Genomic DNA, 72089 nt, shown 5'->3' on the forward strand with positions numbered 1-72089 from the left:
GTGCTCTTCCCTCACTTCCCTCCCTTCTCTCAAGTCACTCACCCTATTATTGTCTTCTCCCCTCCTTTCCCTTCCCTCTCATACACCTCCTCTCCCATTCCTCTCACCTCCTTCACTCGTCTTTCTTCTCTTTTGAACCCCTGTCACTTACTCCTCTCCATCTGTTGTCCCTTCCCTCCTGTCTTTATTTCTAAAATTTGTTAATTGTTTTTCAGTTTTTAGAATAAAATATTTCAAAGCAATGTACATGATCACAAAATAAAACTGTCCTGCCTCTTACCTCCCTCAACCCAAATCACTTCACCTCTCACTCAGCCCTTTCCACCTCAAGCCTTGTCTCCCCGCCACTGGTGGGGCCTGCAATACCTCACCAGCCTGTCCACTGCCGCATAGATCTAGGCTTGAACCGTCACCCCTTGTCCCACTATTTAAGGCTTCCTGTAGAGGTGGTGGCAGGTCTGCCCATTCCCTAAGTTCCTGGTGAATATCCCTATGTGTGCGTCTGCATGCTATGCACTCTCCTGTACATTTTATAATATACAGAGAAATCATCACCTATTACAATTACACTTCTGGTTCCAGTATTGCCTTCCTTTCTTGTGGATGGACAAAAGATTTGACAACTCATAAGAGACTTAATTAACCACTTCCTTTAATATACAGTACTCTGAAAACTAGCACACATTTTCTTAGTGCCAAGATCACTATATTGGCCTATAAAGACAAGCTGCACCCGCTGTTATGCCGGATTGAAGCAGCACATGCTCTTATGCTGGATGGAAGCAGAAAATGCTGTTACGCTAGATGGAAGCAGCAAATGCTGTTATGCCTGATTGAAGCAGCAAATGCTGTTACTCTGGATGGAAGCAGCACACACTGTTATGCTGGATGGAAGCAGCTGTTCTGTGCTGCTCCCCCAGGGGGAGGGGCTAGCACTAATTGATACTCCGTAGGCGGAGTTAATGATCTACTGTAGCATTAGTCTAAAGAATGAACATTCAGTAAAATGGTGAATCCCTGGGCTGATGGTAGATGACAGCGCCCTCAAGTGGAGATCTCGAGAGGGACCATCAGCTAGGCTAGAATATTTAAATAGACACAAATACAAATAGTTCTTTATTAGACTGGAAGCTGGACCACCAGAGGTGGCAGAAGTGAGTCATTGTGTCCGGCAAGGCTGAAGTTCTTCTGATACTGGAATATAATCTCTGGGTGGCTGAGCTGTAGAGAGAGACTAGAAGTAGTGAGTAGACAGGGTATACTGGATACAAGATGGTACACTCACAATAGTAGATATTTGCAATGGTCTCTATGCCACAGAGAGTCTTCAGTACATTCAGGAACAGGAGCCGTAGGCGAGCACTGGTTCCCACAAACAGTCTGTAATAAGAACTCACAATTGCTGTATAAGAAATGGCTTCTATAGTAGAAGAGAGTCGGTATAAGATTCTAGGAACCTAGGGCCTCGTGGAGCGAGTACCGGTTCCCATCTGTAATCTTGCCAATGTAACTCTTGATCTCTGTACCTGCAATAACGTCTTGGACGGAAGGGAGTTTTCAGAGCAAATAGGAATGTAGGCCCTCGTGAAGCGAGTGCTGATTCCTATGTAACAGAACTCACAGTGTTCACGTCCGCGATCGCCTCCAGGCAATGAGGAATCTTTCAAGTGTTCAGGCAATCTGAAATCAAGAAGAGAGAGTGGAGCTCCGAAGCAGAGTAGCTTGGTGAATTGCAACCAAGAAGTAAGATTCGCGTCCTTGTTAACTTATTTGAGTTTAGCAAACAAAGTCTTTTAAAGTGCAATTGGATGACGTCACTGTGGGGGAACGCCCCCGAGGTTCGCACCCTTACGGATTCAAAGTCTGCAGCGCGCGTGCGCCCTTACATCCTTAGAAACATGGCGGTTTCGTGACGTCAAGCCAGTTCGGAGTTTCCAACAGGCAGGAGAACTCCGTATTCGCAGCTGTCTGTCAGGCCCGGAGGGAGTCGCCACCGGAGTAGAGAGAGTGGAGCGAGGGTGAGAAACAGGCACGAACACAACAGCAGCACACGCTGTTATGCTGGATAGAAACAGAAAATGCCGTTATGCTGGATGGAAGCAGCAAATGCTGTTATGCCCGATTGAAGCAGCACATGCTATTATACTAGATGGAAGCAGCACACGCTGTTATGCCGGATGCAAGCTGAATACACTGTTACACTGTATGGATGCAGTGCACACTGTTATGCTGGATGGAAGTTGCACATCCTCTTATGCTGGATGGAAGCAGGAAATGCTGTTAGGCTGGATGGATGCAGTACCACTGTATGCTGCATGGAAGCTGCCCTCGCTCTGCAGGATTAAAGCAGCACACCCTGTTATGCTGGATGCAAGCTTCATGCTCTGTTACACTGGATAGACACAGCACAGACTTTTGACCATATTTGAGTAAGGAAATATTCAAAGACATTTATCCTGGTAAAGAAGTTTGTCTGATAGACGCCTTCATGATATATATGTGATGTCTGTCTGTCTCCCTGTGATTTTAAAGGCTTTATAAGTTTGAAGAACAAAATTAGAAATTAATTTAATGAGAGTGAGTTAAGGATGTACAGAAAGGGATTTGCTTTCTCAGCATTGTTGCATGAAGTATGGGGAGAACGCCATATGGGAGATTGCACCTGTCCGTGACCTCATATCGCAGGTACAATGACGGGAGGTAGGAGGTTATGCTTTGGTGACGTGTGAGAGTGTGGGGTCATAGCTGCAATTGCTGAGTTTCACACTTGTTGAGCAGATAGTCCCAGGTCTACAAGAAGCCAACGCCACCCCTGTACATTACAAGGTGAATTTTCACAAGTTGTGCATGAAAAAATAGCAGTTACATTTGTAAAATAGCATATATGGGAGTATACATTATTTTACAAACCTCAAAATACCTGCGTAAATCAGGGTCCTTAAGCAAAATTGTTCTAAGTAGGGGGTCAACATTTATGTACCTTGCTATTTTATAAGCAATTTAGGTAGGTACATCTGGCATCTTACTTGCTTGTTTTTACCCCTGCTCTGTTTCTGGTCTCATTGATTCTTAAACCTTTTAAAAGTGAAATACTGACTATGTGGGGGGATCTGGGTGAAATGCGGGGACCTCAGGCTGAAGAGCCAGGAGAGACTCAATGGCCGGCATATGGACTGGGCAAACTGGTAAGCTAATTTGATTGCCACGTGCATGTTGGAAAATCTTCCGACTTGCGTGTGTAAAGGCTGAACTACTGGGGATAGATGCATCTAAGTTATGCGTTTTAAATCGACTCAAATATCACCTTAAAATGTGAAGTAAAAATACGCAGGTATATCATTTTTTCACACTCTTCTGCTATCTTACTTAACCGGATAAACCTGAAAAGAGATCCTTAGATGGAGAGTTAATGCTTTGCAGTCCTATTCAGCTAAGTAGAGGCTACTTATCCAAAGAACTCCAAACTTATGCGCTGCACATTTTTTACATAATCATGCGTTATTAAGCTCATAGTTGCTCAAGTTTTGTATCTTGAGTATATGATATCCATGCAGGTTATAAAGTGCAGAAGTAGATTTTTGTGCACCCGTATCCAGGTTTATGATTCTCCTCTTTGAGGGAAGAGCCCTTTTGTACTTGTTGCTTGGTTGCCTGTCTCCCCTCCAGCCCATCTTTCTCTAGATTGCACATTACTCAAAACTGAGAATTATTGAGTTCCACTTACAAGGGGTTGGAATTTTAATCTAAAGGAAAGCAAATGACAAATAAGTGTAGGAGAGAAGGGATTGATGGTGAATTAAGTTGGCTGTAGATCCAGGGGTAGGTAACTCTGTTCCACAGCCAGGTCTGCTTTTCAGGATACCCACAATGAATATGCAGGAGGTAGATTTCATGCACTGCCTTTCATCATATGGAAATCTACCTCCTGCATATTCATTGTGGATATCCTGGTTTATGGTACTCCAGGACTGGAGTTGCTTACCCCTGGTTTAGATGTTCTCTTTCTTTGGAGAAAGGGACAGGAGGAACTTGGAAATAGCACAAGAAATTCATAGCGTTCCTTATGCTGACTTAAGAGTTTACTAGTTTATATAAGGTCGTCCAGTTCAGTTTAATTGGGATTCCAGTGTACAGTGCGATGATAGAGGCCTGGATAACTGTTACAAAAGCTAAGCTTTGATGGTAAGTTGAAGGTCTAGTATGAAGCCCATTCCCTGAGCTTGGGCAGTGATGGAGACCTCTGTCCATTACAAGGTCATCTTTGAATGTAGGTGACTAGGGTCTTCAGGTCAGTGATCATGTGATTAATGCACTGTGCGTCAGTGGATCAGTTTATGCAGACATACAAGACAAATCCTGCTCAGGGCAGATACAGAAAGCAGGAAAAGAAACCAGGCTTCCTAGGACACTTTGACGCTGCTTAATGCTGATTTTATTTTGGATGGATGATTTCATGTGCTCTATAGTTAATCATTTCTACCACAATACAAGAGGCTCAGTGACACAATGATGCTTCATGATACAGAGGTACAGGACAGAATCTGAGAGGTGATCTCTCATACTGCAGGTGCTGTGCTCTGATCTTTGCCCGCTCAATCCGTTATCCCTTTTTCCAAATCAACATCTACGAAAAATCCCAGTGACCCCATTGGTTCTCTTACAGACACCGCATCCGAACTCATCCAGGACTGGAAGCTGCAGCCTGGGTAATTCATGTGCTGCTCTCTCACCCACAGAACCGGAGGCCCAGCGCTGACCTCCCTGACCTGGGTAGCTATGGCCAATGGACAGAGAGCCAGTGACCGGAAGGAGCAGCAGTTGTGATTCAGTTGGTGGTGAGTTGAAATAGGATTTATGTATATGTGGCAAGGTATTGGTTAGGCTAAGCTTGCTAAGGCTTTTTATCACAGTAATGTTCTGTGAATATTTAGATATTTGAAACATGAACTTTGTGATTATGGGATCATTAAATGTCCTTCATTCTGCAGCCATAATTAGGAAATGAGTTGGGTCCTGCTGCCCTCTGCTGGTGGTGCCTCAGTACTGCACGTTAGGTGAATGGTTCTGCAGGAAGGCCTCCAGGTTTCTGTGGTGTTTCAGGGGTGGATTCTGCTGCAGGGCTTTTAAGATTCTGTGGCACACTTACATACATCTCACATACATGGGTTTCTTGTAAACACTGGGGTCCCTGTGCACCTCCCTCTGATGTCTGTCTTCCTCTTCCCTGCAGACACTGATCTCTCTCCTCACCCCGTCCCTTGCCTTTCCCCGCTCCCTCATCGTTAGCCGCTTGCCCTGGTGCTGCTATTCCGAGCCTCCTTTGGCTCCTTATGCCCTTCCTTACTGTGCCAGTCAAGCTCTCGTCAGATTAGCAAGCACTGGCAGCAAACACTTCAGAGGAAGCAGAGCTGTGTAATACCGGGGGAGGCTCAGAGCAGGGGCAGCCTGTGCCGCCTCTACCAGTGAGAGAGCGATGGTAGGAGAGAGGTCGGTGGGAGAAACGGGTCCCTGTGCAGGGAGGAGGAGAGGAAACGAGGCTGCCGGTATCAGTGGGATGGGAAGAGGGGAGGAGAGAGCTTGTTCTCCCAATTCTGCAGGAAAAAGGGAAATTATGGGACAATTCCTGCAGGAATCTGCGGGTCAGGGCATCCATATCTCACTGTTTGGATCCACAAGAAAAAAAGGAAATCAAGAAAGAGCTAAAGGTATTAATGCTTGAAGGAAAGGGTTTCTGATTTACAGCATGATCGCGTTTCATTATTGTGATGGTCAGCGAGGGTGTTGGGAGCCGAGGCGTCTCCTGCTGGGGTGAGAGGGGACAGGGTCATGTAAGAGGTCCCCTCATCCAGGCTCCACTGCTGCCCATTTATTTTCTATCTACTGGTTCAATAATTGGAGGACAGTCTTCAGAAAGCACACAGGGGCCAGATGTACCAAACAGATAAACATACCCTGGCTTACAGAAGCAGCCTGAAACACACTCCCTGGTACAAATGCTAGGTGGCTCGTCATTCAGCTCATCCTTGCAGTTTCTCTGATCACAGCCACTCCCACAGGATTGATACTCGCTGTTCTCCGGACAAAGGCGTTGGCACGCACTCTCACGCACACACACCCCAGATTTAGCATCTTTAAACACATAGCCCTCATCACAGAAGCAGCCAGGGATGCACATCCTTATGCAGATTCGGATCTTGTCAAAGCAGTTTGAGGGACAGGCAGATCCACATTCGTCATAATGCTGGTTCAATCCACATGGTGCTGCAGTGGAAGAAAGAATTATATGTTAGCCATGTGCACATTTTTTCTGACTAGTGCTGCTGTTACTCTTCTTAACACTTAGATTATGTCAGAGGGGCTCAGAAGGGGTTTTATATAAAAATCATATCAAGATGTAAGAGCCTATGGAACATGTGCCAGTCCTTAATAACACAGAGCTCCAGAGCAGCGCATCTGAAAATCACTGGGGCCCTGGCTGCTGAGGCCTCTCACTCGTTCCTTCTCCCTTCCCCACAGAACATCTTGGGTCCTCACCTAAAAACAGCCCAACCCCCTGATATCATCCCCTCTCATTTTCACACCTCACCCAAACTGTGGATCTCGGCACCAGCAGCCACCCCCCTTGTGGACCTCAGCAAAGTTCCTGGTGCAGCAGATGTCAGTGATCCAGCAGCACAAGGAAGCCGTGGACACTGGTTTGGTTCCTGATGCCAACAGCAGAAGCAGACAGTGAGGTCCTTATTCAGAAAAGCAGCAGGTGGATAAGTCTGGATAGTTATGCAGATACGTTTCCCACTGAATATCTGGGTAGACTAAATGTATCCAGATGATGCTGAAAAGCACTGTTATCCAGCAGCTGGATAAATCGGTTAAACTGAGATTTAGCATCCTAAACACTTACCTGAATAAATCAGAGGCAGTCGCCTATTTCCACATTCCTCCTGTCCCTTTCTCCAAAGAAACAGTACATCTACACAAGGGGTGGACAACTCCAGTGCTGGAGTGCCACAGCCAGGTCTGGGTTTCAGGATATCCACAAAGATTATGCCGGAGATATATTTGCATACAATGAAAGGCAGAACATGCAAACATACCTCATGCATATTCATTGCGGGTATCCTGAAAAGTAGATCTGGCTATGGCAATCTAGGAATGGAGTTGGCTACTCCTGATCTACAGCAAACAATTCACCACCATTCCCTCTTCACGTGCACGTTTCTGTCAATAAGCAGGTTGAATTAGCCATGTTCAGTGGGTGACGTCATCAGGTGGCACAATGCGGAGTTGTCTCTCAAAGTTAGTAAAGTTTTAGTCTATTGAGCATGTGCAGGAGTTCCCACGTGAACGACTGTTCCAGAATTCATCTTAGTCTGTTTTCATTCACGCTTCGCACGGATGATTGGATCTTGTCTCTACATCACTACAAAATCCTCTTCATACTCATGTCTACCGATACCAAAACAGCACTTTTCAGTGGTACCATGGCCTCTTTCCCATCATCGGGACCTATAATGTCCATAACTGATGTCTATAATTATTTCTACCTATGCCTGGGTCCCAAACACGACCAGGTGAATTGCCGAGACTGCAGCTGCATGTCCTCAAGGGCTCAGCCCCAAATGACTGAAAAAGTAGCCCGGTTATGGTTGGAGAGTGAGTATTTCACAGCAATCACCTCCTCGGGCAGCTGCCACAGTAAGTCCTCTCTGCAAACTGATGGGGGAAAGAAGTCTTCCCACTCTGCCCCAGGTGCAGATAAAGGGACCCAGTCTAGGGCACCGACAATGCACCAAAAGCATGACACTGGAATGGCAAAAAGGATGTGCATGACACAATCTTTGGAGCAAAAATCACTTGATGCATCATCGGTGCACTAGTAGGCATGAAGCACAGTGCATGTATGGCACAGGAGATGCTGCACTCAGAAAATGGCACAGCTGGATTGATGCACGATGCTATGGTGCCATATGGTACAGTACAGGACTTTCACTTGGTGCAGAGGGGCACCACAAATCATCATTGTCAAAACATATGGCACAGGATGGCTCAGGGATGCATAGGCACAGGAGCCATAAAAAAGTTCTGAGGCACCCCAAGCATTGAGTGGACAGAGTCAACCGCCATTCCATTCAAGTTCATCTCACGCATGGGCACATCTCCAAGATTGCTGCCAGCTGAGGGGGCTGCAGGGCAAATTTTAAAGGTGGCCTTACCTTCACCCAGACTACCATCATACAGACCAATCTTTCCTCTGCTCACCATTGGCCCCAGATAAATGTTAACATCCTGTTAGTGATCTGCTCCCCCAGAGGGGAGGAGTTAGCAATCTGTTCAATGCTGCTCCCCCAAGGGGAGGAGTTAGCAATCTGTTATGGATCTGATGCCGGATGGGCAGAGACATTAGATAGAAGTTATCAATCTGTTGTGGTTCTTGCTAGGGAGTTAGCAATCTGTTAGGAATCTGCCAAGGAGTTAGAAATCTGCTAGCGCTCTGCTCCCCCAGAGGAGTAGCAATGGTTATGCTTAGTTCCTGTAGAAAGAGGAGCCAGCAACCTGTATGATCCCCACGGGGAGTTAGCTATCTGATATGGATCAGCTTCCACAGAGAGAGGAGTAATAGTCTGATGTGGGTTGGCTCCCACAGAGTGGCAGATGATAGTACCGCTCTATTAGTGTAAGGAGTAACACTTAGTAGAAATAGTGAATCCCTGGGCCAATGGCAGATGACAGCACCCTCAAGTGGAGATCCTGAGAGGGACCACCGGCTAAGCTGGAGTATTGAGACAAACACAGATAGTTCTTTATTAGACTGGAAGTAGAACCACCAGAGGTGGCAGTAGTGAGTTGATGTGCCCGGCAGGGCTGAAGTCCCTCTGATACTGGAACTACGATCTCGGAGTTGCTGAGCTGTAAGGAGAGACTATAGGTAATGAGTAGACAGGGTATGCTAGACATAACCAGTGGTAGATGATACACTCACAATTGTAGATAACTGTAATGTCTTCTTATGCAACAGAGAGTCTTCAGTATTCAGGAACAGGAGCCACAGGCGAGTACTGGTTCCTATAGGCAGTCTGAAATAGAACTCACAATAACTGTGTATGAGATGGCTTCTGGAATAGAAGAGAGGCTAGGAGAGATTTAGGAACATAGGCCCTCGTGGAGCGAGTACCGGTTCCTGTCTGCAATCTGCAATGGTAACTCACGATCTCCGTGCCTGCGATAATGTCTTAGACTGAAGGGAGTCTTAGACATTAGGAACAATGGCCCTCGTGGAGTGAGTACCGATTCTTGTCTGTAATGGGACTCACTGTGTTCACGTCTGTGATTGCCTCCAGGCAATAGGAGTCTTCTGAGTCTTCGGGAATGTAGGCCCTCGAGGAGTACCGGATCCCGTCCAACAATCTGAAATCAAGAAGAGAGAGAGTGGAGCCCCTGAGGAGCGGGTACTCCTGGTAAGTTGAAAAAGGCCAAGCAGTGGAGAAATATTTCCCCTTGCTGACTCGGATCGATGTTGCAAGTAGTGTGGACTGCCGAAGCAAGTCCCGTTGGAGTTCCTTGCTAACTCGTTTGAGGTTAGCAAACAAAGACCTTTTAAATTGAAAACGGATGAAGTCACTACCGGGGGATGTTCCCAAGGTTCATGCCCTTGCCGGTACAAAGACTGGAGCATGCGCTCGCCCTTTCGTCATCAGGAACATGGCGGATCCATAGTGTCAAGCCAGCCCGGGGATTCCGGGACGAAGAGGCAGGGAGAAGCCGCGGCAGCATCTGTCCATCAGAGCCAAAGGGAGTCGCCACAAAGGTAGAGAGGGTGAAGCGAGGGCGAGAATAGGCACGAACGCAACACATCCATGGTGTGGCAACAAAGGTTTCGCCTTCAAGCTCCAGACCCTATCAGCTCAGTTATACCTATCTCACTTCATCCAGATCTGGAGCATGACCAGATTTTAGTGCCTGAGAAAGATTCCCCCCATCTCTGGGGCACAGATCACAACAGGTGGTAGAAGAGATTACTAATATGGTAAGAGGTTTTCTCTCAAATCTCTTCCTGCAAATAGCACCACCATTGTTTCCATTAGCAAATTCCATTCTCACAGGACAAGCAGGATGGTAGCCCTCACATATGGGTGACATCATCAGGATGGAGCCCAATCATGGAACACTTTTCACTGGCACCACTGAGCATGCCCAGCATACCACCAACCCTGCATCCAGCAGGGGTCCCCCTTCAGTCTCTTTTTTTCCACGCAGCTTTAGCCACGTGGAGTGAGGAGCTCCCTCACACATTCCTGTCAGGAATGTTTCCTCAGAAATTAATTTCAAAATTTGCAAAAGTTTTCACCCCATCCAGGGTCCCCCTCTTCACTCAATGCACAATAAAGCTCTGGAATTTGTTGTCAGAGGATGTGGCTAGTGCAGTTGGTGTAGCGGGTTCAAAAAAGGTTTGGATAAGTTCTTGGAGGAGAAGTCCATTACCTGCTATTAATCAAGTTTACTTAGGGAATAGCCACTGCTATTAATTGCATCAGTAGCATGGGATCTTCTTAGTGTTTGGGTAATTGCCAGGTTCTTATGGCCTGGTTTGGCCTCTGTTGGAAACAGGATGCTGGGCTTGATGGACCCTTGGTCTGACCCAGCATGGCAGTTTCTTATGTTCTTATGATAACCATGGCTGCACGGTTAAGTTTACCTCGTTTTTCGGTCAGTTTCCATCGGTTCCCGGTTTTAGGCCCAACCGGCACCGACCACGCGTGGCCTAAATTTTCGGCAACGATGGCGATGGGTTTTCGTCGGTGCCCTGACTGTCCTAGGACAATGTCTATCACAGACCCTCACCAGGTTTGTGTGCTTTGTCTGGGCCCTACCCATGATGTGGACACATGTACCAACTGTGCCCAAGTGACCCCAAGGGACGTTGGGCTAGGTTAGAGAAAATGGCTTTGCTATTTCATATAAAGCAGCGACTGCCATCTCAGGCCTCCAAGTCATCAACGCCGTTGCCAGCCAAGTCTTGTCAATGGTCGGGCACCGATGACTTTAATTCGACATCGAAGACTTCAGCATCTACGTCCTCGGTGCCGGCCATGGGTAAAGCCGAGCATCGAGAGAAGCATCGGCATAGGCATCGGAAATCCGCACCGTCTGAGCCAGGTGCACCGGTGGCCTCGACTTCAAAGTCCACCGAGCCACCGAAGAAAAAGGCCCGTTCTGAGGAGCCCCCATCCTCCTCTGAGCCGGGTACACCGAAGCGTTCCCTGCCTTACGTGGGTGTGGCAGCCGAGACTCCAGTTGTGCTGGTGGACCCTCCAGTGACGTCATCCCAGCCTCCCACTCCAGAACTGGTCTTAACAACACCAGCGTTCCATGAGGAATTGAACCAGATGGTTCAAGAGGCAGTGGTGCAGGCCCTCCATTGACTTCCAACACCACCGACGCTGATGCCAGTTCCCATGCCAACTCCGGAACCGATGCCACCGATGCTTGCTCCGATCCTCGACAGACTGGATGTCCTTATCGGTGCTCTGCCATCGGCACCAAGGAAAACACCGATACCGCTTGGTCCATCAACACCCATCCATCTCTCCTCGGACGAGGAGGGTCCTTCAATGCCGGACCCGGTTCCAGGGCCTTCTGGAGCATTTCCACCGAGGCATTCACCGAGTCCTTTGGTGCCCCTCCGTCATTGCCGATGCCAGCTCCGATGCCACCAGTGCCGACGCCAATACCTTTTGTGCCCCGACCTCCTCCGGCCGGAGAATGACCTTTACTGCCATCTTAGACATCGTTGGATGCTGGGGATCAACCTTACCAACCTTGGTCCGAGGACTCCTTAGATTCCCAGGACACTGGTGATATCCCGTCTGAACCTTCACCACCTGAAGAAAGATGCAGATCCTTGCCAGTGGACCTCTCCTTCATAAAATTTATCAAGGAAATGTCAGAGGCTATACCATTTGCTCTTCAAACTGAAGAAGACTCCAGACACAAGATGCTGGAAGTCCTTCAGTTCCTCAATGCACCTAAAGAAATTATGTCCATCCCAGTTCATGCCGTACTGCTTGATCTTCTGCAGCGCAACTGGGAGCACCCAGGTACAGTCCCGCCTGTCAACCGTAAGACTGATGCTACCTATTTGGTCCAGTCGGAACCTGGCTTCCAGAAGACTCAGTTGCGCCATCATTCAGTGGTGGTCGAATCTGCCCAGAAGACGGCCAGAAGACCATGGCCTCATTGTTCCGCCCCTCCAGGGAAGGAGCAGAAATTCCTCGATGCTTTTGGGCATAGAGTTTCTCACAGGACAAGCAGGATGGTAGTCCTCACACATGGGTGACATCGAGGATGGAGCCCTGTACGGAAAACTTTTCTGTCAAAGTTTCAACAAGCTTTGACTGACACTGGCACACTGGGTGCACTGAGCATGCCCAGCCTGCAATTATCCCTGTGAGCCACAGGTGTCTCCCTCAGTCTTCTTTTTTCCGCTCTGCAGTCAGCATAGCGGTTGGAGCTCTGTGAGGATTTTTTAACTAATTACCTCATGGAAACACTTAACTTTTCACTTCAAAAAACACTTTTCCCTGCACAGGTCTCCCTCCGCGTACGTTTTTACGACGCTCGGTGAGTACTAATTCTTATTTTTCGGTCGGTTCCTGTCACTATCTTAAGGCTGTTAACTGACTGAAGCCTTCCCTTCCCCCATTTTTCAGTTAGCTTTAAACAGCTTGCGAGTATCTCTGTGACACTCTGCTTGCTTATGCTAGTGGGGTAGGGATTTTTTCCTTAACTTTAGGACCTCTGTAGCTTCAAGTCCTTCGTTCCCTGGTACCCTCACGCAGTCGATACCCTATCGCTACACCGGGACCCTCCTAAACCGCCCTGGGCTTTTATATGTCATCAGCGCCCCTCCCCCCACGGTGCCCTGATGCCTTTATCCATGTTTTTTGCTTTTCAGTGCTACCAGGCTTTTTCCTCCTACGCACTGTTTTTTTCCTTGGGCTTCCTCGGTGCCGTCCCTACCCGGATGCATGCCATTGACGCACACGCTGTTAGTCACTGCCATGCATACTCGGGTCGCCGCCACCGCTGCCCGAGACACTTTTTAACGATCCCAGGGTCACTTCATCGATGCCACCCCCCCCCCCTTTTGGGGATGCCATCGATGCCCCATCCTCCCCACCGATGTCCAGCCCTTTTCCATCGGTGGGCATCGGTGCCACATCGATTCGTCGGTGGGCATCGATGCCGGATGGTCCCCATCGGTGCCGGATGGTCCCCATCGATGGACATCGGTGCCGGATGGCTTGTCCGTCGATGGCATTGGTGCCGGATGGCCGTCCGTCGATGGCATCGGTGCCGGGTCCTTTTGCATCGATGGACACCGATGCCCAGGTGTTTCATCCATGGGCATCTATGTTAGAATGCATCCATCGAGGGCAGTCGATGCCAGGCTACTCCCATCGGTGAAATTCGATGCCCAGGTGGGTCCCATCGGTGGGTATCCATGCCGGCTCAATTCCGTGGATGGGCGTTGATGCCAATGCCAGCCTTATGGCTGGCATCGATGCCCATGCCGATTCCAGGACTGGCGTTGATGCCGGGATGGAATTCATCGACTGGGAGATCCATGCCATCGATTCCATACGTGTCCATATCGATGCCACCGACACACGTGTCTGGGGCACCGATGCCATGTACACTTGGAAATCTGAGTCTGTCCAAATCGATACCGTCAACGTCTGTGGCCCTATAGTTGATGCCCGTGGCCATGCCACAAACGGCATAAATGCCCGCCTCCATGCATCGATGCCCTCGACACCTCCGTTTTCCTTCGGTGTCCTTGACGCCCTATTGATTCGACTTCGACTCAGTCGATGCCGGTATCTTTTTCAATAACGGCAATGTTTTTCGATTATTCGATTCCACATCGTTTCAAAGATACCTATGCCACTGCTGTCAGTGCCCGTCACTGTCATCATTCTCCTGGCCAGTCATCGACGATTTTTCATACCCATTTTGATGATATCCTCGAAGCCCCTTAGGTTGCCTTCAATATCGTCAATACCGACATAGCACCGCCACATAATACCCTCGCCTCCTCACATTGCTCCACGCTTTGGGTTCTTTTTTAAGCCCCGTATTAGCTTAAGACACTCCATTGTGTCAGGAGCAGAGCAGGCGTGCTGACAGTTCGTCATCGATCGCCTTCCAGGACGACGAGGGCTTCCATCTCGGCGCTGGGGAAAGACCGGGCCGAGCACCGTGGCACCCATCATCGCCGACATCGTGATCGTCCGCCGCTGACGCCATCCAGCACATCGGTGCCATCCTTCTCCAGGCTGGACAACGCTCGGGCAGAGCGACATCACCACTGCCATCAGCACTGTTCCTACAGTTTTGGCAGTCCTTGGTGATCCAGAACTTCCGGATCCAGGTCCGACAGCTTCTGCATTGGCGTCACGACACATCGAGCCGCTGTGACGAGGGAAGGGAACATGAGTTCCGTTAGGGCTCCTCTGTTCCTGGCGTGCCCCACCGTCAAGTGGTGTGGGACTATGGCCATCTGTTACACTTAGCAGTCTAAACGCCACTCACGCCTGGCCTGTCTCCTCTGTACCTGTGCCACCATACCGGGTTTCAGAGCGAGATGGACGTTTACGTCCCCGGCCTTACCCTCGAGGACTCCGGAGACCGTCGGGGTCAACAATCTTCACCGGCTCGTCTTGCGGCGATCCACGTCGGATGGTAAGTACCCGCTTCGGCGGCATTCCCATAGAGTTGTGTTCTCCCATTCGGACCGTGGTTCGAAAAGTTCTGGGTCATGTGCCTTTTAGAACTGTATTAGTGTCACATATCACTATGTTAGCTATGTTAGCCACAATATCAGGAGAACCCCTCTATCTTCTTGGGATTGCAGCAGGGCTTCTTCTCTTGTCAGTAACAAGTCCCTGTGCCGACCAATGCTCTGACTCTTGGTTCCCTCCCAACCAAGGTCCAGCTGCATTGGCTGATCTGCTAAACATGAGATTCAGCAATTATTGCCCCATGTACAAGTCCACCTTGAGGCCTGGCCACAGGTCTCAGTGTCTCCTTGTACAGCATACAGAAATGCGGGTACCACTTACCGCTCACACACCTGCAGGAGCCTACATGATATCCTCCATTGGGACACCTCCTGGTCTCCCATCTGGTCAGATATCAGAGCGGCCACCCCACCTTGTACCAAAGTCCCGGTACACTCCCCCAGGCGCTACGAAGTGCAGAGGGGAGAAGGGAGGGGGGTTGGGGAGTTTTAATTGCACTATTCTTTCTTTTAACAGAAAATAGTTACTCTCCGCACATCCTGGACCTAAGAAACTCCAACTTTCTTTAGACGTCACAGGTACAATGGTATCTTTGGTTACCATCACTCCATACTGCAGTAAGTACATTATTTAATGTTTCTATGTGCTTTATGGTGAGTCAACATTACAACCCCAAGCTCTGCCGCTGGCACCAGCTTCGGTAAGTGAACTGTCTCTTGCATCACTGTTGGTGAATGCTGTTTTCTCTGCGGAGTGTAACATCATTCACTTTCCTTGCATAGACTACTGCTAACCACTTTCAGTACATTCAAGGAGCTCTCACTTTTTTCAGGACTCACTATACATTTACTAACTGGGATTACTGTCACTGCCATAAATCCCTTCTGTAACACTTCTGGACACCACAGTCTTAAGACCCTCTTGTCCAGCATGCGCACAGACATTCTGATACATTGTTATATGTCCCTGCGCATATTTTCCATAACCTCAACCTTTCAACTTTTCATGGTTGGGCTATGGGGTTTCTTCCCACTATGCATTTTTCTCATAATTCAAAACTGCTATGGGTTATATTCAGTGACATTCTATACTCAATGGACCTAAGTGGTTTCATTGCTTTCGTCCCTGATTCTTATCCCAGTTCGAACTAGGACCTAGTCTCCTTCGACTCATGCTCGCAATTCCTTAGGGTTATAAAGTTTCTCCTGAAAGCTGTCAACCCATTATGCATCTATTGCACTCCAGCATAGTTTCTCATAAACGTCCTGGACGTTGCACCCATGAGTTATGCCCTTATGCCTTCCAATACTGCTTTTGCAACAATTCTTTGTGCATACAGACAGACAGCATAGGGACAATGTGCTTTCCAACTCAAAAGCACGCACAACCTCTTAGCTGCTCTGCTAGACAGCTGCGCAGCTCTACCCTTGGCCCTTGTTCACTTCATGCGTCCTTGGGCCACATATCTAAGAGATTTAATGAACGCTCTATCTGACCTTCTCCACGTAGGTTCTATCCTCTCGAATGGTCTCAATTACATGTGTACAGGGCAAATCTTTTAACGCTGAGTTTAACTAAACTTTCCTCTGCGTCTGCATCATTCCATACGATGCACAGGTTCTGCTCCCTACACATGTTTCCTATGCGTTCCCTTAGATGCCTTTTCTTCCATCAAAGGCCTCTTCAATATATCTCTTCTGCTGCCTCTCGTAGCCAGCATTCTTCTAATGTTGAACTGGGATGGGGGTTCAGTATTCATTTCCCCACTCCCTGACTGAGATCAGTATGCTTCCCATACTTCTCAATCCATCATATCAGTAACCTTTTATTCCCTCACCAGTCAGTCCCAAATCATAGACTTACTGATGTTCTTAGGTTCTGGTAGCGTCACAAAACCTTCTAAACATAAATCTTGCCGTTTAATATGGCAGGCTTTACCTCCTGACGCTAAAAAAAAAAAAAAAAGAGGTATTACCCCTTTTACTTTTCCACCATTTTTTCTTACTCCCTCGGATTCTGTTCTCCAGACATCCTCCACATAGATACACCTTTCTCTTAGGAGGTGTATCGTTTTGGGAGTTGGGTTCCCGTTTTCGGTAATCCTCTCTGAGTCGGCTTACCATGGATTATCCACTGATCAAGCCGCCTCTATTTCTCTAATCACGGAATGAACATATATATTCTCCTTATAAGTCTCATACATTCTACGTTTGAGCCTTTCCATTCCTCTCTTCCACAGTTTGGCAAGGGAACTTCTTTCCCTCTTAATGTCATTCCTGCCAGCAGGGTCCGTGAGTTATGCACTCTTTCCATACTCACCTGACTCCGTTCCTCTGCCACTGAGTAGTTCTACGCATTCAACTTTCTATCCTTTTCAGGTAGATGTTGTATCTCCTTTCCTCAGGAAATACTCTATTAATTTTTCCTAACCTCTCTCTCTCGCCCTAGGGAGAGACTGGGTTTTCCACATTCCTGGACAGTAATGCTGCGCTTACATTCTATCTACATTGCACTGCATTCCATGTGAATTCCACTTGACTCTTTCCTTCATGCAAGGGTCAAGCTGCTACTTCCAGTGGCCACACAGACCTAATCCTTCTGATTAAGTGGTCTATATTTCCTTTCCTACCAACAAGCAGACATTTCACTACAACACTGTGGGTATCCACATACTGTTGTGTCCGTCTTAGCCTTAACAGCTTCCCTTTGGTTACTGCTGCTTGTACTTTTTTATCAGGTTGCAGCCTGGAGTCCTCTCCATACCTTCGCAGCCTATTATTGCTTACATTTGACTAGCCGGCATGCTCCATGTTTGGCCAGTCCGCCTACTCTTACTTTTTTCAATTCACTACCCAACATCCTTCCACGAACCCATTATGGTGTTGCGGATGCCCTCCGTTCCCATTTCCACCTCAGTCGTTACGCCTTTGCGCATCTGCGGTGTATCTGGTGCATTCCCGGGCATCCTCAGCTCGGTACTCTCCCATTTGTGAGGACTACCATCCTGCTTGTCCTGTGAGAAAGCAAATGTTGCTTACCTGATGTAACAGGTGTTCTCACAGGACAGCAGGATGTTAGTCCTCACGAAACCCGCCCGCCACCCCGCAGAGTTGGGTCTGTATACTTTTATTTTAGTTTCGCTTGCGCTTTTTAGCTATAAGACGAGACTGAGGGAGACACCTGTGGCTCACAGGGATAATTGCAGGCTGGGCATGCTCAGTGCACCCAGTGTGCCAGTGTCAGTCAAAGCTTGTTGAAACTTTGACAGAAAAGTTTTCCGTACAGGGCTCCATCCTCGATGTCACCCATTTGTGAGGACTAACATCCTGCTGTCCTGTGAGAACACCTGTTACATCAGGTAAGCAACATTTGCTTTTTCATGGCTATATGTTAATTTCTCGGATTGCGGCCTATCAACTTTATATGACGCAATACAGCAGGAATCTATTCAAACAGCTGCAGTAGTTTTCTGATTCCCTCCAGGACCAGTTCCAAGACCAGCTTAATTCCATTATAAAAAAGGGCCTTGATGCTGGCAAGCATGAGGCACGGGCCACTTACGACATCTTTGACACGGCTTCCAGGGTATCAGCAGCCGGAATAAGTGCAAGGAGATGGGCATGGCTAAAATCCGTGGATCTGCGCCCAGAGGTACAAGACCGCTTGGCAGACCTCCCCTGCACGGGGGACAATCTGTTTGGCGAGAAGATCCAAGAAATTGTCGCACAACTCAAGGATCACATGAGACGCTGTGACAGCTTTCATCTGTGCACGCCGATTTCTCCGCCTCTTCTGAACACCGATTTCTCCGCCTCTTCTGAACGGCCGTTCAGAAGAGAGGGAAAACGATCCACATACAAGGCACGAAGATACTACCCTCCTACAGCTCGTTCTTGTCCATCCAGACCCTATCAAAAGTCTCCACCTCGCCAGCCCAGGCCTCAAAAGACACAGCCATCTGCGCAACCTGGCCCAGCCTCGGGGTTTTGACTCCCCGCTAGAGAGCGATTGTCGTCTTCCACCTCTGCCGTCTCTGCCAGTCGGTGGCCGGCTGTGCCACTTCTCCACCATGAGGCACAAAGTCTCCACAAATCAGTGGGTCCTGTCGGTTGTAGCTCAAGGTTACCATCTAAACTTCCTCTCAATACTGTTGGACTCTCCACCTCGCCCTGGGTGGAGTTCCACTGACCACTCTCAACTCCTGGAGGAGGAAATAGCTTCCCTCCTACAGGCCAACACCATAGAACAAGTACCTCCTTTACAAAGGGGACAGGGCTTCTACTCCCGCTATTTTTTAATACCAAAAAAGACGGGAGACATTTGTTTAATATTAGATCTTCGTGCTCTAAACAAGCATCTTTGAAAGGAGAAGTTCAGGATGGTAACCTTAGGCTCTTTACTCCCTCTTCTCCAACAGGGAGATTGGCTTTGCTCTCTAGATCTACAAGACGCGTATATGCATATAGCTATAACCCCATCTCACAGAAAATACCTCCGGGTCCTAGTAAGAAACCAGCACTTCCAGTACAAAGTGCTTCCGTTTGGCCTGGCGTCGGCCACTCGTGTCTTCACGAAATGCCTGGCAGTAGTAGCAGCATACTTAAGGCGTCTGGACATTCACGTCTACCCGTATTTAGATGACTGGTTACTGAGGGCTCAGTCTGCGGAGGCGGTTCTTCAATCCCTCCATCTCACCTTTTGACTAATACTGTCCCTGGGATTTCTAGTCAATTATCAAAAGTCCAATCTCACCCATCCCAACTCCTCTCCTTCATTGGTGCAGATCTCAACACTATCCAAGCAAGGGCTTTTCTTCCTGGGGACCATGCTCATATGATTGCAATACTTGCATGCACTATACTGTCTCGCCGAACCAAGACGGCTCATCAAATCCTCACCTTGTTGGGCCACATGGCGTCCTTGGACCATGTTACACCGATGGCTCGCCTAGCCATGCGAGTAACTCAGTGGACATTAAAGTCCCAGTGGTCTCAGGCCCACCATCCAATGTCCAACATTGTCCATGTCACCAGCCAGCTTCGACTCTCACTGGTTTGGTGGATTCAGGAGTCCAATCCTGGTCAGAGGGCTGCCTTTCCAAGCTCCAGAACCCCAGATAACTCTGACAACAGATGCCTCCACTCTAGGTTGGGGAGCCCTTATCAACAACCTGCAAACTTAGGGAACTTGGTCTGCAGCAGAATCACAACATCAGATAAATTTTCTGGAGTTCAGAGCAATCAGGTATGCCCTTCTCACCTTCAAAGATTGCCTGTCCAACAAAACAGTCTTGATACAAACAGAAAACCAGGTAGCAATGTGGTACATCAACAAACAGGGAGGGTCTGGTTCATACCTGCTGTGTCAGGAAGTAGCACAAATCTGGGCTTCAGCTTTCTCTCATTCCATGCTATTGAGGGCGACCTACCTGGCGGGCGTGGACAATGTACTAGCGGACAAACTCAGCCGCTCGTTTTATCCCCACGAGTGGTCCCTGAACCCCATGGTGGCGGAGAACCTATTCTAGAAGTGGGGGTACCCCTGTGTAGACCTCTTTGCTTCGATTCACAATCTCAAAGTAGAGAACTTCTGCTCCCTACTTTGCAGTCGCAAAACCCCACCAAGAGATGCCTTCGCCGTCTCTTGGGCAACAGGTCTTCTGTTTGCCTATCCCCCCCTTCTACTCATCAGCAAGACTCTCGTGAAGCTACGCCGGGACAAGGGACTCATGATTCTCATAGCCCCCTACTGGCCATGTCAGGTGTGGTTTCCCATCCTTCATGACCTCTCAGTCCGTCAACAAATTCCGCTAGGCACAGATCCGTCTCTGACATCTCAGAACCACGGACAACTGCGCCATCCGAACCTCCAGGCCTTGTCGCTGATAGCTTGGATGTTGAAAGGCTAATCGTATGGCCTCTCAACCTCTCTGACTCTGTAACCCAGGTCCTGGTAGCTTCACGAAAGCCTTTTACTAGAAGATCTTATCATTCTAAATGGAAATGGTTTTCATTATGATGCACTTCAAAGGAGTTAGATCCCTTTACCTGCCCCACTAGACTACCTCTGGCACCTCTCAGAGTCGGGTCTACAAACTTCCTCCATTAGAGTTCATGTCAGTGCAGTGGCCGCCTTCCATAAGGGTACAGGGGATGTCTCTATTTCGGCACAACCCTTAGTAGTGCGCTTTATGAAGGGCTTGCTTCACCTCAAGCCCCCTTTGTGTCCTCCGACCCCTTCTTGGGACCTCAATGTGGTTTTAGCACGGCTCATGAAATCTCCATTTGAGCCTCTGCACTCCTGCGAGCTGCTTTATCTCACTTGGAAAATGCTCTTTCTTCTTGCTATAATGTCCGCTCTCAGGGTCAGTGAGCTACAGGCGCTGGTAACATACCCACCTTACACAAAATTTCTCCATGATCGTGTGGTGCTTCGCACTCATCCTAAATTTTTACCAAAGGTAGTCTCTGAATTTCATTTAAATCAATATATTATCCTACCTACTTTCTTTCCAAGACCCCACTCACATCCAGGTGAGCGGGCTCTGCATTCTTTGGACTGCAAGCGTGCACTGGCCTTTTATTTGGAACGCACTGCAGGCCATAGGAAATCCACCCAGCTGTTTGTCTCCTTTGATAAAACTAAACTGGGAATCCCGGTGGGCAAGCAGACCCTGTCCTCCTGGCTGGCGGACTGTATTTCTTTCTGCTACCAGCAAGCAGGCCTTCCACTCCAGGGACACGTTAAAGCGCACTCTATTAGAGCAATGGTGACATCGGTAGCACACCTTCGGTCTGTACCTCTTGCTGACATCTGCAGAGCTGCTACATGGAGCTCTCTCCATACCTTTGTAGCTCATTATTGCCTGGACAAAGCTGGCAGACAACACTCTATCTTTGGCCAGTCTGTTCTGCGCAGTTTATTCTCAGTTTAACTACCCAACTTCCTTCCAATGGCCCATTGGGAATTTCAGGCTGCCCTCTTAACCAAACCCACCCCTGTTGTTGTGCCTGTTGCACGTCTTTGGGTGCTTTTGGTACATTACTCGGGCATCCTCAGCTTGCTATTCACCCATATGTGAGGACTACCATCCTGCTTGTCCTGTGAGAAGGCAGAGTTGCTTACCTGTAACAGGTGTTCTCCCAGGACAGCTGGATGGTAGTCCTCACGAAACCCGCCCACCACCCTGCGGAGTTGGGTTCGCTTGCAATTTGTTATTTTATTTTTCGCTCGAACTTTACTACAAACGAGACTGAAGGGAGACCCCTGCTGGATGCAGGGTTAGTGCTGTGCTGGGCATGCCCAGTAGGTGCCAGTCAAAGTTCTAGAAGCTTTGAAAAAATGTTCCGTGATTGGGCTCCATCCTGATGATGTCATCCATATGTGAGCACTAACATCCTGCTGTCCTGTGAGAACATCTGTTACAGGTAAGCAACTCTGCTTTCTCCCACCAAAAGGAGAAAGTAATGCCTGAAGTGCCTCCTCTTCCGGCTTCATCCTCCTTGGACAGTCCTCATTCTCTTTTACTGGAAGATTTACAATCATTTTCCATTCTATCCTGGGAGCATTCCCCATCTTGTTCGCTGCTACCAGATCCCAATCCAATTACTCTCCAGGGAAGTCCCTGGGCAGTTCCACGGGGCTCCCACGAGACTCACCAGATGAACTGCCAGAGCACACATCACCCCGGGATAATCTAACATACTCCAGGTTTGTGGAGAAAGTAGGCTCTTCCTCAAGGTGGAGATCTGGAAAGAACTGGACCTATGATCAGAGGTCATGGGACGTCTAAAAAATCTTGGCATCCCAGCAGAACCATCTGCCCTGCCCTCACATAATGTTCTCTACACAGTGCTACACTGCAGACGAGCCCTGGTGTACTATAGAAACATAGAAACTTAGAAATGACGGCAGAAGAAGACCAAACGGCCCATCCAGTCTGCCCAGCAAGCTTCACACTTCTTTTTTCTCATACTTATCTGTTTCTCTTGGCTCCTAGTAACCTTTGGTTCTAATTCCCTTTCACCCCCACCATTAATGCAGAGAGCAGTGTTGGAGCTGCATCCAAGTGAAATATCTAGCTTGATTAGTTAGGGGTAGTAACCACCGCAATAAGCAAGCTACACCCATGCTTATTTGTTTTACCCAGAAATACTTCACGGGAGGTAGGAGGTTATGCAAGAAGCCACCGCCACACCTGTACACTGAGAGGGAAGATCCCTTTTGTGCTTGTTGGTTAGTTACCCATCTCCCTTCCACCCCCCCCCCCCTTTCTCTAGATTGCACAATTCTTTGTAAGAAGAACTCACAGCTGTTTGTTTCATATGATCCAAACAGACTAGGTGTCCTAGTGACAAAATGTACTCTTTTGAACTGAATCATGGCTTGCATTAGACAATGCTACGCCATGCCCTCACTCCACCTTGTGAATCCAGCTCCATGCTACAGCTGCATCAATCACACACCTGAAGGAGGTGGCCATCAAAGATATATGCAGGGCCACCAACTGGTCATCCATCCACACTTTCACATCCCACTACTGCCTCGACAATGAAGCAGCTGCTGACACCTCAGTAGGAAAGGCAGAACTTCACTTCACTGTTACATCTTAATCTTGCTGTACATGAAGGAGTCCGAGATGCAAAAAAAAAAAAAAATTATAATAATGGGAAAAGGGAAATAAGATAACAGACTTTAGGCAACCCTCATCTTGGGCTCCCCAGTCAGCATGGCTAGTTCAGCCTGCTTACCAATAGAAACAGCAAGTTTTGCTTACCGTAAATGGTGTTTTTCATAGATATCAGGATGAATTGAAGGAGAGGTGGAGAAGGAGAGAGGTGGGGGACAAAATGGTGAGAGAGCAATATAGAAAGAGTGCACTCCCCATCCCCTCCTCTCCACAGCAGAGCCCCCTGTTGGGGCAGGTGATCACAGATACAGTCCGATCAAGTATGTCCCATGAAAACAAAGACCATCAACCCAGACAAGGACAACAGGAAGCCTTGGTTCACTACAGAGCTGAAGTCACGCAAACATGAGCTTAGAAGCAAAGAAAACCAATGGCGAAAAAACCCAACTAAAACATCCCTCCTCAACTACAAATCATGTCTTAACTCATACAGAAATGAAATCAACAAAACCAAGAAAGAATTCTTCTCCAAAAAAATACACCACTTCTCATTTGATTCAAGAGCCCTCTTCGCCTACGTCTCAGCCCTCACCAAACCTCCTGGACCGTGCATCCCCGATGACCAAGCTCTTATTAAAGCCAATGAGCTAGCCAACTACTTTGACAACAAAATTACCACACTCGTTGCCCCTCTCAAAGGGACACCCCCACACACAAACGTCACCAGTTTCCACAGCTCGCAAACACCTATAGCACCCGCTCTTCAACCCAACACTTTCACCCCAGAGCTCACATCTCTCGAACCCACGTCCACCTTGGAAATAACAAACATTCTCAAGAAGATGAAAACGTCTTCTCACCCCCTAGACCAGGGGTCGGGAACCTTTTTGGCTGAGAGAGCCATGAACGCCACATATTTTAAAATGTAATTCCGTGAGAGCCATACTAACTACAACCCCCCCCACCCTCCTGACCCACCCCCCAAGACCTACCAAATTAATTTACTACAACCCCCCATCCTCCTGACCCCCCCCCCCAAGACCTGCCAAAAGTCCCTGGTGGTCCAGCGGGGGTCCAGGGCTCGCAGGCAAATCTTTAATAAAAAAGTAAAAATCTAACAAAAACCCCCACCCTCCTGACGCCCCCCAAGACCTCCAAAATTAATTTACTACAACCCCCACCCTCCTGATGCCCCTCAAGACCTCCAAAATTAATTTACTACAACCCCCCCATCCTCCTGACCCCCTCAAGACCTGCCAAAAGTCCCTGGTGGTCCAGCGGGGGTCCAGGAGCGATCTCCTAGACTTAGGCTGTTGGCTGCCAGTAGTCAAAATGGCGCCAATGGCCCTTTGCCCTCACTATGTCACTAGGGTCGACCAATGGCGGCGGTAGCCCCTGTGACATGGTATGGGCAAAGGGCCGTCGACGCCATTTTGATTACTGGCAGCCGACGGCCCTTTGCCCTTACTATGTCACAGGGGCTACCGCCGCCATTGGTCGACCCCAGTGACATAGTGAGGGCAAAGGGCCATCGGTGCCATTTTGACTACTGGCAGCCGACAGCCCAAGTCCAGGAGATCGCTCCCGGACCGCTCCTGGACCCCCGCTGGACCACCAGGGACTTTTGGCAGGTCTTGGGGGGATGTAGTAAATTAATTTTGGCGGTCTTGGGGGGCGTCAGGAGGGTGGGGGGTTTTGTTAGATTTTTACTTGTTTATTAAAGATTTGTCTGCGAGCCAGATGCAGCCATCAAAAGAGCCACATCTGGCTCGCGAGCCATAGGTTCCTGACCCCTGCCCTAGACCATATCCCATCAAATCTGCTAAGTTCCATCCCTGACATTGTGGCCAAGCCACTTGCAGATATCATTAACCGCTCTCTCGCCCAAGGCCAAGTCCCCAATCAACTCAAGTCTGCAATGCTCAAACCTCTCCTCAAAAAACCCAACCTTCCCACGACTGATCCTGCTAACTACAGACCTATATCAAACCTTCCTATGCTAGCCAAAATTATGGAGAAAGTGGTTAACCGACAACTTTCGGAATTCCTTGATGACAACAATATCCTCACCAATAACCAGTTTGGATTCCGGAAGAAAAAGAACACCGAATCACTATTAGCTACTCTAGCTGACACCATTATCTTCAATCTTGAAAAAGGTCATCCTTGCCTTCTCGCACTCCTAGATCTGTCAGCAGCGTTTGACACCGTGAATCACACTAGCTTACTACAACGACTCACTGATATCGGCATCACAGGAGCAGCGCTCAACTGGTGTAAATCCTTCCTAGAAAACAGAACATACAGAGTCAAAATAAATAACAAGGAATCTCATCCCATCCAAGCCAAAATGGGGGTACCACAAGGATCTTCACTCTCCCCCACCCTTTTCAACATATATCTTCTCCCACTCTGTCAACTTCTCACCGACCTCAAGCTTACCCATTTCCTATACGCAGATGACATACAAATCATCATCCCCATAACGGACACCTTAAACAAGACCATGGCCTTCTGGAATAAATGCCTCTCAACCATCAACGACCTTCTAACCAGCATCAACCTGGTTCTAAATACCAACAAAACGGAAATCCTTATAATAGCACCGGAAAAATCTACCCTGCTGACCTCCAGCAAGTCTCCAGACACCTCAGGATTCACCACCTCACCGCAAGTCAGAGATCTGGGTGTTATACTAGACGACAGATTCAGCCTCAATAAATTCATCAACAATACCACTAAAGAATGCTTCTTTAAATTACAAGTCTTAAAGAAACTAAAGCCACTTCTTCGCTACAGAGATTTCCGCACAGTACTCCAAGCCATCATTCTCCCGAAACTAGACTATTGTAATTCACTTCTGCTGGGACTTCCCGCCTGCTCCACCAAACCCCTCCAGATGGTACTAAATGCCACAGCAAGAATTCTCACCAACGCCAAAAAAAAAGACCACATCACCCCGATCCTCCAGCACCTTCACTGGCTTCCCATTAAATACAGAATACAGTTCAAAAGCAGCATGATGATGCATAAGGCCCTTCATAGCATATCCCCACTCAACTTAACCTTCAAGCTGCAACTATATACTTCCGATAAGCCAACTAGAAGAGCATACCAAAACAGACTGATTACCCAGCCCGCAAAATCCTCCCTGAGAAAACGCGCTCTATCAACGGCGGGCCCGTCCCTCTGGAATTCCCTACCACCAGACCTCCGCCTTGAGCCGTGCCATACTACTTTTAAGGCGAAACTAAAGACTTGGCTCTTCCTGCAAGCATTCCCAGAGAGCTAAGATCTAGAAGATAAAACAAACCCTGTCCTTTTGTTCTAATTTATTTATCCTTATGCCTTATTTATCCAAGATTATAAATTGCCTTATTTATATGTTTATAGTCGAACCTAGTTAGTTTGTTTTTCTTATTTACTTAGACCAAATTTTCTGTTTTTTTGTTCCAAGATTTGTTCCATGTAAACTGCCACCTGGCAGTAGTTATTACTGTTAGCTGTGAACCGGAGTGATATGTATTGTATACAGGAACTCCGGTATATAAAAACCATAAATAAATAAATAAATAAATTAAAATCACTCTTCAGGCTTTTTTTGAACTACAAGCCAAGCAAAGAGTCACAACTACGAGCTGAGGACAATTCCTTTATAAAAATCCCGCCCCTCCTTCCTGGGGAGCAATCACTCTGAAGAGGTCAACTAGCTTTGTTATCAACTGAGGAGAATTCTGGAATGGTCGTTTGCACGGGAAGTCCCGCACATGCTCAATAGGCCATAAACTTTACTAATTTTGAGAAACAGCTCCGCCTCAAGCCACCTGATGATGTCACCTACTGAGCATGGCTAATTCATCCTGCAATCTACAGAAAACACCGTTTATGGTAAGCAAAACTTGCTTTATTTAGCATTTGTTGTCCTTTATAGTAAAATTCCAACTGCTTGTAATTGGACTCAGTAGTTCTCAGTTTTAAGGATACACAGTATTGTGCAATCTAGAGAAAGTGAGGGGGGGGGGTGGAAGGGAGATGGGTAACTAACCAACAAGCACAAAAGTGTACAGGTGTGGCTTCTTGTAGACCTGCTGTTTCTGCTCCACAAGTGTGAAACTCAACAGCTGCAACTACCACCCAACACTCTCACATCACACCAAAGCATAACATCCTATCTGCCGTCATTGTACCTACGGTATGAGGTCACAGACAGACGGACAGGTGCAATCTCCCATATGGCGTTCTCCCCATACTTCATGCAACAATGCTGAAAAAGCAAATCCCTTTCTGCACATAACACAGGCCTCTGTATGGATAGATAATGTTACTTAGCAGAGTGAGTATATTTTAAACAAGTAGTTATCTGAGTCTCTTACATATTGCCAAAGCTGCTGTCATCTGTACTTCCAGAAGTAAGGCAGGTAATGCTGGAATTAGAACAGTAATAATTAGCATCGTTACATGTACTTCTCTCTATTTTATAACATTTAAGGGTCTGTGGGGGAGCATTAGAGCATGCAGGGGCACCAGAGCAAAGCCCACAGGAGCTGGGGGATGGGCTTCCCCACTGCAGGAGGCCTCAGGTAGTGGGATAAGGGGTGGTGGGGCGCAGTGATGGCAGCAGCAACAGCAGTGGACAGGCTGGTGAGGTTTCCCAGGCACAGGAAGATGAGGCCCGAGAGGGAAGAGGTTGACTGAGAGGAGAGGTAAGTTGGGAAGGAGGAGGAGAGAGGCGATACATGAAGGGAGGGGTAAGTAAGAGGGGAGGGAAGACAAGGAAGGATGAGTGAAGGAGAAGGAAGGATGAATGAGAGAGAAGGAAGTGATGAGTGAGAGAGAAGGAAGGGAAAAGAGGGGAGGGAAGATGGGATGGGCTGAGTGAGGGGGATTGAGGTAAGAGAACAGGAGGAGTGAAAGAGAGATGGAGAAAGAGAAGAATTGGAGAGAGGTGGGGGACAAAATGGTGAGAGATCAATGGGGAAAGAGTGCACTCCCCCTTCCCTTCTCTCCACAGCAGAGCCCCCTGTTGGGGAAGGTGATTAGGGAGGGATGCAATCTTTATTAAAATCACTGTTCAAGCTTTTTTTTTGGACTACAAGCCAAGCAAAGAAAGAATCTCAGCTACAGTCGCTTCATGGCCTTTTGGTTAGAATTAAGAGCCTGTTCAGTCTAGGAGGTTAATTCTCAGCTACTGTACACCGCTGAAGGCATAAGAACATAAGAACACAAGATTTGCCATACTGGGTCAGACCAAAGGGTCCATCAAGCCCAGAATCCTGCTTTCAGCCACTGCCAATCCAGGTCACAAGTACCTGGCAGGATCGTAAAGGTCAATAGATTCCATGCCACTTATCCCCAGGATAAGCAGTGGATTTCCCCAAGTCCATTTTAATAATGATTTATAGAATTTTCTTCCAGAAACCTGTCCAAATATTTTTTAAATCCAGCTACACTTAAAGCTTTTATCACATCTTCTGGCATCACATTCCAGAGTGTATTTATGCATTGAGTAAAAAAATATTTTCTTCTTCTTGTCTTAAATATATTTCCTACTAACTTCATTGAATATCGCCTAGTCTTTGTAATTTTTCAAAGGAACATGTAAAAGAGATACCCATGCAAGAATTTATTTATTTATTTTATTTAGCATTTTTATATACCGACAACCGTTTGCACATCGTATCGGTTTACAATTAACTTAGAACTGATAGGCAAAGGCCTTTACAAGGAACAGTAACGGAAATTAAACCATCGGAACAGGAAACAGTAGTCAAATAAGGGAGAACTAGTGTACAGAGATTAAATTTACATAAAAGCCATGTTTTGAGTTTCTTTTTGAAATTCGAGGTGGATGCCTCTGTATTTAAAGGGGATGATTCAGCAGACCTAAAACGAATCTCAGTGTACCTGGATGATGTAATAGAGCAAATTGACAAACTAAAGAGTAGCAAATCACCTGGACCAGATGGAATACATCCCAGAATGCTAAAGACAGGAAAAATGGACCCTGTACCCACTGAAAGTGTGCATCCAGGTGATTTTGTTTTTCTGAAGATTTTTCGATGGAAGAATTCCCTGGCCCCCAGGTGGAGGGGGCCCTATCGGGTACTGTTAACCTCACATTCTGCTGTAAAACTAGAAGGCACCCTACCTGGATGCATCTTTCCCACTGTAAGAAAGCCTACAGTGCAGAGACAGCAGGAAGTACCTGAACATTGAACTGTCTCTTTGGGCTTTCTGATCTGATGCTACAGCAACATGATCCTGCTTTCTCTTCTGATTTGTCTATATTCCACAACAGCATGGCCATATTTGGACCACATGTGCAGACCTTTGGCCTGTACCAAAACCTTGCATAAATCTTTGAATCTTTCAGACTGCTGGCTATGTTATCACCTCAGACCGGATGGCTCCGGATTTGTTCCTTTCTTACAGGACAACCAGGATGGTAGTCACGGAAAAGTCTTGTTAAAGTTTCTAGAACATTGACTGGTACCACTGAGCATGCCCAGCATGGCACAAACCCTGCATCCAGCAGGGGTCCCCCTTCAGTCTCTATTTTTCCACTCAGCAGTAGCCTCGCGGATTCTGGAGCTCTGTGAGTTTACCTCACAATATTTCTCACAGAATTCAAACTTAAAATTTAACAAATTTTTCCCTATCCCGGGGTCCCCCATTGACCACCGACAGTCGTCGACGCCGGTAAGTTTATTCCCATCACTTTCCGGTCGGTTCCTGGTATTTTTTCCTCAACAGTATCCAACAGTCACCGACCGTGCGGCCGTTTTTTCTTTCAAACATCATGGCTACGGGGTTCCACAAGTGCCCCAAGTGCCCAAGAACCATGTCCATCACAGACCCGCACGACGTGTGTGTTTTGTGCCTTGGACCTGTTCATGATGTGCAACAGTGTACAAGCTGTTCACAAATGACTCCAAAAGGCCGCAGGGCCCGCTTGGAGACGATGGAACTCCATCGACGTCAAAGAAACTATCATCGAGTCAAAATCCTCTGGCTTTGAAGACTCCGTCGCCACCAAAGCCTAAGCGGCAAAAATCCACCAGTGATGTTCCTTCACCTTTCTCTTCCCGGTCCAAAGCATCGACATCCTCTTCCTGGATGCCTGAAAAGCAACGGACTGACCATCGAGAGAAGCATCGACACCGTCATCGATGAAGTGTCTCCTCCGATGCTGGAACCAGAAGGCCATCGACATCGACAGAGTCACCGACCAAAAAGTACCGAGGAGATGAGGCCCCATCCCGTCTGGACTCGGGACACTGAGGCGTTCCCCACTGATATCGGTGCCGGGATCTGGAACTTCACTGTCACAAGTGGAGCCTCCAGCTATGCACTGCGAGCCTCCACCCCGACTGCTGTGCCTCCCATGCCAGCTTCTCAGGCGGAATTGGACAGGATTGTCCAAGAGGTGGTGCTTCAAGCTTTACGAGGCTTCCAGTCGGCACTGGCACTGACCCCCATACTGGTACCCAATCCGATGCCGATAATGCTCGCTCCACTTCTGGATAGACTGGACTCGTTAATCGGTGCTCTTCCTTCGATGCTGCTTCCAGCCGTGCCACCAGCCCCTGCGAAGCCACCGACTCTGATGCCGATACCATTATCCTTGGATGAGGAACCGGATCGACTGATGCCTGAACCAACACCGGGGCCATCGGGTTCCGCACCAGCTCACCGTCCTTCGAAAACACTGATGCCATCTATGCCTTCACCATGCTCGATGCCTCCATCAATGTCACCTCAATTTCCATCGGTGCCACCTCTGGATTTGGCTGGATTAGAACCTTAAGGTCTTGGAGGTGCTGGTGACCAACCCTATAATCCATGAGGAGATGATATTATAGACTCTGATGATTCAGAAGATCTTTCCTCAGAGCCTTCTCCCCCAGATGAATGTCGACGCTCCCCACCTGAAGACTTGATGTTTGCAAACTTTATAAAGGAAATGTCTGAGACAATTCCTTTTAATTTGCAAACAGAAGAGGATGCCAGCATAAAATGCTTGAAGTGCTACAGTTTGTAGATGCATCTAAGGAGGTCATGGCAGTCCCGGTTCATGAAGTGCTGCTGGACTTACTACATCATAACTGGGAACATCCTGACTCAGTTTCTCCTGTAAATAGGAAGGCTGATGCCATATATCTGGTACAATCAGCCCTCGGATTCCAAAAGACACAACTACCCCACCAGTCTGTAGTTGAGTCGACTCAGGAGAAATCTAAAAAGTCCAGGTCTCATTCCTCAGCACCTCCTGGGAAGGAGCAAAAATCATTAGATGCCTTCAGACGAAGAGTCTTTCATGGATCAATGCTTATAGCACACATTGCAGCATATCAATTATATATGACTCAATACTCCAGAAACCTCTGGAAGAGGGTACAGGAGTATTCCGAATCTCTACCTGAGGAATACCAGGAAGGATTTAACAACATCCTCCCCAAAGGCCTAGATGCTGGCAAGCATGAAATAAGAGCGGTATATGACATCTTTGACACCGCCTCCAGGGTTTCCGCAGCAGGAATAAGTGCACGACGTTGTGCATGGCTTAAGTCATCTGACTTACGACAAGAGGTCCAAGATCGACTAGCAGACCTCCCGTGTGCTGGTGACAACTTATTTGGCACTAAAGTCCAGGAAACAGTTGCATAATTGAAAGACCACCACGACACACTGCGTCAGTTGTCTACTCTTCCTGCGGATTATCCGTCCACCACAAAAAGGTCTTTCAGACAAGATCCTTGACGTTTCACATATAAACCTAGAAGGTATTATCCACCTCAATCTCACCCTCGACAATCCAAACCTCCACAAAAAGGCCAGACTCATCAGACTAGAACACCAAAAACCCAGCTAGCCCCACAAACAGGCCCAGCTTCGGGTTTTTGACTCTCTTCTAGAGAGCAACAGATAATCTTGTCCTTCCCAAGTTACTCCAGTGGGAGGCTGCTTGTGCCTTTTCTCCACTCTATGGCACTCCATCACAACGGATCAGTGGGTACGAACTGTAATAAAACAAGGATACCATCTCAACTTTCTCACTACACCACCGAACGGCTTACCCTGTAATCCCACGATTGTCTTTCATTTGAGAGCTTCCTTTCTTGAATGTTTTTTCTCCTGGTTGCAGGTAGTAATCTGTCTTCAAATTTGAAGATACTACCCCTCCTTTAGCGCCATTAGATGTTGAAGTTGAGGGATCCATGGACAGAGTTTTCCCTCCATTACTCTCCTCTACATTAACCAATGGGCGATCACAATTAATCCCTCGTATCTCCACTTCAAAGCCATTTCCACCCCAGATGCTAGGTAGCAAAACCACATCGTCAGTACGGATTGACACCTCTGGATTTGGCTTATAAGTGGGTCTGGGCAGTTCTGGAGTCAAAGGTGCTCCTGGGCTTAAAGAGGTCTGATGTTGTTCCTGGGATATCAGAATCTGCTCCTGCTCTGTATCCAAATCGGAATGCCCAGGAGTTTCAACATTTAAAGATTTGAGAAAATTTTCTATTAATGGTTGAGAAGGGAGAGGATTAAGAACAGTCGGGGTTTCCGGAAGTAATCTGCCCTTTCTCTTTGTATGGGGCATAATTGTAGCGGTAATAAATTAATATCTCCTCAAAGACACCTTGGGGTAGATTTTATAAATTTGTGCGAGTGCGTACTTTTGTTTGCGCACCAGGCGCGAACAAAAGTACGCTGGATTTTATAAGATACGCGCGTAGCCGCGCGTATCTTATAAAATCCGGGGTCGGCGCGCGCAAGGGGGTGCACATTTGTGCAACTTGCGCGCGCCGAGCCCGGCGTGTGCTGCCTGTTCCCTCCGAGGCCGCTCCGAAATCGGAGCGGCCTCGGAGGGAACTTTCTTTCCACCCCCCCGTACCTTCCCCTCCCTTCCCCTACCTAACCCTCCCCCCCCCCGGCCCTAACTAAACCCCCCCCCACACCTTTGTTGGCAGATTTACGCCTGCTTTCAGCAGGCGTAAATCTACGCGCACCAGCAGGCTGCTGGCACGCCATCACCCGACTCTGGGGCTGGTCCGGAGGCCTCGACCACGCCCACGGGCCGGCACCATGCCCCCGGTCCCGAACCGCCCCCTGACCCCGGACACACCCCGGACACACCCCCTCCCCGCCCCCTCCCCGCCCTTTTTACGAAGCCCTGGGACTTACACGTGTCCCGGGGCTGTGCGTGCGCCGGCGGCCTATGCAAAATAGGCACGCCGGTGCACGAGTGCTCTGCGTGCGTAAATCCAGCCGGATTTACGTGCGCAGGGCTTTTAAAATCCGGCCCCTTGTGTTTAACTAGGATCTCCGTTGGGGGTAGTGAGAGGTTTAAATGAAAGACCTACTTACAGTTTTGTGGTATTTCAACCAAAACGAATCAAGAACTTCTCTTTCTTGAGATATTTGTTTAGGGCACGCAAGTCCAAAATTGGATGAATGCCTCCTGATTTTTTTGGGATCAGGAAGTAACGAAAGTAGAACCATTGACCCCACTGCTGTCAAGGTACTGGTTCTACAGCATTGGATTGCAGAAGTGTCAAGAGCTCCGCTTCGAGGAGCAGGGAGTGAATGTTTGGGTTTGTGAGAGAACAGGCCAATGGCACGGATACCCTGTCACATGGTAAGGGCAAAGGGCCATCGGCGCCATTTTTATTAATGCAGCCGATGGCCCGAGAGCGGGAGCTCGCTCCCTGCGCCCCCACTGGACAACCAGGTAATTTTAAAATGGTTTTTGGGGGTTCGGGAGGGTGGGGGAGGGTTTTTTTGTTATCGGATCGGGCGCAGCTGATAACAAAAAAAAAATCGAGCCGGACGATAAAAATTTTAAGATTTTGAATCGGAACCGGAACCGATCAGATTCCGGTTCCGATTCACATCTCTACTAGTCGTAGGTCAGGGGGCATCGAGTTCCAGAGAGAGGGGCCAGCAATGGAAAAGGCTCTATCTCTGGTGGAGATTAGGTGTGTGAGTTTAGGTGCGGGGATATGTAAGGTACCAGTGTGGCAGATCTGGTGAGTTTATTTGGGGTATGGAAGCGTAGGGAGTTGTTTAGACATTGGATATTTTGATTGTGTAGGGACTTGCGGACTAGAGAGAGACTCTTGTGGATAATTCTGAAAGGGATAGGGAGCCAATGGGGGTGATATGATCATGTTTGTGAGTGTTAGTGAGGACTCTTGTAATGGTGTTTTGTAGCAATTGAAGGGGTTTGAGGATGGTAGCAGGGAGGCCTAGGAGGAAGGAGTTGCAATAGTCGATTTTGGAAAAGATTATTGCCTGGAGGACAGTACAGAAATCGTTGAAGTGGAGGAGAGGTCTTGAGTTTTTTAAGAACATGCAGTTTGAAGTAGCAATCTTTCAAGGTGGAATTAATGAAACTTTTTTTTTTTTTAACTGAAACATGGGGATTAACACATTAAGTACAGCTGGTGGCAGACACCATACCCTTCCATTGAAGTGAAATTCTGGAGAACACACATGGTAATTGCAAAATATGGTTTTGTTGATCAGAAGTAAGAATATAGCTTACCATTTTCAGTATCAGAGAAAAAAAAACTGTAACTCCAGAAGCTCAGAGAATGACTCTCTTTCCCTCCTTAAGGGAGGAAAATCCAGAACCTTGGGTTCACGGTGGGACTATGGAACAGGAGTCAGTGTTCACCCTTCTCTCCTGTCACTCACAGCCTGCACCTAGGAGCCCCTGGCACCTAGCAGTTCAGGCCTAGATGAGTGACTCACCCCCCCCCCCCCCTTGACCAGTAGAGGAGCTGGCCCGCAGAAACACCAGAAGTGAAGCACTAGTAATTTATTTCAAACATTAAAAAAATAAACAAAAGCAACAGGAAACCAGGCCCCATCCATGGGGCAGAGTTGGTTGACCTCTTCTGCTGCAGGCCAACATGTCTACATAAAGTTTGAAAGAAAATATTGCTTTTACTTGTGGTTTCTGAGCAGGCTTGCCCTTTCAATTAACTCCCCATTTCTCACACCTCCTTTCAGAGAAGTGAGATTAGACAGCACAGAGGTTTTGTGAAGGAGGTTACCGTATTTTTCGCTCCATAAGACGCACCTGACCATAAGACGCACCTAGGATTCAAAGGGGGAAAATTAAAAAAAAAAAATTTGTGCTAAACCGGCTCTGTCCCCGGGTGTCTGTGCGTCTTATGGAGCAAATTAGAGGAGTGCATAACATTTTTTTCTCCCCATTTTGTTTTCGGGTCTGGGGAGGGCCATTTCGGTCCATTCCCCAGATCAGAAAACTTTTGTCTTTCTAATTCTGTGGGACCCCCCCCCATCAAAAAAAAACAAAACATCCCAACTCTTTAAATTAATTAACAACCCCCCACCCTCCTGACCCCCCCAAAACCTGCCAAATTAATTAAATACAAACCCCCACCCTCCTGACCCCCCAAGACCTGCCAAATTAATTAAATACAACCCCCCACCCTCCTGACCCCCCCCAAGACCTGCCAAAAGTCCCTGGTGGTCCAGCGGGGGTCCAGGAGCGGTCCGGGAGCGATCTCCTGGACTTGGGCCGTCGGCTGCCAGTAATCAAATTGGCGCCGACGGCCCTTTGCCCTTACTATGTCACTGGGGTCGACCAATGGCAGCAGTAGCCCCTGTGACATAGTAAGGGCAAAGGGCCGTCGGCTGCCAGTAATCAAAATGGCGCCGACGGCTGGCATTGGTCGACCCCAGTGACATAGTAAGGGCAAGGGCCGTCGGCGCCATTTTAATTGCTGGCAGCCGACGGCCCAAGTCCAGGAGATCGCTCCCGGACTGCTCCTGGACCCCCGCTGGACCACCAGGGACTTATGGCAGGTCTTGGGGGGGGGGGGTCAGGAGGGTGGGGGATTGTAGTAAATTAATTTGGAAGGTCTGGAGGGGGGGGTCAGGAGGGGGCGGGGGTTTTGTTAAGATTTTTAATTTTTTTTTATATTCACTCCATAAGACACACAGACATTTTCCCCCCACTTTTGGGGGAAAAAAGTGCGTCTTATGGAGCGAAAAATACGGTAAGTTGGCTGTCTAGGATTTGGGTTGTGTGGGAATTGGCGATGGTGACAGGGAGGGGTTTGGTGGGCTGGTTATGGGAAATAAGTAGGAGTTCTGTTTTGGAGGTGTTAAGGGTGAGGTTGAGATTAGTTAGGAGGTTGAGATTAGTTATAGAAGTGATGCAGTTTTCCCTTAATTGGAGGGATTTGGGGATGGGGATTAGAATATGGACGTCGTCAACGTAGATAAAATAAGTGAGTCCAAGATTAGATAGTAGATGGCAAAGGGGCAACATGTAGATGTTGAAGAGGGTGGAGGATAGGAAATTGGATGGGTTTGGATTCACTATTTCCTTTTTTGACTTTGTAATGTCTATTATCTAGGTAAGATTTTGAGTATTATGTTCAGTTCTGGTCAACATATCTCAAGAAAGATATAGCAGAATTACAAAAAGGCACAGAGAAGGTGACCAAGATGATAAAGGGGATTGAACAGTTCCCTATGAGGAAAGGTTAAGAGGTTAGGACTCTGCAGCTTGGAGAAGAGACAGCTGAGAGGAGATATGATCAGTGTGGCATACCTAACGTATTTGGCACCCGGGGCAGATACTTCCTTTGCATCCCCCACTCCCCAAGGTTCACTCCTCCATACCCCCCGCATTGATCACCAGTTCCCCTCTTCCTCACACAGGTTCCCCCTCTCTCTCACACACACAAACTCTCACACAAGCTTGCTCTCTCTTGCACACACAACCCATCATACAAGCTCTCTCTCTCTCACACACAGCCTTGCTCTCACCCCCACACCCAGGTACTCATCCATACACACACACACACACACACACACACACACACAGGCAGTCACCACAGTACCATCCAGACTCTCACCCAGCCACACACACAAAAAGGGCCTGGTCTCATCTTCAGCTGCCAGTGGGATGGGATTCACTGGCGACCATTGCCGCCTCTGTCTCTTTGGCTACCAGTGGGATGTAGTCCACTGACAGCCATTGCATCTTCTTCCTCTCTTCAGCTGTCAATGGGATGGGGGTCTGCTGGCAGTCTCCACTTCCTCTTCCTGTTTTTTGGTGCCTGGTCTGACCCAATATGGCAAACATTAAGTTCTTATCCCAGGACAAGCAGGATGCTAGTCCTCACATATGGGTGACGTCTCTGACGGAGCCCTATCGCGGGAAAAACTTCTGTCAAAGTTTCTAGAAACTTTTGACTGGCACTGTGAGGCCACTGAGCATGCCCAGCATGCCATGATATTCTCTGCCACAGGGGTCTCACTCTAGTCTTCGTTTTTCCGCGCTGCTGTAAGCATCGTGGAGATAGGAGCCCTGTGAGTTTACTCACAATTCTGACTGAAAAGTCAATTATTTTTTCACATTCTCACCCATTCGAGATCTCACTCTCCCTTTTGTCACCGGACAGTGACAAATTGATAGCGTTTTTACATTGTAAAAACAAAATTTTTTTCTCACAGAATTTTCATCGACGGCTGTCGATACTGACATGGCTTCGGGGTTCAAAAAATGCCCGATTTGTAATCGAACGATGTCAGTTACAGACCCACATCTAGAATGTGTAGTCTGTCTAGGAGAAAAACACAATATCTCCTCATGCCAACAATGTCAGGAAATGACTCTGAAGGGTAGAAAACTTCCGCAAGAAAAGATGGCACATCCTTTCCAACTTCAACTCCTTCCCTCGCCTTCCACTTCAACCAAATCATCTCCAACAGGAGTTACAAAGAAACTCCTCCTCAAAAAACGGCGATTGGAAGGATCCGGAGATGCGGCATCGCCAGCCCCATCGACGTCATCGACAAGGTCAGTCACAGAACCACGACCTAAGCACAAACATCGACATCGTTGAGCCTCGGCGTCACTGTTGCTTTTGCCCCCGGGGGAACCGAGCGCGAAGCGGCATAAAGGTACGGATCTACCGCTGCCAGCTGCGCCTACTCCGGTCCCGCCTTCGCAGTCACCACTATCGACGCCTCCATCGGTGCCGATACTTCCACCTACTACTTAAGACTTAACCACGCTTATCAGACAAGCAGTAATGGAAGCCTTGAAAACACAACTTCCGGCTACCATGCCGATGTCGGCGATCAAGCCGATGCCGGTGACGTCTTCCACACTCACGTCACCGATGCCGGTAGCACCGATACCGATGACAGTTTCAGTGCCGGGGACATCACCTGCAGTATTCTCGATGCCGGAGAAAACTTCGATGCCAACGACATCAATTCCATCGATGTCTTCGATGACTATTCCCACATCGATGTTCTCTTTTTTACAAACATCGATGTCGACAACCTCATCAATTCCACAGCCGATATCCATCTGCACTACGGCACCGACCCTACAATACAGTACAAAGACATCGGTATCTGCCAAGAAAGCATCGACTAAATTGAAATCTTCGATGCCAACACATCCACCAACAACTCCACATCTTCCTGAGACTTCAGGTTCTGCAGAAGCAGCGCTGCATAGTATCCTTACTAAGCGATACCAGGATTTATTAGCCTCCTTGCCATCTGATCCTAGAGAAGAGGATCCAGAAAACGAAGACCCTTTACCAGGACCTTCTGGTCTTCCTCCTCCTCCTAGGTCTGCTACACATCATCATCAAACTCAGGAGTATGACACTTGGTCTGACACCGCTTCGCATACATCCTCAGAAGCCTTTATGTCTGACCCATCACCACCACATGCCAGGAAACAATCTCCTCCAGAGGACTTCACTTTACCACCTTTGTGCAGGAGATGGCGGACTCCATCCCCTTCAAATTGCAAGCAGAACAGGACACCAGAAAACAGACTTTGGAGGTTCTACAGTTTGTCAACCCTCCAAAGCAAATTGTTGCAATTCCTATACATGATGTCCTTTTGCAACTGCAACACCGCCTCTGGGAACATCCCTGTTCTGTCCCAGCAGTAAATAGGCGCATGGATAGTACTTACCTTGTACAAGCCTCGCCTGGATATCAGAAACCACAACTGCCCCACCACTCAGTGGTCGTGGAATCAGCGCAGAAAAGGTCTAAAAGAACAAGGGTCCACTCATCAAATCCCCCAGGTAAAGACCATAGGTTCCTGGATTCCCTGGGCCGGAAAGTCTTTCAAGGTGCAATGTTGAATTCCAGAATCTCAGCTTATCACCTCTATATGACCCAGTACCAGAGAAATCTATGGAAACAAATTGAGGAGTTTGTTCCATCTCTCCCCACTCAATACCAGGAGGCTGCACAGGCTATCATAAACAAGGGTTTAGAAACCGGAAAGCATGAAGTCCAAGCTGCCTACGATGGCTTTGAGATGGCTTCAAGAGTGGCTGCGTCAGGCATCAGTGCCAGGAGGTGGGCCTGGCTCAAGGCCTCAGACCTTAGGCCAGAGGTGCAGGATAAACTAGTAGATCTCCCCTGCCTAGGAGACAACTTATTCGGATCCAAGGTACAGGATGCTGTTTCTCAATTAAAAGAGCACACAGAAACATTAAGACAGCTATCTTCCCTCCCACAGGATCCCTCCACCCATACTAGCCGTAGACTTCCAAGGAAAGACACCAGACGGCCTTTCTACCGCCAACGCAGATATTACCCTCCTGCATCTAGACCCAGGCCCTCCAGAACCCAGCAAAGACCACAACCACGACAACAGAGAGCAGCTAGGCCCCAGCCTGCTCCACAAACAGGACCTGCTGCTGGTTTTTGAAATTTCATCCAGAGAACTGAGCCTTTACTGAAATCCTCAGCCAGGACTGCCTGTGGGAGGCCGGATATCCAAATTTTACAACAATTGGATATCAATAACATCGGACCAATGGGTCCTATCAATAATATATCGAGGATATCAACTAAATTTCATCTCAATTCCCCAAGATTTTCTACCAAGTCAATCTCATCTCAGCGAAAATCACAGACTTCAACTACAAATAGAATTATCCACCCTTCTGAAAGCCAGGGCAGTAGAGCCGGCACCCCGGTCTCAGAAGGGAAGAGGATTCTATTCCCGTTATTTCCTCATTCCAAAGAAAACCGGAGGCCTACGTCCCATCCTAGACCTCAGAAATCTCAACAAATTTCTGAAGAAAGAAAAGTTCAGGATGGTTTCTCTAGGCACCATGCTTCCACTTCTTCAAACAGGAGACTGGCTTTGTTCTCTGGATCTACAAGACGCTTACGTTCACATTCCAATATTCCCTCCTCATCGCAAGTATCTGCGCTTCATGATGGGTCATCAACATTTCCAACACAGAGTACTGCCATTTGGCCTTGCCTCTGCTCCCAGAGTGTTCACCAAATGTCTGGCAGTAATAGCAGGACATTTGCACAAACAAAGTGTCCATGTCTTTCCATATCTAGACGATTGGCTCATCAGAAGTCACTCTCAACAAGGAGCTCTCACTTCTCTCAGTCGAACGATTTCCCTACTTCACTCCATGGGTTTTCTCATCAGTTATCAAAAATCCCACCTTACTCCATCTCACCTACTTCAATTCATAGGTGCAGACTTGGACACTATCCTATCAAGAGCCTTTCTACCCGAGGATTGAGCAGAAACATTATCCCTGTTGGTAAACTCGATTCGCTCAAAGAAACAGGCAACAGCCCATCAGTTTCTCACCTTACTAGGCCACATGGCCTCCACAGTTCATGTCACTCCTAGGCAAGACTAGCCATGCGAGTAACTCAATGGACTTTAAGATCTCAATGGATCCAAGCCATTCAACCACTGCATTCTCCAATTCAAGTAACCCACCAGCTACGTTCTTCTCTACTTTGGTGGGTGAACAAGGACAATTTGCGCAAGGGCCTACCCTTCCAACAACCAGTCCCACAGATAACATTAACTACAGATGCATCCACCTTGGGTTGGGGAGCTCACATAGACACTCTCCAAACTCAGGGGACTTGGACAAAACTCGAAGCAACATTTCAAATCAATTTTCTGGAACTTCGAGCTATACATTATGCGCTGCATGCGTTCAAGGACTGCCTTTTACACAAGACTGTTCTAATCCAAATGGACAACACAGTAGCCATGTGGTACATCAACAAACAAGGAGGTACGGGCTCGTATATCCTTTGTCAAGAAGCTGCACAGATTTGGGGCTGGGCCCTGAACCACTTAATGTTCCTCCGGGCCACTTATCTGGCAGGCATTCACAATGTAGTGGCGGATCGACTCAGTCGTCAGTTCCAACCACACGAGTGGTCCCTGGATCCCTTAATAGCGACCAGGATATTTCAGCGTTGGGGACAACCGACAATAGACCTCTTTGTGTCACATCTGAATCACAACGTGGACAAATTCTGTTCTCTACACAAAAAGAAGAACCAACCAGCCAAGGATGCCTTTGCTCGCCTTTGGAACTCAGGCCTACTATACGCGTATCCTCCAATACCGCTCATAACCAAAACTTTAGTGAAGTTACAACAGGACACAGGGTCCATGATACTCATAGCCCCGTATTGGCCTCGACAAGTATGGTTTCCCACACTTCTGGACCTCTCAGTCAGGGATCCAATTCGTCTGGGAGCAGCTCCCACTCTCATAACTCAAGATCAAGGTCGGTTGCGCCATCCCAACCTTCAATCCCTAACCCTGACAGCATGGATGTTGAAAGCTTGATTTTACAACCACTCAATCTTTCAACCAATGTCTCTCAAGTGCTTATAGCTTCACGTAAACCTTCAACACGAAAGAATTACTCTTCCAAATGGAAGAGATTCACTTTGTGGTGCAGACAAAAGAATATTGATCCGTTCACTTGCCCCACTACTTCTCTAGTAGACTACTTATACCATCTTTCAGAATCTGGTCTCCAGACTTCATCAGTAAGAGTACATTTAAGTGCAATCTCAGCACCATAACAAGATGGGAGATGCACCAATATCCTCACAACCTCTTGTCAGTAGGTTTATGAGAGGTTTAACTCAACTTAAACCACCAATTCGGCCGCCTGTAACAGAATGGGACCTGAATCTGGTTTTAACAAGACTCATGTGTTCTCCTTTCGAACCCATAGATTCCTGTGATCTTAAATTTCTCACATGGAAGACTATCTTCCTCATAGCCATTACATCAGCTAGAAGGGTTAGTGAGTTACAAGCTCTTGTCATGTACGCACCCTATACAAAGTTCCTACATGACAGAGTGGTTCTCCGTACACATCCAAAGTTCCTCCCCAAGGTAGTTACGGAATTCCACTTGAACCAATCCATAGTTTTACCCACATTCTTTCCAAGGCCTCATTCTCACCAAGGAGAACGGGCCTTACATACTTTGGACTGTAAACGTGCACTATCTTTCTACTTAAACCGCACTGCAGTCCACAGGAAATCCAATCAGCCTTTTGTTTCCTATGATCCAAACAAACCTGGTAAAGCAGTGGGTAAACATACTCTATCCAATTGGCTTGCAGATTGCATACAGTTTTGCTATGAAAAAGCAGGTCTTCCTCTTCAAGGGCGAGTAAAGGCACATTCAGTAAGAGCAATGTCAACCTCAGTCGCACACTATCGTTCAGTGCCAATCTTTGACATATGTATAGCAGCAACATGGAGTTCTCTTCCCACCTTTGCAGCTCATTACTGTTTGGACAAAGAAGGACGACAAGATTCAGCCTATGGACAATCTGTCTTAAACAACTTGTTTCCTGTTTAATCCCAAATCCTTCTACATCCAACCTACTGTAATCTTCAGCTGATTCATTTTCAACAACAATACATCACTGTTGCTTCACTACAAAATGTCTCAGCCTCTAGCTTGCTAATCACCCATATATGAGGACTAGCATCCTGCTTGTCCTGGTATAAAGCAAAATTGCTTACCTTGTAATAGGTGTTATTTATTTATTTATTTATTTAAATTCTTTTAATATACCGATGTTCAAGACAAGTCTTATCGTACCGGTTTACAATAGAACTAGGGGAAACCAATTAACATAGATAGAGAAGACAAAAGTTACAATCAACAGGGAGCATAAACATGGGCGTTAGAAGAGAAAGAAGAAATTCGAACGAATACAACTGGAGGGTAATGTAAAATAGTCAGCGAGCAATTGATTAAGTAGCAGGATATATATGTTTAAGAAAGAGTTGCTGAATTCAGCAGGTAATTTAACATAAGCAGTTACTAGCATAACTGTTCCTTAGGGTAAAGGGGCAGAGGAGGTAACTGAGGGGGCAAGAGAAGGGCAGGGACCGGGGCGAGGTGGGATGGAGGAGGGCAAGGGAAGGGCAGGGACCGGGGAGGGTGGTACGGAGGTAATAGGGAACGGGTAGGAAGGTGGAGGGGAGGGGTGAGAGAGACAGTAATGGTTGATTGAAGGCTCCTTCAGCGGTATGCTTGAGCGAACAGCCAAGTTTTCAGTTTCTTTCTGAATGAGAGATGGCATTGTTCCTGGCGTAGATCCGGGGGTAGTGAATTCCAATGGAGCGGTCCCACGGTGTTATCCCAGGACAGCAGGATGTAGTCCTCACAGAACCCACCCGCCACCCCGCGGAGTTGGGTCTCATACCTTTTATTATTTTATTTTTGCTAAAGCTTATTGCTACAATACGAGACTGGAGTGAGACCCCTGTGGCAGAGAATATCATGGCATGCTGGGCATGCTCAGTGGCCTCACAGTGCCAGTCAGAAGTTTCTAGAAACTTTGACAGAAGTTTTTCCCGCGATAGGGCTCCGTCAGTGACGTCACCCATATGTGAGGACTACATCGTGCTGTCCTGGGATAACACCTATTACAAGGTAGGCAATTTTGCTTTATGTTAACAACCAGTTTGCATTTACCCTTTCCACTGCACTCATTAATTTAAAGACCTCTATTATATCTCCTCTCAGCCGTCTCTTCTCCCAGCTGAAGAGCCCTAACCTCTTTAGCCTTTCCTCATAGAAGAATCATTCTATCTCCTTTATCATTTTGGTCACCTTGTCTTTACCTTTTGTAATTCTGCTATGGCTTTTTTGAGATGTGGTGACCAGAACTGCACACAATACTCAAGGTGCAGTTGCACCATGCATGATACCCAGGCATTATGATATTCTCTGCCATATTCTCCAGTCTTTTCCTAATAATCCCTAGCATTCTATTTCCCTTCTTAGCTGCTGCTGCTGCACAATGAGCAGAAGATTTCAGTGTATTATCCATTATTAATACCTAGATCCTTTTACTGGTGGTGACTCTCAATGTGAAACCTTGCATTATGGTTGCTCCTCCCTAAGGGGCGGATTTTAAGAGCCCTGCTCGCCTAAATCCGCCCAAATCCGGGCGGATTTAGGCGAGCAGGGCCCTGCGCGCCGGTGAGCCTATTTTACATAGCCTACCGGCGCGCGCAGAGCCCCGGGACTCGCGTAAGTCCCGGGGTTTCTCCGAGGGGGGCGTGTCGGGGGCGGGCCCGGTCCGTCGCGGCGTTTAGGGGGCGTGTAGGCAGCGTTTTGGGGGCGGGTACGGGGCGTGGTTACGGCCCGGGGCGGTCCGGGGGCGTGGCCGCGCCCTCCGTACCCGCCCCCAGGTCGCGTCCCGGCGCGCTAGCGGCCCGCTGGCGCGCGGGGATTTACGCCTCCCTCTGGGAGGCGTAAATCCCCCGACAAAGGTAAGGATGGGGTTTTAGACAGGGCCGGGCGGGTGGGTTAGGTAGGGGAAGGGAGGGGAAGATGAGGGGAGGGCAAAAGAAAGTTCCCTCCGAGGCCGCTCCGATTTCGGAGCGGCCTCGGAGGGAACGGAGGTAGGCTGCGCGGCTCGGCGTACGCCGGCTATACGGAATCAATAGCCTTGCGCGCGCCGATCCTGGATTTTAGCGGATACGTGAGGCTCCGCACGTATCTACTAAAATCCAGCGTACTTTTGCTGGTGCCTGATGCGCCAGCAAAAGTACGCCTATTCGCGCGGTCTGAAAATCTACCCCTAAGTGTATCACTTTGCACTTAATCACATTAAATGTCATCTGCTCTTTGCGTGCCCAGACTCCCAGTCTTGCAAGGTCCTCTTGCAATTTTTACCATCCTCTTATGATTGAACAAATTTGAATATTTTTGTATCAGCAAATTTGATCACCTCATCAGTCATTAGAGATGTGAATCGTGTGATCGATCGTCTTAACGATCGATTTCGGCTGGGGGGGGAGGGAATCGGATCGTCGCAGTTTTGTTTTTTTAAATATCGTGTAAATCGTAAATCAGGGGAGGGCGGGAAAACCGGCACACTAAAACAACCCTAAAACCCACCCCGACCCTTTAAAATAAATCCCCCACCCTCCCGAACCCCCCCAAAATGTCTTAAATTACCTGGGGTCCAGTGGGGGGGTCCCGGTGTGATGTTCCACTCTCGGGTCACGGGTGCGTTGATAGAAATGGCGCCGGCGCCATTTTGGTTCCTGTCCCCCGACGTCACGAGCATAGGAGATCGCTCCCGGACCCCCGCTGGACCCCCAGGGACTTTTGGCCAGCTTGTGGGGGCCTCCTGACCCCCACAAGACTTGCCAAAAGTCCAGCGGGGGTCCGGGAATGACCTCCTGCACTCGAATCGTGTTGCCGCATTGCAAAATGGCCATATGGCCGGCGCCATTTTGCAAAATGGCGCCGGCCGTACGGCAACACGATTCGAGTGCAAGAGGTCGTTCCCGGACCCCCGCTGGACTTTTGGCAAGTCTTGTGGGGGTCAGGAGGCCCCCCCAAGCTGGCCCAAAGTTCCTGGGGGTCCAGCGGGGGTCCGGGAACGACCTCCTGCACTCGAATCGTGTTGCCGTATGGCAGGCGCCATTTTGCAAAATGGCGCCGGCCATATGGCCATATTGCCGTATTGCAAAATGGCGCCGGCCATACGGCAACACGATTTGAGTGCAGGAGGTCGTTCCCGGACCCCAGCTGGACCCCCAGGGACTTTTGGCCTGCTTGGGGGGGCCTCCTGACCCCCACAAGACTTGCCAAAAGTCCAGCGGGGGTCCGGGAATGACCTCCTGCACTCGAATCGTGTTGCCGTACGGCCGGCGCCATTTTGCAATACGGCAATATGGCCATATGGCCGGCGCCATTTTGCAAAATGGCGCCGGCCGTACGGCAACACGATTCGAGTGCAGGAGGTCATTCCCGGACCCCCGCTGGACTTTTGGCAAGTCTTGTGGGGGTCAGGAGGCCCCCCCAATCTGGCCAAAAGTCCCTGGGGGTCCAGCGGGGGTCCGGGACCAATCTCCTACGCTCGTGACGTCGGGGGACAGGAACCAAAATGGCGCTAGCGCTACCTTTGCCCTGTCATATAACAGGGCAAAGGTAGCGCCGGCGCCATTTCTATCAACGCACCCGTGGCCCGAGAGTGGAAGATCACACTGGGACCCCCCCACTGGACCCCAGGTAATTTATTTATTATTTTATTTAAAATTTTTATATACCGGCATTCATGTTACAAACACATCATGCCGGTTTACATATAACAGGGGTGTACAATGAACAATTGAATAACCTATTGGTGTGGAAGGAAGCAGTTACAAATAACAAGGTAATAGAACTGGGAGAAGAGAAGAAATGGAGCGTATAACATTAGATGAAGGTATTTACATTAGCAGAAACATATTTTAAGACATTTTGGGGGGGTTCGGGAGGGTGGGGGATTTATTTTAAAGGGTCGGGGTGGGTTTTAGGGTTGTTTTAGTGTGCCGGTTTTCACGCCCTCCCCCTTCCCCTGATTTACGATTTTTGACGATAAATCGGGGAAATTCCTATTATATATCGCCTCTAACAATTTTTGATGATTTAAAATATATCGGACGATATTTTAAATCGTCAAAAAACGATTCACATCCCTATCAGTCATTCCCATCTCTAGGTCATTTATGAATATGTTAAAAAGCAGTGATCCCAGTTACAGATCCCTGGGGCTCCACTATTCACCTTTCTCCATTGAGAAAATTGACCGTTTAGACCTATACTTTGTTTTTATCTTTTAACCAGTTCTCAATCCACAACTGAACATTGCCTCCTATCCCACAACATTTTATTTCCTCGAGCCTCTCATGAGGTACTTTGTCAAATGCTTTCTGAAAAGCTAGATATATTATATTTTTATCCATGTTTATTCAAGTCTTTAAAAAATTTAGAAAATTGGTGAGGCAAAAACTTCCCTTGGCTAAATCAATGTTGACTTTGTCCTATAAACTATGCTCAATAATTGCATTCTTTAGAATAGTGTCAACCATTTTCCCTGCACTAATGTCAGGCTCACTGGTCTGTAGTTTCCTCAAACACCCCTGAAAACCTTTTAAAAAATCAACGTTACATTGGCCAACCTCCAGTCTTCAGGTACCATAGCTGATTATAATGATAGTTTATATATTGCCAACAGTAGCTCTGCAATTTAATTTCTCAGTTCTTTCAGCACTCTGGGCTTTTATACCATCTGGTCCAGGTGATTTGCGGCTCTTTAGTTTGTCAGTTTGCCTTAGTACATCTTCCTGTTTCACTGAGATTTGTTTCAACTCCTTTGAATCATCCCCTTTAAATATCACTTCTGGCATGGGTATCAGCCTCACATATTCCTCAGTTAAAATGAAGCATAGAATTCATGTAATCTTTCCGCTATGGCGTTGCCCTCCCTTAGTGCCCCTTTTACCCCTTGATCATCTAATGTCCAACTGATTTCCTTGTAGGCTTTTTACCTCAAATGTACCTGAAAACATTTTTATTATGAATTTTTGCTTCCATGGCAAGCTTCTTTTCAAATTTTTTCTTTGCCTTCCTTATCAATGCTTTGCATATGATTTTCCAGTGCTTAATTTATTTTTTTAATATTATTTATGAATCGCCCTCTCTAGATTTTAAAAATCACTCAGTGTTGTTCAAAAAAAAACCAAATAATACAATAAACAGATAACATTTAAAAGCGTAAAACAATACTTAAACTAAATTAAACACATTAGATCCTCTTCAGTAGACTACTGTTTACACTCAACTCAGGCACATAAACAGGTTTTTAATATCCTCTCTTCATTAACCATGTATTTTCCCCCTTCTGAAATTTCATCAAACCTTATTCTTCCCTCAGTGTCACCGGTAGTTCATTCCAGAGTTTCGGGACCACAGTGGAAAAGGCCGATTTTGCATGCTTAAATGCCATCACAGAAAGCAAATGAAGTTGTGATGGAAGATGCGCTCTGGGTTCAAGATTATTGTGGTTGCCATTGACTATATCCCTAAGATGGAGGGGACATACACCTCTCTATACCTTAAAGGCCAACACCAAGCATTTAAATTTACAACATTGGTAGATGGACAACCAACATAGCCTTAAAAGCCATTGGGGAGCCAGCTTGGGATGGCCACTCCCTGTTAGTGATTCTGCAGTCACATTCTGAACAATCAGAAGCCTTTAGAGCCCCTTTGCTGTTTTCTTCATTTGGATCCCTTTTCCATTTTTCAATGGATGTTCTTTTGGCTAGTAAAACTTATCTCACCTCGTGTTTTATCCATGCCAGCAGTTGATGGCCTTCCTTCCACCTTTTTACTGTGTGGAACACATCTCGTCTGGGATTGCAAGATGATATTTGTAAACAATGTCTATGCTTGAAATAAACTTTTAACCTTTGCAGTTGCTTCTTTAAGATTTTTTCCAAAATGGTTTTCTCATTTTATCATTATCTCCCTTTTGAAAGTTAAATGATATCACAGTAGATTCCTTCCAGTTATCAAGTCAAATTTGATAATGTTATAATCATTTTTGCCAAGTGGCCCTAACACCATTACCTCTTTCACCAAATCCTGTGTTCCACTAACAATTAGATCTAAAATTGCTCCCTCTCTTGTCAGTTCCTAAACTAATTACTCCTTGAAATATTAATTTATTTCATCTAGAAACTTAACCTCCATAGCATGTCCTGATGTTACATTTACCCAGTCAATGCAAGGGAATGTGAAATCACCCATTGCTACTACGTTGCTATTTTGTTAGCATCCCTAATTTCTGTTAGCATTTAATCATCTTTCTGTTCACTCTAGCCCAGTGGATGTACACCCCCACTGCTATTCCAGTCCCCTTCTCACATGAAATTTCTCTCCATAAAGATTCAACAGTGTATTTTGTTTTCTACAGAACTTTTATCTTGTTTGACTCAGTGCTCTCTTTAACATATACTGCCACACCTCCACCAATTTAATCCAGCCAATCATTGTGATATAATTTTTACCCTGGTATCACAGTGTCCTATTTGTTATCCTCCTTCCACCAGGTCCTGAGATGCCACTTATCTACCTATTCATCCCGTGCTCTACACTCTAACTCTCCCATCTTATTTTTTACACCTCTGGCATTTGTATATAGACATTTCGAAGGATGTTTTTGGTTTGTATTAACAGCCTGCTTATCAGTTAAGAGAGGTAATTTGAAATCTTTCTGACCTGTCTTCGCTTTACTTAAAGATACCTGGTCCATTTTAGCATTTATTGCAATCTCTCTGCTGAGATGCCTTAATTTCCCTGTTCTCTTACTGTCCTTCAAAGACACCTCATTCCTAACCATGCACTTCTGAGCAACTGTCAGCTTTTCCCTATCATCTAGTTTAAAAGCTGTGCATTCTCCTTTATAAAGGTTAATACCAGCAGCCAATTTTATAATCCCTGCAGTGATTACGATACAGGGTTTGCTGTCACTCACCCATCAGTAGAAAGAACAGACTGTTGCGTGACTGCATCATGCCCAGTCTTCTAGTGTCTGCAAAGAGAATTGAGAAGAGACAACCCTCAGTCAGACCAATATTAGCAGAGACAGAGAAAGGAGAGGGAGCAGAGAAAGATGGAGAGACAGAATGAGAGAGGAAGAGAGACAGAGAACAGGTAAGAAGAGACCTTCCTCAGTCAGTCCAATGTCAGCAGAGACAGAGAAAGGAGAGGGAGCAGAGAAAGATGGAGAGACAGAATGAGAGAGGAAGAGAGACAGAGATCAGGTAAGAAGAGACCATCCTCAGTCAGTCCAATGTCAGCAGAGACAGAGAAAGGAGGGGGAGCAGAGAAAGATGGAGAGACAGAATGAGAGAGGAAGAGAGAAAGAGATCAGGTAAGAAGAGACCATCCTCAGTCAGTCCAATGCAGGCAGAGAGAGAGAGAGAGAGAAAGGAGGGGGAGCAGAGAAAGATGGAGAGACAGAATGAGAGAGGAAGAGAGACAGAGATCAGGTAAGAAGAGACCATCCTCAGTCAGTCCAATGTCAGCAGTGACAGAGAAAGGAGGGGGAGCAGAGAAAGATGGAGAATCAGAACGAGAGAGGAAGAGAGACAGATAACAGGTAAGAAGAGACCATCCTCACTCAGTCCAATGTCAGCAGAGACAGAGAAAGGAGGGGCAGCAGAGAAGGATGGAGAGACAGAATGAGAGAGGAAGAGAGAAAGAGATCAGGTAAGAAGAGACCATCCTCAGTCAGTCCAATGCAGGCAGAGAGAGAGAGAAAGAGAAAGGAGGGGGAGCAGAGAAAGATGGAGAGACAGAATGAGAGAGGAAGAGAGACAGAGATCAGGTAAGAAGAGACCATCCTCAGTCAGTCCAATGTCAGCAGAGACAGAGAAAGGAGGGGGAGCAGAGAAAGATGGAGAGACAGAATGAGAGAGGAAGAGAGACAGAGATCAGGTAAGAAGAGATCATCCTCAGTCAGTCCAATGTCAGCAGAGACAGAGAAAGGAAGGGGAGCAGAGAAAGATGGAGAGACAGAATGAGAGAGGAAGAGAGACAGAGATCAGGTAAGAAGAGACAATCCTCAGTCACTCCAATGTCAGCAGAGACAGAGAAAGGAGGGGGAGCAGAGAAAGATGGAGCGACAGAATGAGAGAGGAAGAGAGACAGAGATCAGGTAAGAAGAGATCATCCTCAGTCAGTCCAATGTCAGCAGAGACAGAGAAAGGAAGGGGAGCAGAGAAAGATGGAGAGACAGAATGAGAGAGGAAGAGAGACAGAGATCAGGTAAGAAGAGACCATCCTCAGTCAGTCCAATGTCAGCAGAGACAGAGAAAGGAGGGGGAGCAGAGAAAGATGGAGCGACAGAATGAGAGAGGAAGAGAGACAGAGATCAGGTAAGAAGAGACCATCCTCAGTCAGTCCAATGTCAGCAGAGACAGAGAAAGGAGGGGGAGCAGAGAAAGATGGAGAGACAGAATGAGAGAGGAAGAGAGTCAGAGATCAGGTAAGAAGAGAGCATCCTCAGTCAGTCCAATGCAGGCAGAGACAGAGAAAGGAGGGGGAGCAGAGAAAGATGGAGAGACAGAATGAGAGAGGAAGAGCGACAGAGATCAGGTAAGAAGAGACCATCCTCAGTCAGTCCAATGTCAGCAGAGATAGAGAAAGGAGGGGGAGCAGAGAAAGATGGAGAGACAGAATGAGAGAGGAAGAGAGACAGAGATCAGGTAAGAAGAGACCATCCTCAGTCAGTTCAATGTCAGCAGAGACAGAGAAAGGAGAAGGAGCAGAGTAAGATGGAGAGACAGAATGAGAGAGGAAGAGAGACAGAGATCAGGTAAGAAGAGACTATCCTCTGTCATTCCCATGTCAGCAGAGACAGAGAAAGGAGGGGGAGCAGAGAAAGATGGAGAGAAAGAATGAGAGAGGAAGAGAGACAGAGAAGAGGAGATAAAGTTGGCACGGAATGAAAGAAATTAATAAATGCAGGAGAGAGATGTGAGAGTTACAGAGAAGAGGGAGAGAGGACAAATTAATAAGGAGCTGAAGGTCTTGAGGACGATACAATAAAAAGAATCAGAGGGAAAGAAAGAGATGCAGAGAAAGAGAAGATAGGAAACAGAGAAGAGGAAGAAGGAACAGGAGACAGAAAGAGAAGCACAGAGAGGACAGAAGAGAAACATAAAGAAAAAGGGAGATCCCATGAAGGAGGAAGCTATAAAGAGGATAAGCAGGAGAGAGGGGAAGGTACAAACAGAACTAAAGCAAACCCCGACTCTCAGCAGCATAAAATGTTAGAAACGGTGGAGGATTTCTGGGAATATTTTGCAGCAGGAGTTGGAGAGGACTCGCCTGCCATAGAAAATATAATTTTGCAAATGTGCTAGGAAAGGAATTGCAGAAGATGCTGAAAGTTAAATGCACTTATGGGTGCAAGCCCCCATTCTTAGGTGTGTGCAGGCGTCTGTGGGGGACAGAGAAGGAGAGGTTATCCTGGGACTCTGGATGGGAGCAGGGGGGAGAGTAACCTGGCAGTAATTGATGGTGGTGGAGTTTTCCACCTTGACATGGAGTCTCTGCTCATAAATACCAGACGTCTCCTAATCCCTGCATGCCTGTTTCTGTAAAACACCTGGAACATCTGGACATGCTTACCAGAAGGTTCTTTACTCTTTCCTATCCCAGAGCTTTTCTTACTTACATTATACTTGCAACTCAGCTGAATACACAGCTGTGGTCAAAAAGCAAATAGAATGTAAGGAGTGATGTGAAAAGAAATGCAGATTAAAATGGAAACGCTCATATTGCCTCTGTATGGAGGGATGCTGCAACCACAGGTTGAGCATTGTGTGCAGTTCTGGTCTCCCCATCTCTCAAATGACATAGCAGGACTGGAAAAGATGCAGAGGAGGGTGAAGGAAATGAGATGAAAGGCTGCCTAGGTGAGGTCTCTTCAGCCTGGAAAAGAGACGACTATAAGAGGACAGGATAGAAGTTTGTAAAACCATGTGAGGAGTGCAACGGCTAAATAATACTTTTAAATAAAATTAAAACAAGGGGACACTCCATGAAAATAATAACCAGCAGATTAATAAGCAGGTGAATGTAGAAAATGTTTTTTCTCTCTGCGCATTGTCAGGCTGTGGAATCTGCTGCTAGTGAACGTGGTCAAGGTGTCTAGTATGTCGGGTGTAAAAGTGGTTTGGACACGTGCCTGGAGGATACGTCCATGACATATTATTTGCCAGGTAGATTGGGAAAGCCACTGCTTAGCCCTGGGAGTGAGTGATAGGAATTAGATTTACTTTATGGGATCTGCCAGGTCTTGCAACCTGTATTATTCACTGTCTGAGGGAAGATGCTGGACTGAATGGATCTTGGTCTGACCCAGTAGGGCATTTCTTGTGTTCTAACTGTATTCAATATTTAACAAAAGCACTGGAGAAGTTATATCAAGAATAAATATGATTAGGAAATAGTTGACCCTGTATTTATCCTATTTTATCACTGGTTCTAGCTCCATCCCTTGCAGCTGGGACACAGGGTTAAAATAACTCACCTCTGCCCTCTTCAGCCCGTGAGATGCCCTTCTCTTAGGTATTGCTTGCTGAGGTGACCAAAGCTGTGGAGATCTGAGGCTTTATGGGTAATGTCCCAGAGGGTGTTCCTGCACCCTGACCAATCACAGAAGGAGTTGGACTCTAGACTTTGTACAGTCTATAATGACCACCCCTACCCCCATGCATTGTCCCTTTCCCAAACACAAATCAGTGATGGATTGTTTGACTTTTACAAAGGAAGGAAGTCTGGTGACTTGGCTGACCAGGTGTGTATGGGTGTGTCAGAGTTTTATATTGTTTGCTTGCAGCAATGGATTAGACATCTCTGTTATCTTAGCCTGGGATTCAGATTGCTCCAGAGCTGTCTATAGTTTGCAACCCAGATGTTACACACACTGTCAGATTGATTTATGTGACCTCTCCTTGAGCTTTCATTACCTCTGTCCTAACATGTAAGGCCTCAGATCTATAGACCTGGGAACCCTTGTAACAACCGCAAGTGACAATCTCTAATTAGTCAGAAATATATGAGCACATGGATTTCTATATTCAGAAGGCCCAGTGAGCAAGAAGTGACCCAGGTAACTTTATCTGGGTATTCAAAAGACTATTCCTGGCTAAAGTTACCCAGGTTAGATGAGGACAGCATTTTTTCTGACCAGACTTACGGGGCTAAGTTTCTCCAGCTATCACTGAATATCGGCACTAGCTGGATAGATTTTTAGCTGCCCCCCTCCCCCGGCACTACTGGGTCAGGCCAAAGGTCTATCAAGCCCATCATCCTGTTTCCAATATGGTCAATCCAGGTGAGAAGTACCTGGCAAGTACCCAAACACTAAGAAGATCCCATGCTACTGATGCCAGTAATAGCAGAGGCTATTCACTAAGTCAACTTGATTAAAAGCAGTTAATGGACTTCTCCTCCAAGAACTTATCCAAACCTTTTTTAAAACCAAGCAACACTAACTGTTGTGTTTCCCGCCGCGGTAGGCCCATGACCGGCTCTACTCACCCCCTGACGCCCGGGTCCCAGGACCTGGCCCTTCCTCGAGGCAGTGGTAGGCAGTCGCCTACGCGCTCACATGCCCGCTACGTTCCCAGGCTCCTCCGGCAGCTCCGTGGCCTCCTCTGGTCCAGTCAGGTCTCCCCATGTGTGACGAGGGGAAACGCCCCATCACCTAATTCCAGTCTGTCCACCTTAGGCGCGCACTTGCACATCTTCACTGACTTTAAAGGGCTGCGGCAGGAAACCTTCCCGCGGCCCCGGATGATTTATTTTTTTATTTTATTTTATTTATTTCAAGCTTTTTTATACCGACGTTCGTAGGCACATCACATTGGTTTACATAGAACATGGAATAAAAATAAGAAACAAAAATTTCCATGTAACATTTGGTAAAGTAACACTGAAATAATGGAAACACAAAACCAAGGGGAGTAAGTGAAATCTGGTGGGGATTATAAAGTTAAACAATGTAAACAATTCAACAAAGTCAACTAGGTATGCAACGGCAAGGGCGGGGGATCAGGGGTTACAGTAGGAAAGGAGAAGGATGATGACATCTCCAGGCCTTACTATTTAAGGCAGGCTCCGCCATTCGGTCTTTGCCTTGGCAACAGGTCTCCATGCTTCCTGTTGTATGCTTAGTTGCTGTTTGTTCGTGTTCCTGTTCCTGTATCTGACCTAGTTCCAGTCTTCTTGTTCCTGTTCCAGTCCTTGTGTTCCAGTTCCAGCTTCCTGATTCCTGACTACCCGTTGGATGGATTCCTTGGCTTTGACCCTCGCTTGTTCCTGACCACGCTCTGGACCAATTCCTTGGCTTTGACCTTTGCTTGTTCCTGACCACACTCTGGATGGATTCCTTGGCTTGACCCTTGCTTGAACCTGACCTTGTCTCCAGCCGCCTGCCTTGACTCCAGCTTGAGCCTGACCCTGCTTCCAGCTGACTGCTTTGGACTTGGCCTTTCTTAGGCTCTTGCCTACCTACTAGCTCAGACTTAACCTGTTCCTACTGCTTGCCTGTCTGTTCAATTTTTGGAACCAGGCCTAGTCTCCACTGCTTCCTGGCATCTTGCCTTGAATACTCTCCAGGATCAACCAAGCGGAGGCCTGCCTAAGACCAGCCAGTCCCAGTACCCAAAGGCTCAACTTGCAGGGAATTAGGGCTGGTATTGGTGAAGCTCCAGTCGCCCTCCGCTTCCTGTTCAGCTCCGCCTCCCGAGAGTGGGGACCCGTGGGGGCTTCCCCTAGGGTAGTGCCAACTCCACCTCAGGCCAAGGGTCCACCTCTGCAACAGATTGCCAAGGCCATGGACTTGGCGACGCCATCCACCCTCCAGGCCATTCTGGACCTGGCCTTGAAGATCCAGGAACAGCAGCGGTTCTTGGAGGCATTGGCTACCTTCATCGAACCCCTCAACGCCCATCTGGACTCTTATGCTGGTTCGGCGGCTTCTACAACCGCACCTCTCAGTTCTCAGGCACTGGTCTCCTCAGCCAGAGCTCCACTCACCCTGCCCACTCCACCCCGCTTCAATGGGGATCTGAAGCTCTACAGAGGCTTCATCATTCAATGCTACATGCAGTTCGCTCTGCAATCCTCCATCTTCCAAGATGACTTCACGAAGATAATCTTCATCGTTTCACGCCTAGAGGGCAAGGCATTAGCATGGGCATCTCCCTTATGGGAGTGTGCGGACTCTCTTCTCCAGGAACTATCACGCTTTGTGACTACCTTTCGTTAGACCTTTGGTGATCCAGGGAGGCAGACTATAGCTAGTTAGAATCTTCTTCATTTGCAGCAAGGTCACCAAGCACTCAATGAATATTCCATAGAATTCAGGACCCTCGCTATGGAGTTGGGCTGGCAGGAGGACTGCCTCCGAGCCATTTACCTAGATGGCCTGACGCCTCAACTCAAAGATGAACTTGCAGCCCGCGAACTAACCTCCTCTCTCGAGGATCTCATCAACCTTGTGGGTCGCATAGACCATCGCTTCCAGGAGCGCCACTGGGAGGCTAGAGTACCCTGGCGCCCCACTGCAGAACATTCTTGCTCTCCATCTGCGGTGAGCCCCACAACCAGCAGAGCCCCGCCATCTATTAAGCTTGAAGAACCCATGCAGCTGGGATGTGGACGCCTCACCCCCGAGGAGCACCTTAGGTGGAGGCATTCGGGACTGTGCTTGTACTGCGGAGCTACAGGACACTGCCTGTCTTCATGTCCCGTCCATCCGTGAAACTCTCTGGCTTGAGTTCAGTAAGGGTCCTGAACTTGGGCGCTACCTCTCCGGCCCAGCTACCTTGACCTGGAACTCTTGTTGCTTCCCCACCTTGGCTTTGGTCAATTCAGGAGCTGGTGGGAACTTTCTCATTATGGATTTGGTCCAACTACTGGGCATTCCTATCCATCCCGTCGAGAAACCACTACTCATTGCCTCCATCCCCGGCGACCCTCTACTGGGAAGAATCTCTCAAGTCACTGTTCCTGTCCACCTCCTCTCTGGAATTCTATATGAGGAGGAGGTAGAATTCTTCATCCTGGATAAGTCCATCCATCCAGTGGTGTTAGGGTTACAATGGTTTCAGTGCCACTCACTCCACTTTGATTGGGAGACCCTACAACTCACCGAATGGAGTTCTGCTTGTCATCGCACTTGCCTCAGGAAAGTGGAACTACCTTCAGTGATCCTGCTAGCGGTTACTGTCTCTGGCCTTCCTGTGCCATATGCTGACTTTGGGGATATGTTCTCAAAGCAGAAGGCTGAAATCCTTCTGCCACACCATGAGTTTGACTGCCCCATTGACTTATTGCCGGGTACCACACCCCCTAGGGGCAGAACCTACCCTTTGTCTGTACCAGATACTCAAGCTATGGCAGATTATAATCTGTGAAAACTTGACTAAAGGCTTTATCTGTCCCTCCACGTCGCCTGCCAGTGCAGGCTTCTTCTTTGTCACCAAGAAGGATGAGTCACTATGACCATGCATAGACTATCGCGGCTTGAATGCCATCACTTGCAAGGATAAGTACCCTCTGCCTTTGATTAATGAGTTGTTTGATTGCCTCCAAGGGGTGACCATCTTTACCAAGCTGGACTTACAAGGAGCCTACAACCTGGTTTGTATCCATCCTGAAGATGTCTGGAAGACAGCGTTTAAAACCAGGGATGGGCATTACGAATACCTTTGATGCTATTTGGGCTTTGCAATGCCTCTGCAGTGTTCCAACGCATGATCAACAAAATCTTTCATGACCTGCTCTGTTGCGGTCTCTACCGCTTCCCTCCACTTAGGGCTCAAACCCGTCTATCTCCGTTTCAGGAATCACCGCATTCCGCCCGCTCTGGACCCCGGGGGCTTCTCTCACTCCACGAGGTGGCCGCCATTACGTGTCTGCTTCTCGTCAGTCTCGCGCGCGCGCGAGGACGCCCGTCTTGAGCGCTCAACTCCCGGAAGCCTGGCCCCGCCCATGCTGCTGACGTCACGCCCAAGCCCCGATATAACCGGTGCTCAAACTCTCTCTCATAGCCTTGCAACGAGGTTCACAACTCCATAGTTGTTCTTAGTTGCGTTCCTGGTGATCTCCACGTTTCCTGCTTCTGACCCCGGTTTGCCTCTGACTCTGCTTCTGCCTGCTGCCTGCCTCTGACTCCGGTTTGCCTCTGACTCCGCTTCAGCCTGCAGCAAGCCTCTGACCCCGGCCTGCTTCCGCTTCAGCCTACAACCTGCTTCAGCCTCCGGTTTGCTACCAACTCCGCTTCAGCCTACAGCCTGCTTCCACCTCCGGTTTACCACCGACTCCGCTTCAGCCTACAGCCTGCTTCAGCCTCAGGTTTTCTACAGACTCCGCTGCCGCCCGCTGCTCTGCCTTCAGCCGGCCCTCGGCCCTGTACAGCTGGTCCCCTGCTTCCCGGGTACCTTGGACTTCCTATCCTTCCTGTTTACTCTGGTCCCGGTCTAGCCTATCTCAGCTCCTGGACTTTCTGCCTCTATTCCAAGTCCCGAGGTCCCAGTGCCCTACGGGCTCCTCCCAGGGGGTTCCTGGTTCCCGGGTGAACACCTCCTGCTTGTGGCTCCGCCCCCTGGCCTACCCTGTCACCCTAGGTAGGCCGGCCCAAGGGTCCACTATCTCGCCAGTAGTGTCCAACTGCAACACTGCTCTATGTGAAGGTCGTCGCCTACCTAGACGACATCCTTTTTTTTTTTTTAAGTATCTTGCTACCCATCATTTGGATGTCCGCACGTTGCTGCAGCACCTGCGAGAGAATCACCTGTTTGCCAAGCTAGACAAATGCTTGTTTGAGAAGCGGAGCTTAGACATCTGTTGGAAATCTGCTAGGGAGCTAGCAATCTGTTGGAGGTTCTCCATGAAGAGTAGCAATCTGTTATATCTATTAAGAAAGCTGGGCATTGATGGGAGGAGCAATCTGAATGAATGGCTCCTAAGAAGGAGGAATCAGCTATGTTGTACTGTCTCAGATTCTGTTATAGAAATCTGTTATGAATCTGAGATAGTAGTGGTGAATCCCTGGGCTGGTGGCAGATGACCACGCCCCTGGGAGGATGTCCCGAGAGGAACCACCGGCTAGGCTTGAGTATGGAGACAGACACACATAGTTCTTTTAATAAACAGGTTTTGGAAACCACCAGAGATGGCAGTAGTGAGCTGATATGCCCGGCAGGGCTGTAGTCCCTCAGGCACTGGATGGCTGAGCTGTTGAGAAACTGTAGAGAGTGAGTAGGTAGAGTAGACAAGGTTCATGAACAGAACTAGATGACAAAACTCACATAAGGTCTCAAGGAAGCTCAGGCGCTGGAAAGGTTTAGGCCCTCGAGGAGCGAGTACCTGGTTTCAGGGAAAGCTCTGAGAGAGCGATGGTAACTCACAATTGTTTGTAGCAGCGATAGCTTCCAGGCAGTAGAGAATCTTCAGAATGTCCAGGAACATGGGCCATCAAGGCGCAAGTACCGGTTCCTATCTGTAATCTGAAAGTAAAGAAAAGAGCGAGGCCCCGAGGAGCGGGTACCTCTGGTAAGTCCAAGGAGGCAGAGTAGCTTGGAGGAAATGTAGCCAAATCCCTATCCGAATCCTCTTCTTGCTAACTCAGTTAGATAGTGAATTAGAGACCCTTAAATATTGGAAGCAGATGACGTCATCTCAGGGGGACGCCCCTGAGGTTCGTGCCCTTGCTGGTACTTCAATCAGAGCGCACGCGCGCGTGCACACCCTAGGTCATCAGGCAACATGGCGGATCTGCAACGTCGAGCCGGTCCGAGGATGCTGGAGGAAGGTGGCATGGAGACGCCGCGGCAGCCAGCCGTCCATCAGACCCAGAGGGAGTCGCCACAGAGGTAAAGAGGGCGGAGTGAGGGTGTCGAGCAGCGATGGACGGAGAGGATCACTTTGCTGGTGGCTGAAAGGAACCAGTAAGTTTTTGCTTGGGACATTGTCTTTTTTTAAAGTATTGGGGCAAAGTTAACTATTTGGGAATATTATTTAGTGTGTTTGTGTGTTTGTGCTTTTAATAGTCAGTAAGGCAGTGAATAAACAAGTTAGACTATTTGTATTTTTAAATAGTCAATAAGGCAGCTAGTAAGCAGTAGGTAGTGTGTTTATTTTTAAAGTCTGTAAGGCAGCTAGTAAGCAGAACTGAGTGTTTGTATTTAAAAAAAAAAAAAAGTAGCCAGAAGCTAGAAATAAGCTAGGAGCAGTATATACCTAAGTAAAAAGTCTAACTTGTTTATTCACTGCCTTACTGACTATTAAAAGCACAAACACACAAACACACTAAATAATATTCCCAAATAGTTAACTTTGCCCCAATACTTTTAAAAAAGACAATGTCCCAAGCAAAAACTTACTGATTCCTTTCAGCCACCAGCAAGGTGATCCTCTCCGTCCATCGCTGCTCGATGCCCTCACTCCGCCCTCTTTACCTCTGTGGCGACTCCCTCTGGGTCTGATGGACAGCTGGCTGCCGCAGCGTCTCCATGCCACCTCCCTACAGCATCCTCGGACCGGCACAACGTTGCAGATCCGCCATGTTGCCTGATGACCTAGGGCGCGCGCGCGCGTGCGCTCTGATTGAAGTACCAGCAAGGGCGTGAACCTCAGGGGCGTCCCCCTGAGATGACGTCATCTGCTTCTAATATTTAAGGGTCTCTAATTCACTATCTAACTGAGTTAGCAAGGAGAGGATTCGGATACGGATTCGGCTACGGTTCGGCTACATTTCCTCTTCGCCGGAAGACATCAGGACCGAAGGAGGCAACCCAGAGCGACCGTAGGAGCTGGGAGAGGGGCCGCGCGACCGGCGCATGAGCCATCGGGGTAAGGCCTTCCTCGTGCCCTACCACCGCTGGGCCCCCGTGCCGACCACGTGAAAACTCCAGCTCGGCCTTCCGCTTTCGCAGTCCGATCCTCCCACCGCTTACCTCACTCCAGCGCAACGGCCCAATATTTAAAAACCCAGGCGCGATCCTAGGCGTTCTCTTCGCCGGCAGACATCAGGACCGAAGGAGGCAACCCAGAGCGACCGTAGGAGCTGGGAGAGGGGCCGCGCGACCGGCGCATGAGCCCATCGGGGTAAGGCCTTCCTCTCGCCCTACCACTGCTGGGCCCCCGCGCCGACCACGTGGGAACTCCAGCTCGGCCTTCCGCTTTCACAGCCCGATCCTCCCACCGCTTACCTCATTCCAGCGTGACGGCCCAATATTTAAAAACCCAGGCGCGATCCTAGGCGTCCTCTTCACCGGTAGACATCAGGACCGAAGGAGGCAACCCAGAGTGACCGTAGGATCTGGGAGAGGGGCTGCGCGACCGGCATATGAGCCCATCGGGGTAAGGCCTGTCTCTCGCCCTACCACCGCTGGGCCCTCGCGCCAACCACGTGGGAACTCCAGCTCGGCCTTCCGCTTTCGCAGCCCGATCCTCCCACCGCTTACCTCACTCCAGCGCGACGGCCCAATATTTAAAAACCCAGGCACGATCCTAGGCGTCCTCTTCGCCGGCAGACATCAGGACCGAAGTAGGCAACCCAGAGCGACCGTAGGAGCTGGGAGAGGGGCCGTGCGACCAGCGCATGAGCCCATCGGGGTAAGGCCTTCCTCTCGCCCTACCACCGCTGGGTCCCCGCGCCAACCACGTGGGAACTCCAGCTCGGCCTTCCGCTTTCGCAGCCCGATCCTCCCACCACTTACCTCACTCCAGCGCGACGGCCCAATATTTAAAAACCCAGGTGCAATCCTAGGCGTCGCACGCCGAAGGGGCGCGACAAAGGGGCCTGCCCCTTTGTGCGCCCCTTCGTGCAGACCCTTAGGACAGCGCAGAAGCAACGCAAACATCCAACCACCCCAGGCTTCATACTATCCCACACCTTGGAACCTTCATAAACTGAACAAAAAGAGAAAAAAAGAGAAACAAAAGCTTGACGCCTCCAGTCTTTCTACTGCACAGCCAAACCTCTCCAGACTCACACAGACTCATCCAGACACCTCCAGCATTCAAACAAACTTCCTTAGTATTCATCCTGACCAATCCAACACGCTTCCCAGACAGCATCCATCATGCACACATTCGCTATCCCGATCATCTACAACCAACGGAGAAACTTCGTAAAACACCACACCACACCCAACCTCTTTCAAAAGAGATATATTTCAATCATGACTTCACCCCTGAACCAACTTATGGGCCTCACACTTTTCTCCCTAACCTTGCTCAATGCACAATCACTCTCAAAAAAAACTCACCTTCTACACGACTATCTCATAGAAACAAAACCAGACTGCTGCGCAATTACCGAATCTTGGCTGAAACTTGAAGATACGGCACTAATTAACCAACTCCCCACACACTACTACGACATATTCTCCATTCCCAGACCTTAAAAAAGAGGCGGAGGTCTGCTATTAGCCACAAAAAAAGAACTACGTCTATCACTACAGTTTACAAACACATCAACCTCTCTCGAAGTAGCGATTTTCAAGTCTAAATACCTTCATATTTGCCTCACATATGCCCCACCAGGAAGCCTAGAATCGGACCAGTCCCCTTTAATCGAACTCATAGCCAAGCACATAAACATAGACTCGCCTGCTATAATAATGGAAGATTTCAACCTCCACATGGACAAATCACCTCAATCCTCTAGCTGCGAAACATTTCTCACCACGCTTAAGTATATGGGTTTCATTCAAATCATTAAGGGTCCAACACATAAAGCGGGACACACCCTGGATTTAATCTTCATAAACGAAAGCCTTAACCCCACCTCATCCACGACTTGCTCCCCAATCCCTTGGTCGGACCACAGGTTGATTTCTATAACTCTGAAGAACATCCAACCCACCCCCCAACTGAGTCAAAAAACCACGGTCCAAATCAGGAAATTATGCAACCATGACACCATTAGCACACACCTATCCACAGTATTAAACAATCTTGACCTCTCAGATTCTGATTCAGCCACATCCTCCTGGATCAAGATAACTAAGAAGATTGCAGACCTCACTTGCCCTTTAATTACCAAAGACACTCTTCCAAACTCGAACAACAGGAAACCATGGTACACCCCACAACTTAGAACCCTCAAACAAGAACTTAGAAGTATGGAACTTCTATGGCGAAAAAAGCCATCCCTATCTAACCAGGAAGCGTACAAATCTCTCATGAACCGCTACCGGATATCCATCCTACAAACAAAGAGGGATTTTTACTCACAGAAAATCCACCACTTCATCTTCGATCCTAAAGCTTTATTCACTCTCGTCTCATCTCTCACCAAAGCTCCCCCCCTGACCATCCCAGACGATCAAGCTGCCAGCAAAGCCGCAGAACTAGCAACATACTTCAAGAAAAAAATCACCGACCTAATCACACCATTAAATGCCAATAATGGTCCTCTTCCTCCTCCCCGTTACTCTGCACCTAGTCAACAGAACACAAATCTGGAAAATTTCGAACTGACTTCCTCCTTAGAGATTGAAACAGTCCTAAAGAAGCTCAAACATGCCTCACACCCCATGGATGCAATCCCTTCCAACTTACTCATCTCCATCCCTAAAACCGTCGCCAAACCAATCGCTGACATCATCAATTGTTTATTAATTCAAGGCTTAGTTCCAGACCCCTTGAAACTTGCAATTCTTAAAGCACTTTTGAAAAAACCTAACCTATCTCCAGACGACCCCGCCAACTACTGACCTATTGCAAAACTCCCCTTCATCTCCAAAATCCTAGAAAAAATAGTAAACAAGCAAATATCGGAGTACTTGGATGATAACAAGATCTTAGCACCCTCGCAATTCGGCTTTTGCAAAGCCCGAAACACTGAAACTCTATTAATCTCCTTAACAGACACCATACTCATGAATCTTGATAAAAAACAAACCTGCCTACTCATTCTCCTCGATCTATCAGCTGCATTCGACACGGTGAAACATTCAATACTCCTGGAGCGGCTAGCCGACATCGGCATCAAAGGCACCGCTCTGAACTGGTTCAAGTCTTTTCTACAAAACAGATTTTACAAGGTCAGAGTCAACAACAATGAATCACACCCTGTCTGCTCTTCTCTGGGAGTCCCTCAAGGATTCTCATTATCCCCAACTCTCTTCAACATCTATCTCTTACCGCTATGCCAGCTCCTCTCCAAACTAAAATTAAATCATTACATTTACGCAGACGACGTCCAAATACTCATCCCGGTGAAAGAATCCCTACAAAAAACCCTAGAATTCTGGAACAACTGCCTTATATCCATCAATAATCTTCTCTCAAGCCTCAATTTAATCCTTAAATCCAATAAAACGGAAATATTCCTCATTTCACAGGACGGTAACTATGCAATGCCAAACCCGAACCTTACCAGTCAACCAACCTTTTCTTCTCAAGTGAGAAACCACGGAGTCATCATGGACAATCAATTAAACCTAAAGAGATTTATAAATAATACTGCTAAGGAGGGCTTTTTAAAATTACAAGTCCTAAAACGACTCAGTCCACTCCTCCACTTCCAAGACGGATCTGACGTCAGCACGGGTACATATACCCCCCCAGGAAGTGCAGCAATTCAGTAATCTTCCTTGCAAAAGCTTTATGGATATATGTGTAACTGACCGATCGATTAAATGAACAGGATTACCCTGACCGATTGATAGTAGCTGGAGACCGCCAGTGTTCTCAACCGGAAGGCATCGACTCCCGGCAGGGTGGATGCCCTATTATAAGAAAAACATGGCTTACCGTGAGTTGGTGAATCCCCATGTATACCGGCAGCTGGGCGGGATGCTGAGTCCATCTGCATACACTAAGGAAAAGGAGATTATCAGGTAAGTAATCTCAACATTTCCTAGCGTGTAGCAGATGCACTCAAAACAAGTGGGATGTACAAAAGCTACTCCCGGACTCGGCGGGAGGCTGCCCGAGGTCCGTTCAGGATTGCCCTCGCAAATGCTGTGTCCTCCCTGGCCTGGACGTCCAGACGGTAGAATCTGGAGAAGGTATGGAGGGAGGACCACGTCGCCGCTTTACTTATCTCTGCAGGCGACAGCATCCTAGTTTCTGCCCAAGAGGCCGCTTGCGCTCTGGTAGAGTGAGCCTTGACCCGTAGAGGTGGTGGTTTTCCCGATTCTACGTAGGCTGCCTTGATAACTTCTTTGATCCAGCGGGCGATAGTTGCCCGCGAGGCTGCTTCCCCTTGCTTCTTCCCACTGTGAAGGACGAACTGTGTACTGCTTCTGACATTTCCAGGTATCTGGACAGTAGCCTGCCGATGTCGAGATGGCGTAGTATTCGACCTTCCTCCGACTTCTTCAAACCTTCCGTGGTAGGCAAGGATATGGTTTGGTTGAGGTGGAAGTGTGAGACTACTTTGGGTAAGAAGGAAGGAACTGTGCGAAGATGGATAGCCTCTGGAGTGATTCTGAGAAACGGATCCCGGCAGGACAGTGCTTGTAGCTCTGAGATGCGGCGTGCTGAGCATACAGCCAGCAGGAACACCATCTTCAAGGTTAACAAATGGAGGGACAGGCCTCGAAGTGGTCTGAAAGCGTGTCCCACTAGGAATTCCAAAACTAGGTTGAGGTTCCACAGGGGTACTGGCCACTTCAGTGGCGGGCGAATGTGTTTGACTCCTTTCAGGAAACGTGAAACGTCTGGGTGTGTGGCGATGCTGTTGCCGTCACTCTGGGGACCATAGCAGGATAGCGCTGCCACTTGAACTTTGATGGAATTGAGGGACAGACCCTTCTGAAGTCCATCTTGCAGGAAATGATAGGGATCTTAGCGGCATGTGGATTGGTGCCGTGAGTTTCGCACCAGGCTTCAAATACTCTCCAGATCCTTATATATGTTAGTGATGTGGAGAACTTGCGTGCTCGGAGGAGTGTATCTATTACCAGCCCCGAGTATCCTCTTTTCTTCAGTCTAGCCCTCTCAAGGGCCAGACCATAAGAGAGAATTGAGCTGGATCCTCGTGGAGGATGGGACCTTGCCGCAGCAGGTCCCTGTGTGGAGGCAGGGGAAGTGGATTCCCTGCCAGTAGTCTTCTCATGTCTGCGTACCAGGGTCTTCTTGGCCAGTCCGGGGCCACTAGAAGAACTAGGCCTTTGTGCCGCTGAATCTTGTGTATAATGGCGCCCAGCAGGGGCCATGGAGGAAAGGCATATAGCAGGATCTCCTGAGGCCATGGCTGTACCAGGGCATCGATCCCCTGGGATAGAGGATCCCGCCTGCGGCTGAAATATCTGGGAACTTGAGCATTGGACCTGTCCGCTAGTAGGTCCATGCCCGGCGTCCCCCACTGATCCACAATCATCTGGAAAGCTGTGGGCGACAGCTGCCATTCCCCTGGATTTAGGCTTTCTCTGCTGAGGAAGTCTGCCGTTGTGTTGTCCTTCCCGGCGATGTGGACGGCGGAAATGTCCTGGAGATTCGCTTCCGCCCAAGTCATCAGGGGGGCTATTTCTAGGGATACTTGTTGGCTTCTGGTTCCGCCCTGTTGGGTGATGTATGCCACCGTGGTGGCGTTGTCTGACATCACTCTGACCGCTCTGTTGCGAAGTCTGTGGGCAAATCGCAGGCACGCTAGCCTGACTGCCCGTGCCTCTAGTCGGTTGATGTTCAACCCCGACTCTTCTCTGTTCCACCGCCCTTGGGCGGTGAGTTCTTCGCAATGTGCTCCCCATCCGTTCAGGCTGGCATCTGTAGTGAGCAGGGTCCAGGTTGGGGAGGACATTCTTGACCCCCGGCTCATGTGGCCGGTCTGCAACCACCACCGTATCTGATTCCGCACTCTGGCTAGTAGAGGTAGGTGTGTGGTGTAGTTCTGTGATCATGGGCTCCACCGAGATAGGAGGGCGCATTGTAATGGTCTCATATGAGCCCGCGCCCATGGTATCACCTCTGAAGTAATCCCAAGCTGTGGGCCGCATGGCGCTCAGCAAGGCCTGCAGACGATTCTGGAGCTTTGATCTTCTCTTGGAGGTCAGACTGACCTTGTCTTCCTGGGTGTCGAATCGGACTCCTAGGTATTCCAGCGACTGAGAAGGCTGTAGGGAACTCTTGTTCAAGTTTACTACCCATCTTAGGCTTTCCAGAAGAGCTATAACTCTGTTGGTTGCCTGGTGGCTCTCCTCCGGTGACTTTGCCCTGATCAGCCAATCGTCCAGGTAAGGATGGACGAGAATTCCTTCCTTCCTGAGCGCCGCCGCCACTACTACTATGACCTTGGTAAAGGTTCGCGGCACGGTGGCTAACCCGAAGGGTAAAGCTCGGAACTGGAAGTGTTGATTCAGGACTTTGAAGCGTAAATAGCGCTGGTGATCCCGATGAATTGGTATATGCAAGTAGGCTTCTGACAGATCTAGGGATGTGAGAAACTCCCCTGGCTGTACTGAATTTTTGACAGACTGCAGAGTTTCCATGCGAAAGCTGGGGACCCGTAGGTGTCGGTTGACCGACTTGAGGTCCAGGACGCGCCTGAAAGTGCCCTCCTTCTTGGGCACTATGAAATAAATAGAATAGTGCCCAGAATGTATCTCCCCTGCAGGCACTGGGATTATGGCTTTTAGGGACAGGAGCCTCTGTAAGGTAACTTCTAGTGCTGTCCTCTTGAGGGGTGAACAAGGAGATTCCACAAACTTGTCCGGTGGGAGCCGAAGAAAGTCCAGGTAGTACCCTTCTCGGATGATGGCGAGGACCCACTGGTCCGAGGTAATCTCGCCCCACCTGTGGTAGAAGAGGGTTAGCCTGCCCCCTATGGCTGCTACCCCCGGATGGGTCGGCTGATTGTCATTGTGGGGTGCGGCCAGGACCCGAACCCGAGCCGGTTCCCCTCTTGTTGCGCTTAGTCCGAAAGGACTGGTTCCTGGCCTGCGGATGAGGTGCTTGGTAGCGAGTCCTGTAAGGGTTGAAGCGCTGCGAGTTTCTACCTCTGGATGGTCTAGGAAAAGGGCACTGGCTCCTCCTTGGCCTGTCTTCTGGTAGATGGGGTAATGGAGAAGCGCCCCATTTATTGGCCAGTTTCTCGAGGTCGCTGCCGAACAGGAGGGATCCCTCAAAGGGCATTCTCGTGAGACATGTCTTGGAAGAGGAGTCGGCCGACCAATTACCTAGCCAGAGCTGCCTCCTGGCTGCCACTGCGGATGATATTTCCTTGGCTGCCGTACCAACTAGATCGGAGGCTGCGTCAGTGAGAAACGAGAGAGCTGATTCCATCTCTTCTCCCGGGGTGTTGTTCCTAGCCTGTGATAAACAGGAACGCGTCACCACGGTGCAGCAGGTCGCAATTCGTAGGGACATAGCTGCCACCTCAAAGACTTGTTTCAGAATGGCGTCCATGCGCCGGTCATGTGTATCCTTGAGAGCCGTCCCCCCTTCCACCGGAATGGTGGTGCGCTTCACAATTGCGCTAACTATGGCGTCTACCTGAGGGCACGCCAGCATGTCCTTAGCTGCCCGGTCTAAGGGGTACATGCCAGCCAAGGCCCGACTCCCTTTGAATGAGGCCTCCGGCGCATTCCATTCCAGATCAATTAGCTGCTGTGCTGCTTGTAGGAGGGGAAAATGGTGAGTCATTTGACGCAGGCCCTCTAACAGGGGGTTCATTCTCGGTTCCCCTGGGGCGTCATGGCCCGGAAGAGCCAGTTCCGACAGGCATTGAGAGATCAGGCCTGGAAGATCCTCTTTCAGAAAGAAGCGCCTCATGGTTCAATATGGTTCAATCCCCGAGGGAAATTCTCCCTCCTCGGGGGGCTCTTGTCTTCCTCAGGGCAATCTGAATCCCTATAAGTGGGGCTTCCGGGTGGTGAGCAGCCGTGCCTAGGCCTTGAGGGTCCAGGGGCCGGGTCATCCGGTACGTATGAACTCGTTCGGGGCGCAGCCTGCATTGTGATGAAGGCATGGATCCCTTAAATAATTCCACCCAGGAAAGCGAGGCCGGATCTGGCCTTAGTGGCACCAGGTCTCTCGGGTTCCCCGGCTGCTCACTGCTGCCTGCTAGGTCCGGGGTGTTCCCTGAGGAACTGGCAAGTACGCTGGGCTGCGACCGGTCCTGGCCTGGAGCTCCCAGGGCCTCTTCACATTGGGCACATAGGGAGTCTGCTTCCTCGCTCTGTGTGGCTCTGAGGCTGCATGCAGAGCAGAGGCTTATGCCTGAATCCGGAGGTGCCGGCTCCGCTGACGCATGGGCTCTCTTACACTCCATCTCGTCTATTAACTCAGCTAGAGTCTGCGCTTTGTAATATGTGCGAAAGATGTGCACCTATCAAAGTGCGCCTATCCACTGGTGCCTATGAACGGGCGCTTATTATAAACGGGCGCTTATCAACGTGCGCATAGCAACGTGCGTCTATCCACTGGCGCCTATGAACGTGCGCTTTTTATGAACGGGCGCTTATCAACGTGCGCGTAGCAACGTGCGCCTATGAATGTGCACTCATCAATGTGCGCGTAGCAACGTGCGCCTATGAACGTGCGCCTGCCAATGTGCACCTATCGACGTGCGCCTACCAACGTGCACCTATCAACTGGCGCCGATGAACATGCGCTTATCAACTTGTGCGTATCAACGTACGCGTATCAGCGTGCGCTTAGCAACTGGCGCCTATGCGCATAGCAGCGGGCGCCTAACAGTATGCGCTTAGCAACAAGCGACTAATAGTATGCGCTTAGCGACGGGCGCCTAACAGTATGCGTAGTAACATGTGCGCCTATCAACGCAGAAGGCGTTGGCGAGCAGACAGGCAAATGGCGACCCCCTTGGCGGGCTGCCACGTAGGCAGACACTGCTACTCCTCGGTTCCTCGGAGACCAACAAGTAAAGATGTACGCCTTACCTTGTCTTCGGCGCTTCCCGGCTGCAACCCGGGCGGTCTCTGGCAGCGGGGGGAGAGGATGATTACCGTCACCGCCACGCTCGAGGAGGTGCACCCGCTGCCTCTAGGCAGCACCCAAACTCATCTCGCTCGGGGGCCAAGTCCATGCCAGGACCGAGGCTGCCTCTAGGCCGCGCCCGAACTCGTCTCGCTCGGGAGCCAAGCCGCGCCCGAGCCCTTCTCACTCGGGGGCTAGGTCCCTGCTGCGAACCGGCCACCGGACCGAGGCACTCACCTCCGAGGGACCACGGAAATCACCTCGGGAAACTCAACTGGGGGAGTGACCGAATGGTATCACCGCAGGAGTGCGGGGCTCGTCTTCAGGTAAGTTTCTTCTAAGAATTTAGTCGTTAGAATTTGGAAAAACGCTCAGCGAGCGTGAGGTAGCTCCAAACTGCTTTGGAGACGGAAATTACTGAATTGCTGCACTTCCTGCGGGGGTATATGTACCCGTGCTGATGTCAGATCCGTCTCCAACTGCTAGCACGAGCACACTATACCCACTTGTTTTGAGTCCATCTGCTACACGCTAGGAAATACCACTTTTTGGAACAGTCCATTCTATACCTGTAAGTGCTTGTTCACAAAACATGCATTTACCACATAGGGTTTGCTCTACTATATTGTTAGTGGGTTTATTTAAAGGAACAGCCCATACTATGTACTGCTTTATGTTGGTACCTCTAGAGTAAGAAAACATAGGGGGGGATTGAAAGATGATGTTTGGGCTTAACACATGCCAATTACGTAAAATGATGTGTTTAATGGACTAAGTAAATACAGTGTGTGGTAAAACACATATCAAATTGGTGACTTGAGGTTTATGTTTGTATTGCAACAAACTGGTTGCAGTCAGAAAACTTGTCTCTTTTGAATGCCCTTTTAATAGTATAGTCAGGGTAGCCTCTTTTAAGAAATCTTTGTTTGAGAATATCTGCCTGTTTAAAAAATTCTTGTTGTTTCGAGCATATTCTACGAATACGAAAGAACTGTCCCACGGGAAGGCCCTCTTTGAAGCATCGAGGATGATGACTTTCAAATCTGAGTAAATTGTTTCTATCCGTGGATTTACGGTATAAGGTAGTTTGAATGTCCGTGGGTGTTTTAATGATGAGGATATCAAGAAATGATAGTTGATTTTGGTGATAGGTTAAAGTAAACTTGAGATGAGGGTGTGATTGATTGAGCCAAGTATGAAATTGTTATAATTGATTTTCCATACTCATCCAAATAAAAAATATATCATCAATGTACCGTGAACATTGTTGTACATGTAAAAAATATTGTGATCTTCATCGGATCTTCATCGGATGTCATACGAGGAGAGATTGAAGAATCTGAATATGTACACCCAGGAGGAAAGGAGGAGCAGGGGTGATATGAATCAGACCTTCAGATACTTGAAAAACTTTAACGATCCAAAGACAACGACAAACCTTTTCCGCCAGAAAAAAATCAGCAGAACCAGGGGTCACGAGTTGAGGCTCCAGGGAGGAAGACTAAGAACCAATGTCAGGAAGTATTTCTTCACGGAGAGAGTGGTGGATGCCTGGAATGCCCCTCCGGAGGAAGTGGTGAAGTCTAAAACTGTGAAGCACTTCAAAGGGGCGTGGGATAAACACTGTGGATCCATCAAGTCTAGAGGGCGTGAATAAAGAGGAGGCAGCAAAACACTGCACGGAGTGGCAGTAGCCACAGAGGCATTCACGGAGCGGGATGCCAGTGGCCAGTGGTTGGTGTTCCACCTTCACGGAGCGGAAGGATGGAGGGCTGCCATCTCCAAATTAAATTTTAAAAAAACAAACAAAAAAAAAACATGGGTGGGTAAGAGTATGTAAAATTAACAGAGAGTTCATAGGCTATAGGTATTACCAATTATTAGGCTTATTCAATATTTGTTGATAGTTAATGTGGCTTTCAATGCATATCCAGCATAGCTCTCTGCTTCAACGGCAAGGGAGAAGAAAAACTGATAAGAACATAAGAAAATGCCATACTGGGTCAGACCAAGTGTCCATCAAGCCCAGCATCCTGTT

The 72089-nt window shown here is 48.3% G+C and overlaps 1 protein-coding gene across 1 annotated transcript; it reads right to left on the reverse strand.

The window, feature by feature from the left end:
- Nucleotides 1-4892: 4892 nt before the first annotated feature.
- Nucleotides 4893-53714, reverse strand: LOC115083486 (von Willebrand factor-like). The gene is made up of 4 exons (XM_029587341.1): nucleotides 53673-53714; nucleotides 50106-50162; nucleotides 27804-27854; nucleotides 4893-6261 (listed from the first exon to the last, which is right to left on the reverse strand). The coding sequence occupies exons 2-4, from the start codon at nucleotides 50143-50145 to the stop codon at nucleotides 5867-5869; spliced, it is 486 nt and encodes a 161-aa protein (XP_029443201.1). The 5' UTR covers nucleotides 50146-50162; nucleotides 53673-53714; the 3' UTR covers nucleotides 4893-5866.
- Between the last annotated feature and the right edge of the window lie 18375 nt (nucleotides 53715-72089).

The sequence above is a fragment of the Rhinatrema bivittatum genome, chromosome 2 (genome assembly GCF_901001135.1).
Source record: "Rhinatrema bivittatum chromosome 2, aRhiBiv1.1, whole genome shotgun sequence".
Taxonomy (NCBI): Eukaryota; Metazoa; Chordata; class Amphibia; order Gymnophiona; family Rhinatrematidae; genus Rhinatrema; species Rhinatrema bivittatum.

Coding starts and splice junctions, on each gene's coding strand:
- LOC115083486 (XM_029587341.1), bottom strand. CDS start 50,145: ATGATGCAGTCACGCAACAGTCTGTTCTTTCTACTGATGG. Junction 27,855..50,105: donor TCTGTTCTTTCTACTGATGG/GTGAGTGACAGC, acceptor TTCTAATTCCAG/CATTACCTGCCTTACTTCTG. Junction 6,262..27,803: donor GACAGCAGCTTTGGCAATAT/GTAAGAGACTCA, acceptor CTTCCACTGCAG/CACCATGTGGATTGAACCAG.